Source organism: Mastigoproctus giganteus, chromosome 9, assembly GCF_048544385.1.
Source record: "Mastigoproctus giganteus isolate SK-2022 chromosome 9, ASM4854438v1, whole genome shotgun sequence".
NCBI lineage: Eukaryota > Metazoa > Arthropoda > Arachnida > Uropygi > Thelyphonidae > Mastigoproctus > Mastigoproctus giganteus.
Genome location: NC_143583.1, coordinates 117,649,297 through 117,709,184, shown reverse-complemented (window position 1 = coordinate 117,709,184; position 59,888 = coordinate 117,649,297). Strand labels below are relative to the sequence as shown.

Sequence of the window (59,888 nt, the reverse complement as noted above, 5' to 3'; positions counted from 1 at the left end):
CCATCTCTATAAACCAACACATCAAGGAAAGGAAGGATAGTCTATTTACACCTCCAAGGTAAACATAATAAAAGGGGAGAAGCCATTAAGAAAGCTGAGAACTCTCTTCCCCTCTGTACAAGAGCGAACATATCATCAACATATCGTTTCCATGCATGCATGGGGGGGGAGCCGAAGCAGACCCAGCAAAAATCCTAGACTCCAGCTCCTCCATGGTGAAGTTTGCCACAACAGCACTAATTGGAGAGCCATAGCTGTGCCATAAACCTGCTTATAGTTTTGAAATAACATAGTACTGGAAAGACAGTTCTACACTGCTACAAATATCTTCTATGTTCAAGGAAGTCCTATCCCTTAAGGTGTCATCCCTCTCTGCCATGCATAAGCATTTCACACCATGCTCAATGAGGATGCATGTAAATACACATCAAATGACACCATAGCCTCACCTTCTTCGATTATCTGAGCATGTATAAATTGCACAAAGTCTCTACTGTCTTGATGGTAAAGTCAGAATGTCCTATAATAGGAAATATCTGTTTAGCTAAAAAATCTAGATAGTGCATGTGTAAGGCTGCCTACAAATGATGGCCTAAGTGGAATCCCCGCCTTTGAATTTTTGGTACGCTATAAAACCTAGGCAACAAACATCCCTTGGCATGAAGCATCCAATAGGTGTCCTTGGAGATCTTGGCATTCAACCAACCATGCAGGATTTTGTTAACCTGTCGTTCCAATCCTACCAAGGGATTCCCCCCTATGGGACACCCTATAAGTTGTCCTATCGTTTGACAGTTCCAAGGCTTTGTTATGGTAATCTACTTTAAGGATCACAGCTGACCTCCCTTTGTCTGTGGAAGGACAGCTGTGATCCTTAACACTAACAATAACAGTAAAACAACAATACTGTCATCCTGTCTTAACTCCCTGAGAGCCTTCCCCTGGATAGTGGTGAGATTAGGAGCTGCACAAACATGGCTCAAAATCATCGAAGTTTTAGTGCAAATTTCATTAGCTATAGCAGCCGGTAACTTGCTCACCACTCTTTCAACACCCATAGCTATTTCTGCTATTGGAAGGTTTTGAGCAACCAATGCAAACCTTACACCTAAATTTAATACATCCTCTTGTTCTTTAGTTAACCGTTTATTGCTCAGATGGCATATGAAATTGCAATCAGAATTCTTGTTTCTAATATTATTCTAATCATAAATTCTAATTGAGGAAGAATTCTGATCAACTGCAAGATAGATGCGGAAGTTGCTCTTCGGCCAGAGGGTAGCTGTTTGTTGGAATAAATTTCCATCTGGTATTGTAGAAGTGGGTAATTTGAATAAATTCAAGAACTAGACAAAATATTAGAGGGGATGGACAGTTGATATAGGAAGTGTTTTTTTTTGGTTAATGTAGAAGCTTACTTTCATGCATCTTTCGCCACTACTAATTCTTCAGGCTTTAAGCCATCATGAGAATAAACAAAAATTTAATTTTTTTTATTTGTGTATGTAAAAGCTCTTCTCATTCAGAAATGAAATATTTTTCAAGTTCAGCTGGCACAGAAATCCAGAACCTTTCCACAAAGTGAGATATACTGGTAGTCCAAGGTATTATAGTGATGTTATATATGATTTTAGCCTAAATACATAGAATAATGTTAACCTACATCAAGTACCTTTATAAATAAAGTTTGCATTGCTGACATACCCAACTTTTTTAACAAGAATAAATCAGACATGTTATTTCTTGTACCATATGGTAATAATGTCATTTGCAGCTATCGTGAAAAAAATATCTATAGATCACTAATGTGTAATGATTTTGGAAACAACTGTGTTGCATTTCAAGGGTACAAATTAAGCCACCTGATGTTAAAATTCTCTGAATTATTATTGAAGAAGTGAATCAACCATTTTATTATTAATTTTTCTCCAAAGTCATTTGCAGAAAGCTGAATGTGAAATGAAATGAAACCAGATGCATATGACAAAATAGCATTAACAAACCCATTATGGATTGCTCAAAGGCCCCAAGACAGTTTAAGAAACTATCATCTTTGTAAACTGAGATACTTATTTTGTGCTGCCAATATTATTTCTGACAGTTTTTTCTGAGGAGCAAGACTAGATAACTTACTGCCCCAGCACATTTCAAACTGAGAATTTTCAAGCTGTGTACTGCACTGAATAGGATGGAAAATATGAGCAAGTCCAGGATCAGATGCACGGAAAATAGACAGGCTGCTATGCACTACTTTTGTAAAAAGGTCCACATCTTCTTTACCCCAACCTTGGATGCTTACATCTAATCCACCTACTGCTTCCAGATCAGCACGATACAAGCTTACAATTCCATATCCAAACTGTCGCCAGTAACCCTTTTCTTCATTTATTGTCATATTTGAAGTTAGATCTCTCAAAACAAAAGAAGGGTCATATGTACTAAATACAATGGGAAAATATATCTGACTTCCCTTAACTGTATTCCTCCGTATTCTATCTAATACTGAGTGATCAAATACTATATCCACATCAATAAAAAGTAGCAGAGAATCTAATGAATATAACTTGGATCCAATTTCTAAGGCAAGAGCTCGAGAAAAAGTTCCACTAGCTTCAACCAATTTAAGATCATAGGAGGGATAAATGTTTCTGAGATTTTCAAACATAATTTTTATCTCTGTTGAGCTATAGCCTTCCAAATCACCACTGAAGAGAACTACTGCCAGGCTCACTACTTCTTCATTTTGTAAACATATTTCTTCAAAATTATTTAAAAATCGCTTGAATATTTCAACTCTACCAGACAATGGAAGTATAAAATTTATCCTCTGAGAAGAAATATTATTTGAAATCATATATGATTTATTATAAACTTCTCTAATTTCTGGCTTGGAAAACATCTGCTGGAGATAAGCATGTCGTCTAACTGGGATTGTCATTTTTTTGCCTCTGTATTTTTTGTAGGTAAGCAACATGTCCAAAATATAATCGACACCAAACAACGGATTAACCTGTATATACCCATAGAGAATATCCTTGAAGTCAATAATACGGCCCCTTTGTTTTGAATATTTATTTATCATTTCCATTACTTCCATGACAACATCATTGATGGCAATTTGCTGGAATGATTCAATATGATGCTTTGGATTTAAAGAATTTTTTGAGTACATACTCTTACCAAAGAAGTCCCAAACAAGAACTTCTTCACTATTCTCTGGAAAGTATCGATTCAGTTTGGGCTTTATGCCTAATAAGGATATGTTAAATTCAACATCACTTTTATCAATAACATTCTCTTGCAAAAGAGAAGCCATTTCTGATATATCTCTATACAAAAGAAGGGCAGTGTATCTAAGGTCTTGAAGTTGAAGACTTTGAAAATAATTATGCAAATTATACATATAGGATGAATGTTTAATTGGATGAAGCGTAATAGCACGATGAACTTCTTTTATTTTCAAACGACCAGTAAAAATTCCTTCTCCAGTGAAACTATGATAGAAGATACTCTGCATCTATAAAAAATAAAAGAAATAAATACAAATCTCAATTAACATTACATTTAAACTTAAAACTTTAACTTTAAACAATGTAAATATTATTTGACTAAACATTCAATAATTATGTAAATTAATACTCCTATATACAATATGAGAACTTCAAATTCTGAAATGCATATGAACTGAAGAAATGTAGTACTAGAATAGTGTGTCTATGGACTTTAGACAATACAGTTGTTGTTGTTGTTATTTGGTTTTTAGGAGTATTAGCAACTAAGGCCATATTGCTCCGGGGATATGCGGTGGGCAATCCCTCACCTTTCTGCATCCTCCGTATTTGGTGGTCACGGGCTTGAACCCCGGTCTAATCAAGAAGTGTGTGCTACGCACTGCTGCCCTGCCCACCTGGTTAGACAATACAGTTGAATTTCATTAATACAAAGTTCAAGGGACCTGTTTTTTGCTAGATCTTAGCCACTGTTTTTGTAGATCTTAGCCACTGTTTTCGTAGATCTTTGGCTGCTGTCACCACCACTGCTAGATTAATGGTAAGAATAAACTGTATGAGTGAAGCTGGAGAGCGTAAAATTAGCTATAGTGAAATTTTGGGTTCTTTATCAGAAAAACTTTTGAGCCTAAAGGCAAGTAAGGCTCCTTGAGTTGATGGCATATATCCTGTAATTTTGAGGAAGGTGGCGCAAGAGTTCACTGAACCATTAAGATTAATTATGAGGGTATCTCACCAAACTCAGGGGAGATTCTCTTGGATTGGAAAGTGTTGATGTATTGCCAATACACAAAGGCAGTTCTAAGAGTAAAGTAGGTAACTACTGTCAATTTAACTTCAGCAATAATCAAAATTGTGGGATAATGATCAAGAATGCAATACAGGATCATTTATATAGTAACAGAATTCTGAAAGAAAAGCAGCATAGTTTTGAAAAGGGAAAATCATGTTTAACTAACCTGGTTAGTTACTTTGATAGCGTCACTCATAAGCTGTACTAAATAATTTTGACATGGTTTACTTGGATTTCAGCAAAGCATTGACTCAATTCCACATGAGAGGTTACCATATAAACTGGAACACGTTGGAATCACATGGAAAAATCCTTAGATGGATTGCAGGATAGCCACAGGGCAGGAGGTAGAGGGTTGTGATTAATGATTTTTCTTCAGAATGGGCTAACATAAGAAGTGGAGCCCTCCCCTCCAAGGATTAGTACTGGGACCACAGTTTTTTAGATTTTCTTAAATGACATCAATGAAGGTATTGAGATCATGATGTTAAAATTTGCAGATAATGTCAATATCAGTAGAGTTGTTAATGATCGCTGCCAAGCAGAATTTCTTCAGGATGACTTTAGATTGACTTCAGAAATGGTCAGAAAAGTGATATCTATGCTTTAATGCAGCAAAATGCAAGGTCCTATGTTTGGGGAACGAAGAACCTCAAAATAACTTAAACACTTGGTAACGTTGAGCAAATGAATATAAAACACCATTATGCCTGGCATTTGTGGATTATGAAAAGGCATTTGACTCCATACAGCATAAGGCAATGTTTGGGGCACTGGAAAGACAAGGCATAGATACTCCATATATTATGATTTTGAAGAAAATATATGAGAGTGCTACATCCTTTATTAGACTAGACAAAGACAGTAGGAAATTTAAAATCGAGAAAGGAGTTCGACAAGGAGACACAATATCTCCGAAGCTGTTTACTGCTGCCCTTGAGGAAGCTTTCAGAAGATTAGACTGGTCGCAGAAAGGAGTCAATGTGAACGGAGAGTACCTAAACCATTTACGATTTGCAGATGACATTGTGGTCATAAGCCACGATCCCAAAGAATTAGAGGAAAATCTTAATCAGTTATGCACAGTTAGTAAGGATTTTGGACTAAAGATGAATATGGCTAAAACAAAAGTAATGATGAACAGGTATGCCACGGAAAGGGAAATAATGATTGAAGGAGCAGTAATTGAAAAGGTGGAGTCATATACTTATCTGGGACAAGTTATTAGCTGTAATAATGATAAATGGCTGGAAGTCAAGAGAAGAATAAATTTTGGATGGATAGCATTCAGGAAATATAGTCACATACTGAAGAGCAATATTCCAGTTTGTCTGAAACGTAAAATAATGAATCAATGTATACTCCCCACCATGACTTATGGAAGTGAAACTTGGGCACTCACCAAAAGAATGGAAGAGAAGCTAAGAACTACACAGCGAAGAATGGAACGAATTATATTGGGAATCAGACTGTTAGATAAGAAGAGAAACACATGGATTAGGCAGCAAACTCAAGTAAAGGACATTCTTATCAAAACTAAAGAACTAAAATGGTCTTGGGCAGGACACATAGCTAGAAGACATGATGACAGATGGACTAAGAAAATAACAGAATGGTACCCAAGAGGAGCTAGAAGAAAACCTGGAAGACAAAGACGGAGATGGATAGATGAAATTCATGAGTTTTTGAGTAGTAAATGGATGGCCAGTGCTCAAAACAGAAGGAACTGGAAAGTTGCTGGAGAGGCCTTCATCCTGCAGTGGATTGAAAATGGCTGATGATGATGATGATGATGATGATGAACGTTGAACTAAAGACAACAGATGTAGAAAGGGATTTGGGAGCTACAACTTGGTTGGACATGGAGTTCAGGCAAGGAAGGCCCATAGTGTCCTACAGACTAGAGTATAGGAAGTTTACTTTCAGCTGGCAATTACTGGAACGTTACCTTTGTGGGTGGTTGAGGCTAATAGCTTAGGTCAGCTGGATAGAAATCTACTTGTATGAGGGGAGAGACATGTAGATATGTATAGATATCTTATGTAGGGCATCTTCAGAACACTAGTTCAACTCCACCTTGGTACACTGTGATGTGTGTGTGTGTGTGTACTGTTACGTTTGTGCAGTGTATGTGTGAATGTGTGTTGTTGCATTATTTGGCTGCTTCTGGCTACTTTGCCACCAAGAAGACTATCACCTGGAAAGTCTGCCCAGTGTCCGTCTACACCAAGCAGAGATGGGCCACAACTAAATGCGAATCGTTGTGGATCCCAAATATTCTATACTGAATGCTGAAAGTGACTTTGGGATAATTCAAAAAAATAACAAAATTAATTAATTAATTTAAAATAGTAATAAAACAATTTAAAAAATCAAAAAAATCCTGTGTCCATTGGTGGAGGACAAGACCAGTGAATATCCGCTATCTCGTATTAGGGAATCCAAACCCATGCAGAATTTCAAAAAAATATATAATAATAATAATAAATAAATAAAAAATAAAAAGGCCAGCAAAAAGAAAAAGAAAGTCAAATTGGTAGTGATTTTATTTTATTTTTTTGTTGGCTGTCTCCAGACACTGTAATTTGCAAAACTTAAGCCTTTCTTCATAAGAGCACCCCTTTGTTCCATTCACTAATCCTGTTGCCTTTCTCTGTTCCAGCAGCTCTACATCCTTCTTGAAATTAGGCCTCCAGACCTGTATACAGTACTCTAGGTGTGGCCTGACAATTGCCTTATACAAGGGAATAATCACCTCCTTATCCCTGCTAGAAAAATTCCTATATATCATTGACAATACACCATGAGCTACTCTTGCAGCCCGTCTGCACTGCTCAGAGAACTTCATATCTGCCTGCACAACCACCCCCAGGTCCCTTTCATTCTCTACCACTGTCAGTGTAGTATCACAGAGTTGATACGTTGCTCTGGAGTTGCTGTTTCCCATATGTAGTACTTTACATTTGTCAATATTAAACTTCAATTGCCACCTCTCAGCTCATCTGCTCAACCTTTCCAGATCCTGTTGCAGCAGCAGAGTGTCAGTAGTGTCCTTGACAACCCTGCCAACCTTTGTATTGTCTGCAAACTTGGACATTAAGCTTGATATACCATCATCAATATCATTTATAAATACAGAAAACAATAATGGACCCAACACTGAACCCTGAGGGACTCCACTGATAACATTAGTCCACGATGAGCAGTGTCCATTGATTACCACTCTCTGTCTTCTCCCCCTCAACCACCCCTTTATCCATAGCAGAAATTTGCCTCCAATGCCACACTGCTCCAATTTGTGCAGCAGTCTTCCATGTGCAACAGTATCAAAAGCCTTTCTAAGATCCAAGTATATAATATCAAAGTTATTCCCTGCATCCAGTTCTTTTGTGACTGCATCATAGTATCCAATCAAATTGGACCATGCTGTGTTCGAGCTATAACTGAAGTCTTATCTAGATGATCCTGCAGTGCTTCTTTAACCAGTGCCTCCATTAATTTTTCTGGAACAGAAGTTAAACTCACAGGTCTATAATTACTTGTGCCGGCCTTTTATCCTGCTTTGTGAATTGGGATCATATTTGCACATCTCCAGTCTATGGGTACCTCCCCTGAGTCCAAGGAAGCTCTCATAATTATGGCTAAGGGTTTGCCTACTTCCTTTGCTGCCTCCTTTAATATAACTGGATAGATCCTATCCACCCCAGGTGCCTTTCTTGTGTTTATCTTCAACAATTTCTCCTCCACTTTACTCTCAGTTATTACAAGATTCTCTAGCTTACTGCCAGAGTTGAATACACCTCTGGCATTCCCCTCGCTGAATAACTCCTCATGTGTGAATGTCGATGCAAAATATTCATTTAGTTTGTTAGCTACCTGAGCAGGATCATCAACAGTTGACCCATCGACATCAAGTGGACCAATCTGATTCATCCCCTTCCTTCTAGAGTTTACATAAGTAAAGAACTCTTTGCTGTTTTTCTTTGCATCCCTTGCCAAAGATTTCTCTTAATCTGCCTTCGCCTGCCTAACCTCCTTTGTAACTTGGTTACAGATCAACTTGTATCTATCATAGGCTTCTGTGTCACGTGTTAATTTGTATGTATCTCATGCATTTTTCTTCTCTGCCATATGTCTCATTAGTTCATCTGACATCCATTTAGACCTGAACCTTGAACAACATTTCTTAGTTGTCATGTAAAGCCTAGTAGCTTCCAAGATAAGTTCTTTGAATGCTTCCCATTTTGAATTTGCTGTTGGTAACATCATCAGTTGGTCCCACTGTATAGAATTTAAATACTGTCTCAGTCCATCGTAGTCGCCTTTACGAAAGCAATAAATTATAAACAATTATTATCATAAATTTGTTTATTATCATAAACAAATATGTGAATAAATCATAAACAATTATTTTTTATATTAGTATCGAAAAACCAGTATTTTTGTATCATACTGGGATTTGAATACCAGAAAAAAAAATGACCAAGATCCTGGAATCTCGGTATTGTAAGCCCTGGTGTCTTGTAATCAGTTGACAGTGAGTAGATTTCTTTCCAAACTCAAGAATACTGCTTCTGCTGATAGGAAAAAAAGGAATAGGACGCAAAAAAGTCTCTACGCCAAAACAGGACCATGTTTTGAAGCACTTATGCCTTAAAAACCATAAAGCTACTTCGTTATCCTAGGTGATGACTGCTCTCTGGTGGCTGGGTGTCCTGTATATAACATAAACTCACACTTACACATACCTAACACTTTTTTTTTTCTTCGTTTCCAGGATTGTTTAAGTATAATAAAGTCAGAGATATTAAGTGGATTTGGACAAATGTCTAGGAGCCACCAAAGACTATAATAATAAAATAATAAATTGTAATCAGTCAACAATGAGTAGATTTCTTTCCATACTCCACAATACTGGTTCTGCTGATGTGAAAAAAGGAACCGGATGCAAACGAGTCTCTACACTAAAACAGGACCGTGTTTTGAAGCACTTATGCCTTAAAAACCATAAAGCTTCTTTGTCTGGTAGCAGTTATCCTAGGTGATGACTGCTCTCTGGTGGCTGGGTGTTCTGTATATAACATAAACTCACATTTACACATTACACAAACCTAACACTTTTTTTTGTCTTCTTTTCCAGGATTGTTTAAGTATAATAAAGTCAGAGATATTAAGTGGATTTGGACAAATGTCTAGGGGCCACCAAAGACTAAAATAATAAATTGTAATCAGTCGACAATGAATAGAATTCTTTCCATACTCCACAATACTGCTCTGCTGATAAGAAAAAAAGGAACTGGATGCAAACGAGTCTCTACGCCAAAACAGGACCGCACTTTGAAGCACTTATGCCTTAAAAACCGTAAAGCTTCTTCTTCTGAGCTGAACACAGAATGGGAAGAACACACAGGAGTGGTAGCAAGTGCAGTAACAGTCAGAAGATGCCTCTTCAAAAATGGACTTGTAGCCCATCGTCCTAAGAAGAAGCCCCTCCTCACACAAAAAATGAAAAAGGCCCAATTAATTTGGTGTAAGGAGCATGTCAAATGGACCCCCGAGCAGTGGAAGTCAGTTATTTTCTCGGAATTCAACCTGCATGGCTCTGATGGGAGACAAACGATTCGCTGTAGACTTGGTGAAGAATACCATCCAGACTGTATGGTGTCTACAGTGAAATTGCCTACCAGCCAAATGATATCGGGGTGCATTTCTTATTGCGGAGTAGGTCACCTGCAGTTTATAAAAGGTTCCATAAATGCTAATGGATACCTGGCTATATTGGAAGGCAAATTGCTACCAACCATTAGGGACCATTTCAATCTGCCAAGTAACTGGATCTTTCAGGACGACTCTGCTCCTTGTCATCGGGCGAAAAGTGTAAGTAGGCACTTCTGTAGTTACTTTAGCTTCATTTCTGCATTAGAGGTTTGACAGTAATGTGTTTACATTTGTTACAAGTGAAAAAATGGTTGGAAGAACCAGTCCACTACAACTGTTAGCTGGCCAGGAAACAGCCCAGTTGGACCTGAATCCTATAGAGAACTTTTGGCATCGTGTGGAATCTACAGTTGCCAGAAAGAAACCAAAGGACCCAGATTGATCTTGTTAATGCCTCGACTGTGTGCTGCTGTCATCAGGGCCAGAGGCGGGTCAACTAAATATTATTTGCACCTGGTGAACTTTTCATTTTGTTTTCCATTTAAAATGATAAAGTGAAGCAAATTGAGGGCTTATGATAACATTTCAGCCATAATTGTCGTGTTTACCAAAACTGTTGTATAAAGGTTGCAAATGCTCATTTTGGATTATTTTGTGAGCACCTGTCAAATAGTACTTAGCTTTGCCTTAACTATTTAATAAACATCTTTTGTTTATATTTCTATTTGTGATGCTAGTCATTAATGAAACATTCCATCACAAAAAAGGGTTAGAAATGTGAAATTCTTAGGTGATGCACTTTCTTTGAACACCAGCGTATGTGTATCATATGTCAATCAATCACTCAACACTATGATGTCATCGTCAGTTGTGTTCACGCACCAATCAGTACATTTTCTGTCATGCCTACGTGTCAATCAATATATCATTCTTAACTTCTACTGCCACTACCAATAACACATACAGTCTATTTACAATGAGTGCAGGGAGAAACTGCGGTAGTGGCAAACCAGTTTGTCTGGTAAGTTTCTTGTAGTTTGCTGTGGTTCTCGTACTGGCTTTTTTTTACCTTTGCTGAAAAGGCTTTCAAGAATTTCTAAAGCCTCTGGCAGAATCTGAATCCCAACTTCTTCAAATGAGCAATAAATACTAAATCTATTGTACCTGAATCAGTAACATATAGTGCATGTGCTGCAGGGTGAAGAAGGTGTATGCGGAAAGTGAATTTGTATATTTTTCACTGAATGAAGAACAAGCAAAATACATAAATCATTTAAAGCAATTTACTTTTCTTCAGCTTTTCTATAAAAAAACATTTTTTAACTGGCATGTTTAAAATTGATGATGCAATTGAATTTCACTAGGAAAGTGCTGAAATGATTAAATGTGATTTTTAAAATAACTTAATATTACTGAAGTCATAATAAACCATATAAAAAACTGTCTGAAGCAATTGTTAAGTGGCATATGAAGGGTCCCAAAACACTTGTAAAAACTGGCACAAGAGAGGAAAAACATTGATTCCTGCATTATATTTAGAAACCATTTAAATAGTCTCATTTTACATTTAAATAGTCTCAGAGCCTTGGGTAGGGCACAATTTTGTGGCCCTATCTGGAATTATTTTAATTTTAGGATTTATCCTATAGTAGGTGAACATGACACACTAACCCTTGATTTTGCGCGATACTCGGAATTGCACAATTTCGGTTTTGCACAGTCGAAAAAATGCTACAAATTTGCATTTTACATGGTATGATTTCAGTTTAACACTGTTTAAGAATAACAAAAAAAAATGTGTGTTGTATTAAAAAGCTATGCAGGTGCCCTATACCTATTGATAGCACACAGCTATTGAGTATGTCACGCCAGTTGTTATTTGACTTACGGTACACTGAGGTATCAGTCTGCTAGACTGCGTGCAATATTTAGATGTAATAATTAAGCTGTAAATTAATATTGTATTCTATACAATGTGGATTTAAATGATCTATTATTATAAGCATATAACTGGTCCATTATCCACTGGCTAATGTAAGTACTACTGTATTAATTAACGTAATTGTTTAAAGAAGAAATTGTTTGAAAATAATATAGGCAGACAATTGTTCAAACATTGCTATATATATTTTACTGTATCTTTAATTATAAATTGTTTAAATAATAGTATTTGTTTTGTTTTATAGCACATTTTGTATGTTACCCCTTCTTGTTAATAATACTGTAATGATATTTTTGACTTAAATAAGTACAATGTCATACAATATACAGTACGTACATTACAAACGTTTAAAGCAAGTTTGGCAGCATGGCACAGAACATGTTTCTTGTTTTGTCTCCAGGCTTAACTCATTGTTGATCACTTGGCTTTTTGACTCATAACTAAGCAGTTGTATTAATAAAGTGTTGTGTAAAATTAATGTTATACAAATTAATACACATAGGTATGTACATTAGGTATGTCTAGAAATTAGAGTTTTGTGATTACGCTGCCATGTATTACAACACACACATTGTCTGGTTGGTGAATAAAATCTTGAAGATATCCTCTATCACTTGGAAGTAGTTTCCGGTTGGTATCATTTGCCCTATTAACACAAACATTTTAGTTTTGTAAAGGAAGTTTGTGGACACCCTGCATAATAAACATATGTTAAGTATTTTTTTATTACACATTTCTGCAAAATTTGTTTTTTTTTCTAATCTTAACAAATACATTTTAATAATCAAGACACTTAAAATTCAGTTAGAAAAATAAGGAGGAACATGTGCATTGTATTTCAATATAACTAAATAATAAGATAAAGAGAGGTTGGAATAGTTTATAAATCACATGTTAGCATATTTTAACATTCTTAACCAACACATGTTGGAGGACAGCATTTTCTAATGTGATGCACATATATCGGATTAGTGTTGATCCTGTTATTTGTCATGACCCCACCGCCCACCAGAAACACATTCAAAACAAAAGTATAATGTTGAATTACTGTATAATTCACATAACAATGAAGCTGTAAGCAAAGTTCATTTTTTAATATATGTTATGCTTCTTACCTCATAAGACCAAGTACAAGGAATGCCAACAAATCTACGAACACATCGTCCAACTTCAACATCTTCATGAGTTGAATAAAGATTCTTAAGACAGTATCGTATGTGTGGAACAAGCAAACGCAGAGTATCTCTACTCATAATCATTCCTGGTCCACCCATACAAAAATTTTCATTTGGTTCTAAACTCAACTGTCCAAATTCTTCTTTATTTCCCATTCCTGCTTGGCCAATAAACTGTGGTTTACTGCTATTTACAGATCGAAGAAAGCGCTCCAGTTTATCCGTGCGTACATATACATCGTCATCTGCACGCATGAACCATTCATACTTATCCAAAAAATTATCGTGAATATATTTTAACATAAGAAACGATTTCTTTTGTGGAGGGTAAGTATCAACAACTCCTGGGAGGGGAATTAATGGAATATTTGCATCTGTTCTAGAAGAAGAACTTGAAAAAAACATTATATTTCCAGGGACAGTCTGACCCCAAGTGTTGTGAATAGCTATGGCTCTAGAGTTCAGATATTTTTGTGCTGTCATGACACCAATAAATATCAATGCCTGTTTTCCATCTTGTAACAATCTAGCACCAAAGGAACTTGATGTCTCAGTTTTGTTGTCTCTTTCGAAAGGTAGCTCATTACTGATCTGTTTATCTTCAGCATGGAAAGGACATCTTTGATAATGATGTATTGTAAATGAACGCAACTGAGAGGCAAATAAAAATCCAAAAATCAGTCCAAGAACTAAACTTAAATGGGTATGTTTCTTACGAGTTCGTGAATTACACCACACCAATTCTGCCATCTTTGAATCATCTGTCAATACGAATATTTCTCATAATTTACTTTTCCACTTGGGGCAGAAAAAGTCAACAGTCAGCAAATAGTTTCCCTGGAGGGAGGGAGAGAGAGAAAAAAATTAAATATATATATAAAGAAAATATAAAATGCAGTAAGAAAACTAATAATGTATAAAAAGTTGTTAAATTAGCTAATATGAAAGTTAATACTCCATTTTCTGTACTATAAGAGATGCACATAGGTTTAAAAAAGGCAAATTTTGGAAAAAATACATTTTATTCTATAACAAGTAAATTTGTTCTGCACTGACCGTTTTTTTAATAAGAATTATATATTATAATTCTTATTTAAAAAAATGTCAGTGCAGAGCAAATTTACTTGTAAAATACTAAAAACTTGCTACTGTCATCCTCATCATTACTGATCTGAAACTCATTTTATTCAAACAATGTGCCATCTTCAATGCCATCAAGGGCATTGAAGATGGCACATTTTTTCAATCATTGTTTCACACAATGATTGGCACACAAAAACTTTCAGTTTCTAAAAGTAGATGTTTCTATTGTTCACTTTGCTTTGGAATAAATGACAAGATCTAGTGATACATCCATAAGACCTCACTTGGACATTCTACACAACAGCAGTATAGTCTGGGCTATAAAAAAAAAAAAAAAAAAAAAAAAAAAAATCACTGTATGAAACCTGGTATACCTTCAGACACAAGATGCACAGAAATTTTTTAGGCAATAATTTCAAAGAAGAAAAGGTGCATCTTATAGTTTATTAAATACAGTACATTACTAATAAAAGCTCTAATTCAGCAAGTGCTGTCTGTATTCTACAAAACTCATCTCTTAACCATTTTGTTCAATGTGAAAACATACCAATTAGGCAACGTACACAGTGTTACATTTCACATGCATTTGATTTATTTAACTAATTAATGGTCCTTGAGTTTTGTCAAAGACAGTCACTCAGGTATAACAAATTAGAGTTTGCTTCCAGGAATCTAAAATGCTGATGGAACTGATATTCAGGTGAAACTTGTAAGTCAAGTTGACCAAATTTTGGTGAAGTCCAGTCATTCTGCAACAATCAAATCCTCTGCTTACACCTTCAAGGTAGCGAGCAGGACAGTGACCCTTCAGTTCGGAAAACTGCAGCATCAGGAGACTAGGCACCTGCAAAGTGATCTGATTGAGGTGTTTAAGGCTCTGAAAAGATTGAGTAAGCTCAATGCTGATGCATTCTTCCTCTTGCTCAGACTACACACGAGGAGGAATAAATACAAATCGAGGAAGGATGGTTGCAAAATAGATGTGCAGAGGTTTGCCTTCACCCAGCGGGTGGTTGACTGTTGGAACAAACTTCCCTCTGTTGTTGTGAATGTAGGCAGTTTGAATAAATTCAAGAACTAGACAATTAATTGGAGGGAATGAAGAGGTGATGTGGGAGGGCTTTTATTTTTATTTGTTTTGGCTGATGCTATATAAGCTTGCTTTCTTGCATAATTTGCCACTAGAACTAATAATAACACCAATAAAACCACTCTGCATGGTTTTTGATGTTTGTAAACTAATACTGTAGATGTTTCGAAATCAGCTTTTTAAGCTGATTTCAGAAATGTTATTCATTTTTTTTTCTTTCGTGTACCTTTTTTCACAAATCACTTAAGTTTTGATATCATGAGTTGTATTATTGAATGTATTAAGTTAGGAGTAAATGCAGGGAATTTGTAAACTAAATCTTCACATGTTGGCAACACTGCCTTCAGTCATTTGTTTCTTTATCTTGAGAGCTCCATGCAGCAGTGTTTATCAGTGTGAGCTCAGTTTATTTATGAAGTTATCATGTCAAATCTGTGCTGAAAAGTGAGTAAAAGGTCTTAATGCAAATGTTTGAACAATGTGAATTTATTTTGAACTGAAACTCTGTGACCAAGATAAACAATGAGCTCCACAAAGTTTGGCAAAACTTAGTTGAAGAATTGAGATTGAGGAAAAATGATAAAAAAGGTTATGCTATTTGCAATTCCTGTGTTTTGGCAGGAGCCTACAAACCATTGTGATGACCGTTACTTTTGCTTAGTTAATGTAGAGGAATACAATGCAGACAGTAAGAGGCTCAAAGTGAAGCTTCTGAAGGTGAAACTGAGGTCTGCATGCCTGGTGACATTAGTCCAGCCCTCAACTGTTTATACAGCATGAACTCAATGATCTAGTAAGAGATTTAAATTTACTCAAGGAATCTGCAGAACTCATTGGTTCCAAATTTAAGTTAAAAAAAAAACTTCTAGCACATGGGACATTTTTCTAATGGTACACACATGGAGAAGAGAACTAGTCCCCTACTTTTCTGAAGACAATTCTACGATTTTTTGCAGTAATATAAATTACTTAATGAACTATTTTGAAATTAGTTACAATCCTGCACAGTGAAGACTTTTTAATGACTCATCAAAGAATACCCTTTTGACTCCTCTTTGATGTTCAAGGTTTAGGCCTCAACGGATGTCAGATGAACTAACAAGACTCTTGGCAGAGAAGAAAAATGCATGGGATGCATATAAATTATCAGGCGACGCAGAAGCATAGGGTAGACATAAGCTAGTACATAATCAAGTCACAGAGGAGGTTAGGCAAGCGAAGCCAGCTTATAAGAAATCTTTGGCAAAGGATGCAAAGAAAAACAGTAAAGACTTTTTACTTATGTAAATTCTAAAAGGAAGTGGATGAATCAGATTGGTCCATTCGATATTGATGGTTCAACATGAACTGAATGAGTATTTTGCATCTACATTCACACATGAGAAATTCTTTACGAAAGGGGATGCCAGAAGTTTATCAAACTCTAACAGGGAGCTAAATGATTTTGCAATAACTGAGAGCAAAGTGGAAGAGAAATTGAAGTTAAACATAAGGCACCTGGGGTGGATGAGATCTATCCAGTTATATTAAGGGAGGCAGCAAAGGAAGTAAGCAAACCCTTAGCCATAATTATGAGAGCATCCTTGGATTTGGGGGAGGTGTGCAATTGTATCCCCAATTCACAAAAGGGGATCAAAGGTTGGTCACAAGCAGTAGCGGATCCAAGAAAAAATGACAGGAGGGGCATCATTTTGTGCCTTGTTTGTGCACAAAATTGTGCCTTGTAGCTAAAGAATTTTTTTTTTTTGTAGCTAAAGGGAATTTAAATGATTGGTGTATATTCTCCAAAAAAAGATGGGGGGGGGGCAGGAGACCCTACCCTGGATCTTCCTATGGTCATGAGTAATTATAGAACTGTTAGTTTAACTTCTGCTCCAGGGAAAATAATGAAATCACTAGTTAAAGAAGCAATGCAGGATCATCTAAACAAGACTGCATTTTATTGTTCAGGCACAGTATGGGCTTGTTAACTGGAAGTCTTGTCTGACCAATTTGATTGGTTACTATAATATGATCACAATGGAACTGGATGCAAAATATAATTCTGATATATACTCAGTGCCGTATCTAGGTACAGACAGACTGGGCAGGTGCCCGGAGCTAGAATTCTAATGATATTTTGATTTTTTTAAATATAAAAAATGGTTGTTTCTTAATATAATACTTTAATTATAGAAAAAAAAATCAATATTGGCTTATTTATATTACATTAAATTTATTTATTTATTTTATAATCGGATATTAAAAGAAATTAATTTTTGCCTATTTTTATTATTTAAACCTAGTTTTAATGCAACAAAAACCCACAACAATGCAGATTCACATTTAAAATTGTTCGCTTTGCTCTGAATGTGATATCATATCGCCTTGAATGAGAAGGAAGATACATGTGCAATAATGCAGTATGTTACAAGTTGCAACTTGTACTAGAGCACAGTACTGTGCTCTGGTACAAGATCCCCAGTTTCCAATAAGAATATGGAATCATCATGATGTCGATCTTGAATGGTTGCGTAAAACTACAATTGCTGTGAGAGATTTCACAATGCACTAATTCCCTATTCCACTGCAGTCATCCCAGCGTGTGGATTTTGTTTGATGGACTGAACAGGGACCTGGCTTGCCACAGATTGACGCTGGCTAATGCACAGGCAGGTTGTCTAGAGATAAAAAAGAGAAGATATGATGCACTGCATAACTTGGTTGCCACTTTTGTGCAGAAATATGAGCAGGTAGAAGACAAACTGAAATACTTGCAGAGATTGGCTAACTTACAGTAATGAAAATTCTATTCAAATCCTTGACAAATAAATAAATCACTGAAATATGTCTGAATTAGTTGTTTGTTGATAAAAAACCAAAAACTGTTGACTGTTCACTTTGTAAGACAGAGAAAAAATAATTTACTTTTTATAAGTAAAATAAAAGGCTTTAGTTGCAATAAAACCAGAGCATTTTATTTCCTGTAATTTCCCTTACAAACATTTACATCCAAATATTCTACTTTATATTAATATCAAAAGTTATATTAAAATACATTGTATAGAAGTAGAAATAAAATATATAAATTCAATCTTTCGTTGCATTTTGAAATATGAAATAATTTGCTTTTTGTAAACTAAAAATAATGTGAGCATTTTTCTATGTGAGAAATTTTCCGTGTGAGCATTTATGATGGTGGGGTTTTTTCTGTGCGGAATTTTTGTGTGGGCTTTTTTGTCAGAGAACCATGTAAATCAATATTGAGATTAGGATTAGTACACTTTATAACATTTTATGGTTTGTGTGCTTTCTCTCACACATTTACGCACTCAGTCATTCACCTGGCTTTCATTTCATTTATTCAACTTTCTTTCTGTACTGCACCCTCTGGGCACCACAACTTACTATTATTCTCCAGTTGAGGTGCAGGCTCAGCTAGAACTTTTTGCAGAGTGGGGGAGAATGCAGTGGGTATGTTTGTGTTGTTAGTATTAATTTTATGTTAATATTAATTTTTTGTTCATATATATAAATTTATATATAAACTAATGCAAGTTATTAAGTTTGTATTCATTTGGCCAATTACATTTACCATAGCACTCAATTATAGCCAATTATATTCACTCCTTCACTCATTCCCAATTTACTTGGGGCCGATTTATTTAGGTCCTCCGGGAACCTAAATAACTGCATCAGTAGCTATCTTTCAGATAGGAACGTGGTCAAGACCCCCCCCCCTCTACAGTCATGTTTCAAGATATATATATATATATATATATATATATATATATATATACACAGAGGCTGCCCGCGGGGTTCCGTTCAAGTCCCTGCTCTGGAACCATGTCCTGGATGATTTCTTGAACATCGACCTTGTTGAAGTCCAATCACAAGCATATGCAGATGACCAAATCTTGATGTTGGGGGCAGACTCCAGGGCTCTCTTAGAGCAGAGCCGTGCCGAGGGTGAGGCAAACGAGGCTCTTGCCTCAGATTAAAAGCTGAAAGGGGCGCCAAAAGAAAGATTAAATAATTGCCAACATTGCCATGATTAATAGTAGGGCACAATTTTTCATTCTTGCCTTAGGTACTAAAATGACTTGGCATGGCCTTGTCTTTGAGACCTATGCAAACTGCACTGACAGTGCTACAAGAATGGAGTATATCTTGCAATAGTCATCAACAAAAGTCTACCTTTCCTTCTGCATCTTGTCAACCTACGTAAGAAGGTCACAAACTACACTGCTGTAATGGCCAGGGTAACCCGACAGGACTGGGGCCACAAAAAAGGGCACCCTGGAACTCTTCTATAAGGAAGTTTTCATCCCTGGAATCACTTACACCTCCGGGGTATGGTTCGCAAAGACACAGCCCATTGTCAATCGCTGAAAGCTATAAACTGTAAAAATGGCTGAATTTTCACTTATCTGCCTTAGACGACTCTTGCTTTGCTGATGTCGCCCCATACTTTTTCCCACTACTGTACTATAGGTAGTATGAAACTCAACAGTGTTTATCGCCGTTACTCTTCTTCTTTCCCCCACTCAAGCGCACATCTCTCTGGCACCACACCAAGTAAAGACAGTAATTGTAATCCTATCTCACCTTTATTAGTTGGGTCACTGCACAACAAGATATCCTTACTTGATCAGATGTTGACCGACTTGGAGAGATGGATTATGCGAAAAACAAAGAGGAATTAGATAATCTTCATTGTAGGAGTAATAACAATTAAAAATAGATTTTAAGGTGTAATCTGAAGCTTATAACTGTGGAGTCTATTGTTGTCAGAAAGTTTCTTATGCAGAGAATCGGATTTCCGAGCCCAGAAGTCAGGAACTTTCACCCCGTGCGAAAGTAGGATTCATTTTCCCATCAATGAAGCTCTTTCCTTGCTGTACTTTCATCCCCAAATACCTAAATTTCGAGGGACTAAATTTCCAGTCCCTGGAAATTTAGTCCCCCACTAAAACAAGCTCCTGGCCAATGGGATTGTGGTAAATGTGTAAAGAGGGGGACCTATACAGGGTGTCTCAAAAATATTGGTACAAAAGATATTAAGAGTAGGTGACCGGCGGAATTACTTAGCAAGTACAGGTCACTGCTGAAAAAAAGCCGTGAATTAGGGTTGAACTTGAAAGTGTCTGCAATTCTGCCCAGACACGATAGGAGGGTGTTAACAGGAGAGATTGCTTCTACAGGGATGGGATACACTTAAATAGAAAGGGTGCAAGAATTTTTGCTGATGCTGTCGAGGCAGTGTTAGGTGGGTCGGAAAACTGCTAGTTGGGGGGGATACAAGGACTAATAGATTAACAGTAGCCACTGGCAGAGGTGGAAGTGATTCTTGCACTGCTTCTATTGATATGAGCAGAAGTCTGAAAAACAAGATGCAGGATATTTCAGAGACTGCTGGTAGTCATTGCGGTACAAGTAAACACATGGGTTGCGTTAGGGTAGCAAAGAATAGAAACAGGTGCATGTATACCTGCGTGTACACAAATGCTAGGAGTTTGGTAAATAAATTTGATGAATTTGAGGTATTGCTCAAAACATCAAAGGCAGATATTGTTGGGATATCAGAGACGTGGTGTCACACAGATATAAGTAATGCGGAACTGGAATTTGGGGAATACAATGTGTATAGAAAGGATAGACAGGACAGGAGGGGAGGAGGGGTTATGCTATTAATTAAGAAACACATAAAGTCCAAGGAAGTGAAGCCAGTTGACATCGATGGACAGGGCAGTGCCGAATCAGTTTGGTGTGACATAAGCATAGGGAAATCAAAATTGAGAGTAGGAGTGTGCTATAGGCCTAATGACTCTGATGAGTATAATAAGATATTGTACAGGGAAATAGAGTGGGCCAGTAAATCAGAGAGTCTTATAATGGGGGATTTTAATTTCCCAGATATTGACTGGAATTTGTGGGTTGGTCACTCGCACACTAGCAAGGCTTTTGTGGATTTATTGGATGATTGTTTTCTACATCAGCATGTTCGTGAGGCAACAAGAGGGAGCAATACTCTTGATCTGATTATCAGTAGTGACTCTTCGTGCATTAAGAACCTGCAGATAAATGAACCACTAGGTGGCAGTGATCACAGTGTGTTGAAGTGGGATTTACTCAAGGAGGTAACTACCATCAGAGGTAAAGGGAAGGGTTTTTGTTTTCGTAAAGGCGACTATGATGGTCTGAGACAGTATTTAAATTCTGTACAGTGGGACCAACTGATGATGTTACCAACAGCAAACTCTAAATGGGAAGCATTCAAGGAACTAATCTTGGAGGCTACCAGGCTTTACATACCAACTAAGAAATATTGTTCAAGGTTTAGGCCTAAATGGTTGTCAGATGAACTAATGAGACATGTGGCAGAGAAGAAAAATGCATGGGATACATATAAATTAATGGGTGACATGGAAGCCTATGATAGATATAAGTTGGTCTGTAACCAAGTCACAAAGGAGATTAGGCAGGCAAAGGCAGACTACGAAAAATCCTTGGCAAAGGATGCAAAGAAAAACAGAAAAGAGTTCTTTACATACTTGAACTCGAGAAGGAAAGGGATGAATCAGATTGGTCCACTGGATATTGATGGTTCAACAGTTGAGGATCCTGCTCAGGTGGCTAACAATCTAAACGAGTATTTTGCATCTACATTCACGCATGAGGAGTTATTCAGGAAGGAGAATGATGTAGGTAAAGTAAACATTGGCAGTGAGCTGGATGATTTTGTAATAACTGAGAGGAAAGTGGAGGAGAGATTGTTGAGGATAAACATAAAAAAGGCACCTGGGGTGGATGGGATCTATCCAGTTATATTAAAGGAGGCAGCAAAGGAAGTATGCAAACCCCTAGCCATAATTATGAGAGCTTCTTTGGACTCAGGGGAGGTACCCATAGACTGGAGATGTGCAAATGTAACCCCAATTCACAAAGGAGGATCAAAGGCTGACACAAGTAATTATAGACCTGTTAGTTTAACTTCTGTTCCAGGTAAATTAATGGAGGCACTGGTTAAAGAAGCACTGCAGGATCATCTAGACAAGAATTCAGTTATAGCTCAGACGCAGCATGGTTTTGTTAAGGGCAGGTCTTGCCTGACCAATTTGATTGGATACTATGATGTAGTCACAAAAGAACTGGATGCAGGGAATAACTTTGATATTATATATTTGGATCTTAGAAAGGCTTTTGATACTGTTGCACATGGAAGACTGCTGCACAAATTGGAGCAGTGTGGCATTGGAGGCAAATTGCTACTATGGATAAGGGGATGGTTGAGTGGCAGAAGACAGAGAGTGGTAATCAATGGACACTGCTCAACGTGGACTAATGTTATTAGTGGAGTTCCTCAAGGTTCAGTGTTGGGTCCGTTGTTGTTTTCGGTGTTTATGAATGATATTGATGATGGGATATCAAGTTTAATGTCCAAGTTTGCAGATGATACAAAGGTTGGCAGGGTCGTTAAGGACACTACTGACGCTATGCTGCTGCAACAGGATCTGGAAAGGTTGAACAGATGGGCTGAGAGGTGGCAAATGAAGTTTAACATTGACAAATGTAAAGTACTACATATGGGAAACAGTAACCCCAGAGCAACGTATCAACTCTGCGGTACTGCACTGACAGTGGTGGAGAATGAAAAGGACCTGGGGGTAATTGTGCAGGGAGATATGAAGTTCTCTGAGCAGTGCAGACGAGCTGCAAGAGTAGCTCATGGTGTCTTGTCAATGATATACAGGAATTTTTCTAGCAGGGATAAGGAGGTGATTATTCCCTTGTATAAGGCAATGGTTAGGCCACATCTTGAGTACTGTATACAGGTCTGGAGGCCTCATTTCAAGAAGGATGTAGAGCTGCTGGAACGGGTACAGAGAAGGGCAACAAGATTAGTAAATGGAACAAAGGGTTGCTCTTACGAAGAAAGGCTTAAGTTTTGCAAATTACAGAGTCTGGAGACTAGGCACCGGCGAGGTGATCTGATAGAGGTGTATAAGGCCTTGAATGGTTTGAGCATGCTCAATGCCAATGGGATTCTTCATCTTTCTCAGAATAATCACCTCAGAGGGCATAAATTCAAATTGAGGAAGGACGGATGTCGGATAGATGTGCGGAAATTTGCCTTTGGCCAGCGGGTGGTTGGTTGGTGGAACCGACTTCCATCACTTGTTGTTGAAGTTGATAGCCTAAACAAATTTAAAGCTCAACTGGACAGGTATTTCGAACGAACGGAGGGGTGAAATGGGAGTGGGTTTTTTTTTTTTTTTTTTTTTGGCTGATGCTGAATAAGCTTGCTTTCTTGCATCGTATGCCTCTACTAATGCTAATGCTAAAATGCTAAAAGTTTAGGGGAGGTAGGTAACATCTAAAGGAATGTGAATCACATAGGAACCCATAACCGGAAACATCACTGTAAGTCGGTAGACGACACGGTAGTCGCCGCATGAAGAACATGCATCGATACAAACCATGAGCTGGCAGACATGCACCTAGTGTATGGATTAGCAGAGGGCAATGGACGAGCCGCTCAACGAATTTATGGAGAATGCTTCCCAGACAGACATGTACCGGACCACCGTTTGTTTGCGCATGTGCATCGAAATTTGTGCGATTATGAGTCATTTAGAGGTAACAGGAGTAGTGCGGGCAGACCACGTTCGACGCAAACTCCCACCATGGAAGAAAGTGTGTCGAATGCCGTCCAGAATAATCCTACTACCAGCACACGTGCCGTTGCCTCTGCCTTAGGAGTGCCTCATTGCAATGTACAGCGTGTCTGACACGATGATTCCTTACACCCCTTTCATCTCCAAAGGGTTCAGTTACAGCTCCCCCAAGATCATCCTGCACGTGCGGCTTTTGCGCAGTGGTTTCTCCAAGAAAGTGTTCAAGACTTGAATTTTCCAGCCTATGTTTTGTTCATGGATGAGGCTTATTTCACTCAGGAAGGCTTATTCAATCAGCACAATGCTCATGTGTGGGCTCACGACAACCCACATGGTGTGCGCCCCCATGCGGCACAACATCGCTTCGCAATAAATGTGGGCTGGTATGGTCGGTGACTGCTTAGTCAGCCCATACCTGTTACCATCCCGCATGAACTCCACTAAATATCGGGATCTTTCTTGAACAAGTTCTACCAGGTTTACTTGACGATGTTCCAGCAAATGTGAGATGCAACGATGGTGGAAGGTGTGTTCGTGACCATTTGAATAGGTGTTTTGGGAGTCGATGGATTGGCCATGGTGGACCCGTTGCCTGGCCCCCACACTCACCTGATTTATCGAGCCTTGAGTTCTTTCTGTGGGGGGCCCTCAGATCTATCGTGTATGAATCGCCTATGGAGAGGGAAATGGATCTCGTCTGCGCTGCTGCTGCTACTGTCAAACAAACTCCAGGTGTGTTCGACAGTGTCCGCCAATCCATGCTGCGTAGGTGTCACGCATGCATCACATCTCGTGGTGGAACCTTCGAGCATCTGTTGTAACATCATGAAATGCATCCATCTCGTACTCCATTGTTAATATTATGTCAAATAAATGTTTGCCACTAATTACTGTCTTGTGTCATTTCTGCTTCTTGTGCCTCTGCTACTACTTTCCCGTTACATTTCCGGTTATGGGTTCCTATGCGATTCACATTCCTTTAATGTTACCTAACTCCCCTAAACGTTTGTACCAATATTTTTGAGACAGCCTGTATATTCAGAGGAGAGGCAGAGGTTCTTTTTTTTTTTTTTATTTTCCTGACCGATCGCCGGCCCCAAAGCCTTCCTGGCAAAAAAACTATTGGAAGAAGTGATAGAAAAGAGAGGTACAAGTGCTGGAGCAGGAATTTTACTGTTAAGTCTCATATATTCTCACCCTAACTTTATAACATAGTAACTGAAATATGAATGAAAGTGTCAGACATCCATAATTCCTCCCAATTTGATGTAGTCCAACAAGAAGCATGCCTCCTCATTAGGAACACTTACTGATGTGGTATCACTCTTACATCACCTTATTAATTAGAATGCAAGTCACGTGTGAATCCGCTAGCAATAATGTAATCTCTCTAGCTTAGACTGTTACATATTGAGTCTGTACACTACATTTACATGTATGCACCTACACACCTGAACTGAAAGATGAGCGTTGTTCCCAGTAGCAACAACTGAAGGCTACATGAAGAATGCTAACATATTGGTACACATGTACCATTAGCTTTAGATGTATAATATATCATTTTCTCTGTTTGTTTTGTAGGAGAGAGAGAGAGAGAGAGAGAAAGAGAGCTTAGTGTGTAATTTGTATTCAACCTGCCTTTAATTTTAGGCTGGTTGGTAGTAAATAAATTGTGTTTTGTTTAAGTATCTTTGCCTTAGACCAATTCTCTTGCTACATGTTAACCTTAGTAAAAGATCTATAGTGGAGAGCATAATAAGTCTATTATGCTCTCCATTCTTTTTTTGCACCAGCAAAAAAAAAAAAAAAAAGAATAAAATAATAAGAAGAAAATTTTAAAAAAATATATAATTAATAAAAGGAAAGGAAATAGACAACCTATGCGTTTCCCTCCAATTGTAGATAACTATCCAGCTGACCTTTGAATTTCCTTAAACTGTCAGCTTCTACCACCCATGTAGGTAACTTATTCCAGTAATTTATAACTCGTTGGCTAAAATAAAACTTCCTGCAATCCAGTCTAAACATCTCCCCACGTAATTTGAATTAATGACCCCTAGTTCTAGAATCATTTATAACCATGAAAATTTCATCTTCATTCATTTTACTTATGCCTCTCAGAGCCTTAAACACCTCAATCCAGTCTCCTCTAAGGTGACTAGTTTCCAAGCTCTGTAACCCACACATTCAAAGTCTTTTCTCATATGGACACCCTTTTGCCGATTCCATCCAGCGAGTTACGTCTTTGAACCCTTTCAAAAAGCTCAATGTCTTTCTTTAGGTGCGGTCTCCATAGTTGAATGCAGTATTCCAAATGTGGTCTAACAATAGCCTTATATAATGGGATTATAACATCCTTATCTCTACTAATATAAATCACTGTTATTCGATAAATCAATGATATGACACCATGGGCCTTACTTGCAACCTGCCTACAATGCCCGGAGAACTTCATGTCTGACTGTATCATAACACTCAAGTCCCTTTCCTCCACTACTGGCTTTAGTTCAACTCCACCAAGCACATAAGCTATTTTGGGGTTACTGTTCCCTAAGTGTAATACCTTACACTTTGCTGGATTAAAGCATAGCTGTAATTTTTCTGACCATCCCTGAAATCTATCTAGGTCACTCTGAAGAAGCTCTGCTTGGTGGTGAAATAAGTTCAGTCCAGTGGACTATCTAGTGGCCATCCTGTAAACACCATTTTTGAGATGTACTACCCTCAATGTAAGGAAGATTAGATCTTGCCATGATGCACATCATAATATCAAAAGACATCAATCATATTACTTGATGGAAGAGATGTGGGGGGGATGGAGATTTGCTCTGGAGACTAAACATGGGTTTCACCGTGTCAAGCCTCCAAAAAGCAATGTGGTGGTATTGCACTAGTTGATGAAAGTCATCTACTACCTTGTATTGCCTGGTAACACAGAGGGGCAGCATTCCTCTGTGTAATGTGGACACCATATCTCAACTCCTGCTTATGTTGGTTCACACTTGAGTGGTCACCTCCGGTTTACTAGGTGCCATATTTCAGGTACTGAAATATGCAGATATTTCAGGACCATTGTGAAGGTGCAAGCAGACGATTTTGTTGTCGCAGAACAATCAGACTTCACTGAAATTTGCTCAACTTGACATAAGTGTCACCTGAATATCAGTTCCATCATCATTTTGACTCTTAGGCAGCAAGCCCAGCTTGTCATACCTAAGAGAGAGAGAATTCCTGTGACAACCTCAAAGATACATTACTAATTACTAATTTATTAACAATAATACAGTAGACTAATACAGTTCCCTCAAAAATCCAGCAGACTAGCTGAACTTTAAAAAAAAAAAAAAAAAAAAAGCAGTGCAGTTGCCAGATTTATGCATTATGTTTCATTAATAACTCAAAGCAAGTTTCTGTTTCACATATTTCATAGATACATCATTGTTACTATATATTTGTGACATAAAATTATTCGTTTTGCAAGGCACTGAGTACTAATTCATAGTAGAGTAGTATGTATGAAGCGTTTAAGGTGATTTGATTTCCAAAACCATACTGCACATTTATACCTTATATTAAAAAATACTGACAATCATACTGGTGGTAGTAATCATACCCACAACCTTTATGCCTTAGGCGAGTGCATTACCCACTTGACCAGTTGTCTGTCAGTACAAATTAGCATTTGACTTTAATGCTAGAGACTACAATTCTGAGGAGATTATGGGGATCAGAGTTACTGTACTATCTAGTAAAAATAACAAATTATTTTTGAATACATAGGCTATGTACATAATTCAAAAAATTTGAATTTTCTAAAATCCAGCATGCTGGGTCCCAGGGACGTCAGATTTATGACGTTGTATTGTATATAAAAATAGCTGTTTTCTTTCACTTCACTGTACCATAATATTCATTCAATATTTTGTAATACTTTATAATTACAACACATGAAATAAAGCACTTATTTGAAGCTCTGTGATATACTCTGTCTCTAAAAGACTCCGTTGGATGGCTGAAAAAGTATCCTTAGCTAGACGTTGTCGTTGTGGAAAAGTTTCCCCATAGGTACACTGAGCTTCACTGCTGTTCTTCTTTGATCATCCATATAAGAAATGCCATTTCAGCATTAGAGTACCAATTATTCATGGTCAAGGTAAAAAAAATAGCATCTGAACTTCAAATAACAACAAAAGTACTGATTCATATACAGAAAACTTCAGAATAACTAATAAACAGAACCACCAATGATTCACTTTAAGAAATGTTGCTCAGTAGTGGATGGATTTGTTCCGAAATTTGCAAGCATATACAGTTATGTCAGATATGCAACAGATTAAAATTTACCTATCATATTACTTATTGACTAGTATACTTACCATCACTCTATAAAAACAGAAAACAGGTTATAATTCAAAAGGGAAGTATTTCTGCACTATGGCCATATGAACTTTTTTGTTCCTATGCTCAGAAGAACACACTCATTAAGTTTGATGAGATCTTTCAAAAATACCTTGTATACAAAGTTTAACATACTGTGAAAAGAACATTGTGTAGCGTTTCTTAAAGAAACAGTGTGAAAAAGAAGCACTAGTAAACCACATTAATTACTTTAAAGTAGAATTTATTATATTAAAAAATTTGTTTCCAGAAATCCGCTGGTGTGTATTCACTTATACCTCTACTCCAGGGGTGTAGCAACCTTTTTTTGAGTGAAGAGCCATTTTTGATCTAATTAAAAAAAAAGAGAGAGAATCCGAAGAGCTGCACCTCAGCTCAAGCTGGGAGGAGGGGGAGGGGTGGGGAAGTTTTTATAGAAATGGAATAGAGTGGGAAGGTGTTTTATTAAAAAAATATATATTTTGAAATATTATTTAATACTGAAAAAATGTAACAAACATCAAATTAGGTACGAATTAATGTCACTTTTGCTGCTGAACTTCTTGAGCAAGTCTCTCAACATCAGGCGAGCATGCCATAATTTTCATCTTTAAACATGCTGAGAGACTCGCGTTGTTCAGACTGTTTCTTGATTTATTTTTAATGTAGTTCATGTTTGAAAATATTTGCGCACAGAAATTCGTCGAACCAAAAACTGAGAGAAGTCCAAACACAAATATTTTCAAATTTATATATGTGTCCAGTAAGCTACTCCATGCATCGACACAATTTGGTCTTGCTTTTTTTCAACTCATCTATCACCATCCAATTGTGTAGAATTGCAAGGGCAGCCTTTTGCCTCTCCAAATCCCCAATTTCAATTTTAAGGCATTTTAGTCTTGCTACTCCATATGTTCTTGATTTTTAAGTCCTCTAATTCCATTTCAAATTGTGTTTCATGTGGGCTAAAAGTTAGAGCTGCAGGTTGTTGACCCCTGCTCTACTCCAACTTATAAACCCTAAACTATTTTTAAATAGTTTAGAGTTTATAAGTATTTAAAGAGAGGAAGGACATGAATTCCTTTCTTTGCATCCTTCTGGTTGTAGTCATAGAGTAGTGCCTTTTCTTTGTTCAGGCCTGATGACAAGATTACAGTAGGAATCTAGAAAAACCAACAAACTGTCAAGTAGGTTATTAGCTTTGGAGTAAAAGTATACATGAATACACACTAATAGAATTTCTATAACCTAATTCTTTAGCACAATAAATTCTACTGACAAGTAATTCACATAGTTTATTAGTTTCTTCTTATTAACAATTCTAGTTGCAGTTCTTTTTAAAAAGAAATAAGGAATATACAATGAAATGTATATGTGCCATTACCAAAGATGACATTTAGCCATTTATAAATATTCCTTGTGTTGACTATAGACAGTTATAGTTCTGAAGAGCAATCAAAAGCAGTGGCATAGATAACATATGGTAAATGCCACTGTCACCATAAGGGTCACATTTGCCTTGACCCTGCACTATAACTCATTATAGTCTTCCAAAGGAATAAAAGAAATGACACTGAATAATGGAATTTATAATTCATTTTAAAAATATGGCTATAACTGTTGTTATCTAAACCAATTATTATAAATGCCTGAAAAAAAAATGCTATATGCACTTAACCTGATTATTATTTTATAATTTAATTAATATTACACTAATTGAAAAATTAACTAATATTATAAGATATTATAAATACTAATTTATTAATTTAATTTAATACTTAAAAAATTTAATTTTAATTAATAAATAATTTAGTAAACCACTAAATAAAAAGCAAAATGGCCATTGCCAGTGGCCATTTTGCTTTGCTCTTGTTAACACTAGAGGGTGAGGGATCAACCACATTAGTCCATTAGATATGAAGTGCATAACTATTAATGATGATTTTCAATTTTCTGAAAAACTGCACACCTATATTCACCTGTGAATAAGTTTTTATGGATGGGAATTACGAGTCATAACTGGGAGATAAATGATTTTATAATAACTGAGAAAGGAATGAAAGAGAAACTGTTGAAGTTTAAAGTAAATATGGCACCTATGGATTCAGAGGTCATTATGTATTGGATATTGCATATGTCTCTTCAATTCAAAGAGGGGAGAATCAAAGGGTGAAATGAGAAATTAAAGACTTGTAACCTTGACTTCTGTTCCACAGAAAACAATGGAATTACTAGTTAAAGAATTAACGCTGCACCACCTAAGCAAAAATGCAATACACGGCAATTACAGCATACATTTATTAAGGGCCATTTTGTTTGACCAGCATGATTAGATGCTATGGCATATTAACTGGATGCAAAAAATAATTTTCACATAATGTTTACACCCAAAAAATAATTTTTACATCATATATTTAGATTTCAAAAAAGCTTTTGATACTGCTCCACATGAAAGACTGCTGTACAAATAGGAGCAATGTGGCATTAGGAGGCAAGTTACTATTAAGTATAAAGGGATGTTGAGTGGAAAAAAGCAGAGTAGTTATCAATGGGCACCGCTCTTCTTGGACTAATGTTATTAATGGGGTGCTCAGGGTTCAGTGTTGGACCAATTGATACTGATGAAGCCATATAGGATTTAATGTCTAAGTTTGCAGATGATAAAAAGGTTGGCAGTGTGGTTAATAAGAGTATGGCAGGGTATGCTACTGTAACAAGTGGGTAGCAGTACCAACCGTGTGGTACTACACTCAAGATGGCACAGAACAAATACCCGAGGATAATTGTGCAGTCGGGCACTGCTCAGTAATTCAGCTGTGCAGCTAGGACAGCTATATAAATGTCAGTACAAATGAATCGTCATGGACAGTCGCTATGTCGCGCTGGCTGAAAATCGCGGAATAATTCATCCAAAATAAAAAATAAACTACTCTCAGCGCCTTCGGTTAACTACAACCATAACTGAAAAATCCCTCCACTTACAGCGTGGATGCCTCACGTCTCCAAATAATTGAGAATTGGCGAAACCACAATACGATCAGAGATGATTACGGCGAGAGGGTGCGTAAATTTAATTCACCTGCAGAATTATTTACGATTATTAAAACTGGCAGCTTGAGGTTATAAATTCATAACACACACCAAAAAAAAAATAATAATAAATAAATAAATAAAAATGCTACCGACTCACACCACACATACCTTTGGGTTGTGGACATAGTTTAACACTAGTTAATTTATCTTGTTTTTTTTTTTCTCATCTGCAGTTAAATCAACCAAAATTATGGGAATTTCATAAACTATTTGATTGAACAAAAAAAACAAGTCCCTTTACGGTACAAACAGCCCCACAACTAACTTCCTGCCTGATGTTGATACATTTCAAACAATCTGATGCGCCTCTTGTTGAAATGTCAAACATGTGGGTGGAGTCACTTCAGATATTTTACGGTGGATTCATCCTAATTGCTTCACATTAATTATTGCAAATTGCAAACACGTAAATAAATTAGCATGATAGTATTCGAATCTACCTACAATTGATTTAGCAATTTAAATCGATCTTGGTATCAGAGGGTAACAAAATTGAATTTTTGGCAAAGCTGATAATACCGTCCATAGTATCATATGTTAGGTACACAGAGTAGTAACATTATGTGTAATAACCCCGGGGGGGGGGGGGGGTTCACATCTGGTGAGTATGGGTTTGGCACACCCAGGGTCCTGAGCTGGTTAGCATCATTCTTCTCTTTCTTGGCGATTTCTCTCTCTTTCTCTCTCTCTTGCGGTAGTTCAGATTTTTTTTTTTTTTGTTTGTTTTTTGGCTGGTACAGCATAAGCCTCAGGCTTCCTTGCACCATACAGCTAATAATAATAATAATAATAATAATACAGTGGTGCGTTATACCTTCATGGGGCCCAAGGCAAAATGGAATTTGGGGCCCCATCTAAAATTGGGCCTAGGGCAAATTTGAATTTGGGTCCCATATTTTTAGATTGGGGCCCCAAATTGCATTCCAAGGCAGTCTTTATTTTTTAAAATAACTCAACTATTTAAGGAAGAACTAAATACAAAACCTACAAAATCGATAAAACAATTTTTGAAAAGAAACGTAATTTTGAAATTAAGCTTCAAGTAAAGTTCATTGTCCTTGGCAGGTAGAATATTCAATTTCCGATAAAAATCACTTAAAAGTATTAATAAAAAACAGCAATGAGTTTTGAGTTTTTGAGACAGTGATTTTGAGGCTCCCTCCTCTGATCGCGACCCCAGGCAGATGTCTTTTTTGCCTATAGAATAACGTGCCACTGTAATAATGTACTGTATGTGGTTAGGTAGTTCCCGTGGTCAGAGCCGTGCCAAGGATGAGGCGAACGAGGCCCTTGCCTCAGATTAAAAGCTGAAGGATTGAATAATTGCGAACGTTGCCATGATTAACAGTAGGGGGCATTTTCCATTTTTTGACTCAGTACTAAAATGGCTTGGCATGGCCCTGCCCATGGTTCCAATAAATCCGCGTTAAGTATTCTGTGACGTTGTACAACTTTCCAAAATCAGTCCGTGTGTATTAGTGCAGTGCTTCTCAAACTATCTGTGGTGAAGGACCGTGACGCGAGGAACTTTAATGGGCTTTTTTACACTGTGTGGTGGAGTTAGTCCGTCTCATGTGTAAATAGCAAGATTTTCCCCCCCAGAACTGAGTTTTTTCCGTCAGGCAAATCGACCAGAGAACACGAGCAATTTAGAGACACGGTGCACATTGGACCAATTAACATAGATAGGTTGACTACTGAGGATCATGCTCAGGTGGCTGATAAACTGAATGAGTATTTTTCATCTATATTCACACATGAGGAGTTATTCAATGACGGGAGTGCCAGAATTTTATCAAACTCTAACAGTGAGCTGAGTGATTTTGTAATAACTGAGAGCAAAGGGACAAGAAATTGTTGAAGTTAAACATAAAAAAGGCACCTGGGGTGAATGAGATCTATCCAGTTATATTAAAGGAGGTAAGTAAGGCAAAGGAAGTAAGAAAACCCTAAGCCATAATTAGGAGAGCATCCTTGGGAGGTCCCCCTTGGACTGGAGGTGTGCAAATATATCATCAATTCACAAAGGGGATTCACAAGGTGACACAAGTAACTACAGATCTGTTAGTTTAACTTGTGTTCTGGGGAAAATAATGTAATCAGGGGTTAAAGAAGCATTGCAGGATCATCTAGACAAGACCGCAGTAATAGTTAAGACACAGCATGGGTTTGTTAAAGGGAGGTCTTGTCTGACCAATTTGATTGGATACTATAATGTGGTCACAAAGGACGAAATGCCAAAAATAATTTTGATATCATATACTTGGATTTCAGGAAAGCTTTTGATATTGTGGCACATGGAAGACTGTTGTACATATTGGAGAGGTATAGCATTAAGGGTAAGTTGCTACAATGGATAAAGGGATGGTTGAGTGGGAGACGACAGAGAGTGGTAACCAATGGACGCTGCTCTTCGTGGACAAATGCTATTAGTGGAGTTCCCCAGGGTTCGGTTTTGGGCCCGTTGTTGTTGTTGTTTTGTATATTTCTCAATGATATTCATGAAGGTACATTAGGTTTAATGTCCAAGTTTGCAGATGATACAAAGGTTGGCAGGGTTGTTAACGACAGTAATGATAGTATGCTACCCCAACTAGATCTAGATAAGTTGGACAAATGCGCTGAGAAGTGACAACTGAAGTTTAACATTGACAGTAAAATGCAAAGTACTGCATATGGGTAGCAATAACTGAAGAGAAACATACCAACTGTGTGGTGCTACACTCAGGGAAGTGGAAAGTGAAAAAGACTTGGGGGTAATTGTGCAGTCGAATATGAAGTTCGCTGAGCAGTGCAGAAGGGCTGCCAGGGCAGGTCATGTAGTCTTGTCAATGATATATAGGAATTTTGCTAGCAGGGACAAGGAGGTGATTATTCCGTTATACAAGGCAATGGTCAGGCCACACCTAAAGTACCGTGTACAGGTCTGGAGGCTTCATTTTAGGAAGGATGTGTTCCGCAGGTGTTTCTGTTGTAGGTGTGCTTGCCTAACAATGTTCTCTGTGAATCACTCGGCTTCCGGAAAATCTTGACGCTAATATGTGTATCCAGAAGACCTGGGTTTCATATGACAGTCCAGTAGTTTGGATTAGGACAAAAATCTTTCGCCTTCAAGTCTCACTCAAATTTATTTAAGAGTAAGCTCGCAGCATCAAAGATTGCGTTGTGATTAAACTCAAAAGTTCTTCTGGATTCGACCTTTGAGCCCCGCTTAACTATAGTTCATAATCTACTGAGTGAATTATGTGCAACAGAGAATTGTCACGAGGCAAAATGATCAACAAAACAAGGTTTATTAAACATATAAGTCATACAAATGAGTACAATAGAAGTGGTCAAAACTTTAGATTATTTGGTATATGGTTGCTTGGTAAACTAACTGAACAGCAGGCATAATCTTGCTGCTAATAGTATTACAATTTTAGAGTGTTTTTCATGTGGCTCTTCCACTATTCCTCTCGTGAGTATTCACAATCACTGGTGGCAGTCAAGCCATACAATTGTTCTACTATTAGAATAAGGATATATGTCAATTTACAATTACAATAAATATTATAACAACTAACTTGACAGGTCGCGTTAACTGTTAAATTCTAATTATGACAGGTAGGTACACAATTGTCAGAATGATTTTATGAGAAGAGAGGTCAGTGGGTGTAGATCAATTAAAGCAAAGTGGAAAGTATGATTAACTTCGAATAGTTGGGTTTGAGTTGTTTTAGAAAAGGCTAGTCAACTTACCGACAAAAGGTCTTTCGTCCTCGGGCACTTCTTGATCCTACTCTTTGATCCATAAGTACAACTTTGGGCTAACTTCCTCGATTTTCTTTATCTACTGATCTTCACCTCTCTCTTCACTACTTTCGGCTCTAGAAAAACTCTACAAATACTGCAAAACCTCTTGGGTATCTTCAACTGCTCTCTAAGTCTCTCGGATCCGCTCTCTGACTCTTCCAACTTCGAATCCCCCGAAATCTACATTAAGATTGCCAAAAGCCTTTGTTTTATATCCCCTTTTCATATATATACTTCTGCATCCCCCTATCTGAGTTTCCAATGACCTGTTCTGATCTCACGGGTCAATAATGTGGGGCAAAGAATTACACTTGGGGACTGTCAACTTTTGGGATTTGACACTACTAAAAATGATATGTTATATGGAGAAAGGAAATCTCATATTTGTGTAGGGCAGTATCTTTTCTTTTGCAATCGCGGTCATCGAACATAAATCGATACACTTTTACGAACAGAATTTTGAAATGACAGTGAGTGTATTTGTCGGATTCGATTGCGTAAGAAATCATGTCTCTTGTTCTGATTTCTCACCTTTCTCTGTCAAAAGTCGCATTCTCCTGCTGTCATTGCTAGGGCAATTAAGAGTTGGCTGCCTGTCCGTTGCCGTCGGGAGAGGGGGCTGACGCCATTAATTGACTAGGCACTTAACGGCGGTATATTGTTTCACCGGCCGCATCCCCTGGGGTGCTGACTGATTGCACGTGCCAGCAAAAAAAAAAAAAAAAAAAAAAAAAAATGAACATTAGATTTTTTAAGTAGGTACTGTATAAATAAATTATCTGTTTATACTCCGGTACGACCAAACGGTCAGAGGTGTTCACAAAATAGACAGAACACAAGAAACAGCACCGTACGGGCTCTAACCCCGGTCACTCAATACACGTGTACTTATGCACCCGCGCGCCTGACCACTAGGCTACGGCGGCCTATATGAAACTTCGCGCGTAAATTGATTAAAATGGCCGGTTGCACCAATGTAATTTAAATTTTAAGTGTTCCTAAAATTGACAATATCGTATCGGAACGGTAAATGAGTTATTGAGTGTTGAGTCAAAATTTTGATGTGCAGTTTTTTGTTTAAGTCTAGCTTAAAATTTAAGTCTCATTGATGCAACTGGGCATAAAAATAATAACTTACCCTGTTAAGCGTGAGGTTTTTCGAAAACAGCTTCAAAAGGTTGAATAATAATAATTGAAATCATATAAGGTAAGATTCAATAGCGTCACTAAAGCCTATTTGGTTTAAAGTGCAGCGTAGCTTTGTAAAGGGTGCAAATTTGACGCAGGTGCAGACAGTCCTATGTTTATATTTATGTTAACCATCGTTGACACTGATCAATCCGACTTACATCCTTCACTTACTGCACACGATTTATGGTGATGACATATTGGTCTTCTTTCCTGAATACGGGAATCGGTTTACGTCCGCCCCCTAAGCTGTAATTTTTAACCCTACCTTGCAAGTTGTCTCCCCCCCTGAAAAAAACTAATAATTTTTACTCAATTTACAAAATTGAAACTTTCAAGAAGTATATTCATTATATAAATAGAAGTATATTCTTTGATTTCCTATCTTCAAATTGCAGCAAAAACTATTAATTCACTCGAGCTTACGTCATTAGCGTTACCAAGGTGATTATAGACAAGTAATTATAGACCTGTGAGTTTAACTTCTGTTCCCGGAAAATTAATGGAGGCACTGGTGAAAGAAGCACTGCAGGATCATCTAGACAAGACTTCAGTTATAGCTAGGACACAGCATGGTTTTGTTAAGGGGAAGTCTTGCCTGACCAATTTGATTGGATACTATGATGCAGTCACAAAAGAACTGGATGCAGGGAATAACTTTGATATTATATACTTGGATCTTAGAAAGGCTTTTGATACTGTTGCACATGGAAGACTGCTGCACAAATTGGAGCAGTGTGGCATTGGAGGCAAGTTGCTGCTATGGATAAAGGGGTGGTTGAGGGGGAGAAGACAGAGAGTGGTAATCAATGGACACTGCTCATCGTGGACTAATGTTATTAGTGGAGTCCCTCAGGGTTCAGTATTGGGGCCTTTATTGTTTTCTGTATTTATAAATGATATTGATGATGGTATATCAGGCTTAATGTCCAAGTTTGCAGACGATACGAAGGTTGGCAGGGTTGTCAAGGACACTACTGACACTATGCTGCTGCAACAGGATTTGGAAAGGTTGAGCAGATGGGCTTCGAGGTGGCAAATGAAGTTTAACATTGACAAATGTAAAGTACTACATATGGGAAACAGCAACCCCAGAGCAACGTATCAACTCTGTGGTACTACACTGACAGTGGTAGAGAATGAGAGGGACCTGGGGGTGGTGGTGCAGGCAGATATGAAGTTCTCTGAGCAGTGCAGACGAGCTGCAAGAGTAGCTCATGGTGTATTGTCAATGATATATAGGAATTTTTCTAGCAGGGATAAGGAGGTGATTATTCCCTTGTATAAGGCAATGGTCAGGCCACACCTAGAGTACTGTATACAGGCCTGGAGGCCTCATTTCAGGAAGGATGTAGAGCTGCTGGAACGAGTACAGAGAAGGGCAACAAGAGTACTAAATGGAACAAAGGGGTTCTCTTACGAAGAAAGGCTTAAGTTTTGCAAATTACAGTGTCTGGAAACTAGGCACCAGCGGGGTGATCTGATAGAGGTGTACAAAGCCTTGAATGGTTTGAGCATGCTCAATGCTGATGGGATTCTTCCTCTAGCTCAGAAAAATCACCTGAGAGGGCATAAATTCAAATTGAGGAAAGACAGATGTAGGATAGATGTGCGGAAATTTGCCTTTAGCCAGCGGGTGGTTGGTGGGTGGAACAGACTTCCATCCCTTGTCGTGGAAGTTGATAGCCTAAATAAGTTTAAGGCTCAGCTGGACAGGTATTTCGAACGAACAGAGGGGTGAAGTGGAAGTGGTTATTTTTATTTATTTATGTTACTTTTTTTTTTTTTTTTTTTTTTTTTTGGCTGATGCTGCATAAGCTTGCTTTCTTGCATCAAATGCCTCTACTAATGCTAATGCTAATGCTAATGATCCAAGGAGAAAATAAAAATGTAAGCAACTGTCTTGGAAAACTTTCTTCTGAAAGTTTGGAGTATACATTTCCCAAAGTAAAGAAAAGTAAATGTACAGATAAATAAACCAAGTAAATGTACAGATAAAATAAACTAATAATAATAATAATAATAATGACGTTAAAGAAAATAAAAATGTAAGCAACTGTCTTGGAAAACTTTCTTCTGAAAGTTGAGCATCATTATTTGCGAACAATAATTTGCATTGTCTATCTGTTACAACATTTTGCTTTTACTGCTTTTTGTAATTGTTGTACGAAAGAATTGCAACGAATTGTTTTTGAAAAACAAAAATATCGCATTTCCGTTCTTCAGTATGTATTGTGTCTATTAACAAAAAATTAAGGAAATTCATCTATTGGAAAAAACATTGGAAACGAAAAAAAAAAAAAAAAACTGATCACTACAATGCGCATTTCATAAAAAAAAAAAAGTTCGCTTCATTGTAATTGCTTTTAGAGGACTAAATCGGAACAGCAGTTTCACGGATCTATGTTTGATCTTCTTTCGAAATTTCTAGAAAATATTTCTATTCATAGCTGTGTTATAAACTTCGAAAACTGATGGCGAAGGAACTTCGCATGCATCTCACCTGGTGTGCAAACGAAAAAAAAAATATGTGGATTGTGGAAAATTGTAATTGTTACTGAATACTTCGATATTTCCTTGATATGCATTTGATACAATCAAAAAATTTCAAGAGAAAAATTGAATTTTCATTATCACACACAAGCGGGAAAAATTCACCATAAAGTGTCAAATGTTTGGATGCCTGGATTTCATTCTGAGCTGCAAATGTAATTTCACTTCGATTGTGCTGACAGAGTAGCTGTTTGCCGAATGAAGGAAAACAGGGTTCATTTTCCTAAAATTTCCATTTCTTTTCTTTCACTTGGGGAAAAAAGACTCTTTAGGGGAGGGAGTTCGCCCTTTCTAGTCCGACCTTAGGGGAGAGAGAGAGAAAAATAAAAATACCCTTTTGGTGGAGAGACGGTCAGGAGGTTATCAAAGCTCCAGAGCTCTAACTTTCATCAGAGATGTTGAAGTTCTAATAAGTCAGTTTCATCGCGGATGCGGAAGTTCTAATGTCTTTCTTTATTGCATTCAGTTTGACAGTTTGATGCTAAAAGTTCTAATGTCAACTTCATCCTAGCATTAGGCGGTGGCTCCCCAGACCAGGCCAGCTCCTCTCTCACCCTATATGTTTTATTTATTTTTTTTTTTTTCATTTATTTTATTTATTATTATTTTTATTTATTTTATTTTATTTATTTATTATTATTATTTTTTTTTTTTTTGCTTGTGTTGTTGTTCTAGCAATCCATCCTGGATTGGGGCTTCTCTGGGACAGGATAATCCTTCTTCTCTTTTCTCCTTCCCTCTCTTCATCTTATACAAGTTTTTCTTTCCTCCAAGGAGGAGGGCACTGATCACTGCTTCCAGGTAGCCAAAAGGCCAAAACACAACATCACACTATAGAACACACACACAAGCTCACAAACACAGTTTTTCGTTCCTGTCACTTTCTCCCGTGCGGTATGAATTTTTTTTTTCTCTCGCTCTCTCTCTCTCGCCTTCCTTTTCGTCTGTCTTCATCCAGCATGGGATATTCCTATGTGCTTTGTGGAATGAATTTTTTTTTTTTTTTTTTTTTGTTTTACACGACACACACTGCCCTTACCTTGACAGAGTCTGTAAAAACAGAACAGAGCAATGAAGCGGAGATGAACTTTTGTTCGAGGAGCCGCCCATACAAAAACACAAAAATAAAACTAATAAAAAAAATTAGCATTATAGCTCTAAGTCAGCTTCATCCTAGGATGCCGAAATTCTAATAAGGCCGATTTTGGTCCGGTGTGAATTTGAGAAAAAAATCCACTTTGCTTTACTGTAATTGTTTCAGGGAACAATATTTAGCATTTTTACTTTCTAACAATATTTTACATTATTGCTCTGTTACAGTGTTTTGCTTTGTTGCTTTACGTAATTGCTGTAGCCAACAATGTCGGTGTGCAGGATGTTTCATCACAGATGCTGAAGTTCATCTATATTAACTGGGTGCACTTCCTTTGATTTTAATTAGTCAGTTCATCCTAGAATGCGAAAGTACTAATAAGTCCAATTTTGGTGTGCGAATTTGAATGCAAATGACTATGGTTACTTTCTTTCCAGTGACCACATGTTTTCGTCTTGCACAGATGTTTTATTGTGGATACTTCCTTCCAGTAAAATCATTAGTAGTAATGCTTTATTGTACTAAAGTAATTCGTTGTGTAGGAGGAAACGGTTCTTGCTCCTAATTGATGTAGCACTTTTGAATTCTCGTAAAGTGGATCATCTGAACACAATGTAAATTAAAAGGACAGTAAAAGAGTTGATAATTGGTGCCATTGGTGGGGAGCATTCCGATAAACAAATTTTCTGTTTATACTATGGGACCTCTGTCAGAGGAGATCCCAAAATAGAGAGAGAGAATACAAGAAACCACACCGTGTGTTTAGCAGTCACAGATTGATTGCGTGAAATTTCACAATCTGCCAAAAACCACAGTAAAACAGGAGAAGTGATGGGGAGAAAATCTATTTTTCAGCGGGGTTTATCTTTTTATTGCAGCTCAGAACAGCATATGACAGTGGATGGTGAATTTATTCGGCTTCTGAACTAAAACAGAATTTCTCCCTTTGTGATGACATCAAAGCGTAACAAGCAAATATTTTCTAACAATACTTTTTTTGAGCAGCCGTTAGTCGCAATCTGTTAGCTTTATATTGTTAGAAATCTTGCAGTATTGTGAAGAAGACACATTTCAAGAAACATTTGTTATTCATAGCAGATGATTTTTTTTTTCTTATTTTGCACACCAGTTTTCGAAGTTTATAACTCAGATATAAATAGAAATATTAAATATTTTCTTGAAATGTCGTTAGAAGATCAAATATACATCCAAGGAAACTGCTGTTCCGATATTGTTCCCTAAAAACAATTACAATAAAGCAAACTTTTTTTTTTTTTTGATCAAATGCGAATTGCAGTGTTATCAGTTTTACACCAGATTTTCTCGTTTCCAGTGTGGCTTCCAGTAGAAGAATTTACTTGATTTTTTGTTAAATACCATTCCTATTTGTTTTACACACACAAACACATAACTAAGGAGGTCAGGTATTAATATAAAAACAATTAAATAAAATTAGCCAAAGACGCCGGGCCCCTAAACAGCCCGGACCCGGAGGAAATTGCCTTGCGTGCCTACATGGTAGCTACGCCACTGAGTACTACTAGTACTACTATTAATTAATAACACTAGTCTGCTACCACTACTACTACGAAATTATAAGTATATAATATATTTTCTCTTTTTTTTTCCTTTTTTCAGATATAAAAGTATAAATTATAAATCATCTCTCCAAAATGTATTCTCACAAATCAGGAGCCCAGAAAAGAAAATACAAGAAAGAACGAGATTAAAACGAAAAAAAGGGGTCAACAAACGCTCTTTAAATTTGGATTAAGTGCAGCTTCAAAATTTTTTTCATTGAACTCACCTATAGAATTGGAGCAAGAAGAAACTGTTAGAAACCTCATTCCCAAACAAGGAGCAGTTGATTTGGGTAATCATGCACAGAGTTTTGATGAAGGGACAGATGCAGAAAATGAAAATGGAAAATAGAAAGAAACAGACACACAGGAGCATGTGGAAAACAAGAGGAGTAATCATAATTTAGGCCGTGACATTGGATGTATCACAACCGAGTTTCCATCTCAAAAGGAAATAGAAAAGTATGTTACGAATGGTCACATCCTTCTGCCTAAAACATTCCCAAAAGATACCTGCAATCCAGTTTTCCCAGTAAGCATAGTGAAATTTCAAAGCACTAATGGAGAACTACATTTAAGAGACTGGCTTGTCTGGAGTCAACAGAAAAAAGCATTATATTGCTTTCCATGTCGAAAGGTGGTAGATGACTTTCATCAACCGGTGAAATACCACCACTTTGCTTATTGGAGGCTTGAAGTGGTGAAACCCATGTTTAGTCTCTAGAGCAAAATTTCCGGCAACCCCCTCCCCCCATACTTCTCCTTCAACCCACGCACAGTACTAAGTACTATAGGTTTTGATACCTTTCGTGTTTGGGGTGTTTCATAAAAAAAAAAAAATAGTCTCAATACTGGCACTTCTGTGTCTAAATCTGCACTGATTTAGTGCAGATTTAGAATCCCAGCTGAAGGCTGAGATTCTAATGGGAAGTGGCGGAAACTTTAGGATCCCAAAACATGAAAAAGGCAATAGTCACAGAGAATGTTACCTAGCTTGGCGAGAACTAGAAAGGCGCCTGCTGTCTGGGACAATAGTTGACACCATCTTAGAAACATCAATCAAAACTGAAGCTGTGAAATGATACAATCTTTTAAAGCGCATCATCGATGTTGTACTCTTCCTGGGAGAACATGGTCTGGCGCTTACTTGTTCATCCCATCGAATTGGTGATTCAAGCAATGGACACTTTTTAGGACTCACTGAGCTGCTTTCCAGGTGGGACTCATCCTTCAGGAACATGTGCTAAGTGCAGAGGAGTCACAGAAAAGGTGTGAGCGGCTTCAAGTTCATTATCTATCCCCTGACTCACAAAATGGATTTATTGCAGAATGCTCGAATCTTGTGAAACAACACATTTTACTGTAGAGGCAGTCTGCAAAGTACTTTGCAGTAATAGTAGATGCCACAGCAGATTTCTCCCATATTGAACAAACAACATTTCTCTTGAGATATATACTTTTAAAAGAAATACAGTATGAGATTCAAGAAAGATTTCTCAAGTTTGCAGATTGTAGCAACAAAAGAGGGGAAGAAATTGCTCAGTTGATAACTGACACATTGAAAGAACATGCTATTCCTCTCAATGACTGCAGAGCTCAAGCCTACGATAATGGAGAAAATATGGCTGGAAAATACAATGGCGCACAGACAAAAATACAAGAACAATGCTCAACAGCAATTTTTTTACCTTGATATTGTCACACACTCAACTTATGTGTAAATGATGCTGCTGAATGGATACCTTAAGCAATAACCTTTTTCGGAACAGTTCAAACTGTGTACCACCTGTTCAGTTCCAGTCCTAAGCGGTGGGAATCACTACAAAACCGTATTGGTTGTTCCCTTCATGGTATGTCTGAAACAAGATAATCAGATCTTGTTGAATGTGTAAAGCCTTTTTCAGTGCACTTGTCTGGCATTAAATTGGCACTGGAAGACCTCTTAAATCTAAACTTGACGGCCAATACAAGAAATAAAGTCCGTAGAGTGTTATTATATGCGACATCTTTTGCCTGTGTGTTAATGTCAGCTGTGTGGTACAAAATATTAGCTGGCATAGATATATGCAACAAGTTCATCCAAGCTAGAGATGCCACACTGGATGTTGAAGTAACAAACATAGAAACCCTCCTCACAGATGGGATGATGGGATAAAACTTCGAAACAACTGGAAATGTATGCGGAATGAAGCCAAATTGGTTGCGTCAAACCTAAAGATAGAAATAAAACTCTCCCGTAGTGTGGTGGAGTTAGGGGCAAGAGGGCAAGGCCGCATGATGACAGCACACCTGATGCTAAATTGGAGGAAGTGAATGACACAGATGATACGCCAGAAGAGGCTTACTTCAGAAAGTGTGCGTTTTATCTTTTGGTAGACAATGTTATAGCAGGATTAACTGTCCATTTCAATTCTGTTAAGCAGTTGGCAGAAAAATTTGATTTCTTCTTGTGAAAATATCTCACCATGTCTGAAATTGATGTGGAGAGAAAAGCTTTATCTTTATAAGAACAATATCCTGCTGACCTTAACAGTAATGATTTGGAAAAGAAATGCAATATTTACTCTCAGTACATAAAGCAAATTTTGTAAATGCACAGTTAAAGCCATTAGATCTATTGAACTTGTTAACAGAGTACAGACTTGGTGATCTGTTTCCAAATGTTTATGTTAGCTTAAGAATACGATTAACAATTCCAGCAACAGTAGCTTCTGCAGAGAGGTCATTTAGCAAACTACAGCTGATTAAGAATTATTTAAGGTCTACAATGTCTCAATAACGTCTTGTGGATTTGGCCAGGTTAAGTATTGAATCAGACTTTGCCAGAACAATTAATTTTCATGCTGTGATTTGAAATTTTTCACAAAAAAGGCCAGGAAAGCTTTTTTTAAAATTAAAGTAAATACTAAGCCTATCTACCTTTTTATTTTACTTTTTTACTAATAATTATGTCTTCTGATGATCTGATCTGCATTGCTATATAAAATGATGTTTCAATGTGAATTCTTTCTCCTTATCTTTATTGTACCATAAACAAAGATTTTCAAATCAAATGTGCTTTCTTCTCTCTGATCCTCTTATTTTATTTTATTTAATTAAAATAGGATGGCCGAGGAACAGTACGGCTTTAGGGCTGGCAGATCGACGGTGGATCTAATTTTCTGCATCAGGCAACTGATGGAAAAATGTTATGAACACAATAAAGAATTATGGATGGCATTTTTGGACATAAAGAAAGTGTTTGATGCCATAAAGAGAGAGAAAGTGTGGGTGGGTTTTGAGAAACTTGGGGATGGAGGAACATCTTGTAGAGAGAATTGAGAATATGTGCACAAATACAGTGAGCAAAGTAGGAACAGTGGTGGGATTGAAGGAGAGCTTAGAAATAACATCAGGTTTGAGACAAGGAGGCGTCCTGTCACCAGTACCGTTCATAGCTGTCATGAATGATGTGCAATGTAGAGTGGTGGAACAACTTGGACAGGACCAGATGAAAGCCATGCTCTTCGCAGATGACCTCTGCATACGGGGAGAGAGCAGGGAACAAGTGCAACAGCAAGCTAATATATGGGCTAGTATGGCCAATGAATTTCGAATGGTTTTCAGTCAGGAGAAGAGTGAAGTAAAGAGGAGGGGTGAGCTTGATGGATACATTAAAATCGAAGGAAACAGCTAAAAATGTTTAACACTTCAAGTATCTAGGAAGCACCATTACAAAGACTGGAGTATTAGACAAAGAAATAAGTAGAAGGATACAAGCGGATGGGAATTTCTATAGACAGACAAGAGATCTGATCGGCAAACCACTGAAGTGTAAGAAGGCTATACACTGTATATCAGGTCTATTACGTACCAATTCTGACATATGCATCTGAAACTTGGACTATGAGGAAAAAGGATGAAAGCAGAATTCAGGGGGCAGAAATGAGATTTGTGAGGAGCATAGCTGGAAAGAAAAGACGCGACAAAATCAGGAATGATGTGATTAGGGAGGGAATTCAGTTTGAAAAACTCCAGAATAGGATTGAAAAGTCCCGTTTGAAATGGTTTGGATATGTCAAGAGGATGAACGAGAGGCGTTTACCAAGAGGAATATTTGATTTACAATCAAGGGCAAAAGACCAAGAGGGAGACCAAGAATGAGACGGCAGGAGATGATAAAGACCGATGTCATTAAGAGAGGAGGAAGGAGTGAAATCAACGACGGAGAGGAGTACATGAACAGGACATGGTGGCGAGGCTTCATACGTGGACCCGTGGAATAGCGAAATGATGATGATCAGGATGAGTCGTTCGCTGAGCGGCTCGAGTTAAAAATCGACAAATACTGAGTCAACAAATAAAGACAACATTTACAGAACAACTATTAAGAACAATAGCGCTTTGATAATTGTCTTTGGCTGGCTGTTATTTTTATGTTAGTTTATTATGACAAGAATTTCTTTATTTGTATATTCTTTATTCAAATTATGCTTAGATTCTACGTCATTTCGGCCGCCCTTGGATTTGGCCGCCCGTGTTCGTCGCACACTCGAACACAGGGTTCGCATGGCCCTGGGCATATGCAACAAATTACAACCATCCCAATCATTGTATCAACCACAGGTATGGTGCCAATATACCCTACATAACAGCCTACCTGCAATAGGTCTCCAGGCGAATTCCTACAAAGAAGTCCAGAAACTCGCAATCCTGAACACCTGTAGGACAGTCAGAGAGCTTTCGACCAACAGTAACACCATTCATAACAACAACCACCCTGTGTACTTCGTAGCAATACCCGTCACGAGGTGGAACCCCCCAGTCAGGGAGAAATAATAATAATAATAAAAGGGACATGAATGCCCAGTGGTTAAGACACTGGACTACCAGGCTGATGGACCCGGTTTCGAATCCCGCCTTGGTGGAAGCGACGGAGGCTCTATTACGCAGGGAGACCGATATAATAATAATAAAAAAAATACATCGTGAAAATTTCTCCATTGGCCTTACCTTCCCCAAGGTCAGAGTGATGGCTGAGTAATCTGGTGTCACTCGCTAGAACAAAAAAAAAAAAAAAAAACCACTGGACATAAGCCGAAGCTACACAAGTCCACCTCCATAGAGGGATAATGTCGCAGGATAAAGTTTAGAGCAGGATAAAGTCACTCGCGTTCAGACCTTATGCAGAGGGGTCAGTTCGAAAAGGTGGAGACATTCTCCCGAGCAAGACAGTGGAGAAAGTGACGCTGTCCCCCATATAGCTCCCACAAGAGAAGGGCAAGACCATCCAGCCACAGAAACTGGAAGTGTTTCCTGCGCAACTGCGCTAGTGACCACCCAGGAAGAAAGGAAGAAGATGCCAACGCATGAAGTGGAGCTTCGAAATGAATACGTAAATCATGCAAGCATGCAAGGAAATAACCAGGCTAGAGACAGTTAACACAATGTACAGGTCCCGACTACATACCAAGTGGTCGGAACGATTTCCGGATATAGTGACATAGTGACATAGTGTTTTTTGACAAGCGGCACCGGTGCTTTCGCACAACTCCGCATTTGAATCTCTTGTGAAGTAAGACAGTACAGTACTGTCAAGGCCAGATATCATATGTTAGTGTATGTTCATGTTTGCTTAGTGCGGGTTATGTTGTTCATCTGGCCGCTTAGCCTAGGGTCTGTGGAACACCACAGACTGCTAGTTACCGTCACTGGCACTGGGAGCCGGACCAGGTATGTGGAAAGAGAACTCTGGCTGGCCGACCCTGGGGTTAGCCTGAGCTTCCCAGGGAGGGCCGAGAAAAAAAAAAATAATAATAAAATAAAATAAAAAAGAATAATAATAAAATAAAATAAAAATAAAAATAATAAATAATATAAAAAAAATAAAAATAATAATAATAAAAAAAAAAAAAAATTAATAAAAAAAAAAATAAATAAATAAAAAAAAATAAAATAAATAAATAAAATAAAATAAATAAAAATAAAAAAATAAATAAAAAAAAAAAATTTTTTTTTTTTTTTTTTTTTTTTTTGAAATAGGAGAAGGGGTGAGAGATTGAGGAGAAGAAAGAAGGTAAGCAGAAGAGAGAGGGTGAGGTAGGGTGGGCTCCCCCCTGGGGGGAGCCCACCCTACCTCAGGAAGAAGAGAAAAGGTTGTGAGGTCAAGTGACCCACAAAGTCAGATTGCCTAATAGCATGATCCTGCATTTGAAAGTCAAATGCCAGCCCCACTCCCAGAGGAGTATTTATATGAGTTCCTGCACAAGTAGGAAAATCAGATATTGTCATACACCTTGAAGAGAAGAGGTGCCAGCAAGTGAGTGGGTCCCACAATGGGCAAGGGGCCCAGGGTCAACAATTTAATCTTCTTCATCCAAGGGTGACTTGTAGGCAATGGGCAGTGTCCCACACTGGGACTTGGATAATCTTCTCTTAGGGGATGAGAGGAGGCACATGGATTCATGAAACTCAAGGATTGCTTGGAGTTCTTGTGGCTATTGTAGAAAAGTCCTTTTTGGGTTCGTGGGTTTGTCAGATAGCTTCCTTTGTGAACGTCGAGAGATTCCTGTTAGGTCATGACAAAGATCAATATTCTGTTTGTGTTTTCTTTGATTCCATTCAGGATATGTTCTGTGAATTGAGTTTTGGGTTCATTATAAGATGGGGGTGCGTTGAACAGTTTGCTGTAGGTGAATTTGACGCATTTCAAATACAGTCTGGGCAAAAGTAGTGAAGGCTTTGTAGTTGGTTTCGTCAATTATGTAGAGGTGTTCCTGCCCACTGGGTATATTTCCAGTTTTGGTAATTAGGAGACTTCTGGGTAAATCATAAAGAGGGCAATTATACATGAGGTGAATCCAGTCTTCATTGTCACCGCATGTGCAGAGAGGAGAATCGGTGAGACCCAGGGCATGCAGCTTGGCCCGAAACGATCCATGACCAGTGAGGAAGAACGAGACGTGAAGGCCTGGTGAGTACCACGGAGGAGGTTTTGGTGCAGTTATCATAACTTGTGGAAGAAATCTTTTAGTTGTTTCACCTTTGGTTGTTTGCTCCCAAGATCTTTGCCAATGCTGGAAGAGCTTAGTGTATATCTGTTTCATTTCGTTTTTTGGATATTCAGATCTCGGAGCAGCTATTAGCGGACCGAAGGACCACCATCACGAAGAACCTAATAGATCCTACTATCTTGGAAAAAATCAAGCAGGATGTAGCGATCAACTACAAAAAACAAAGAATATGGTCAATATGGAACCAGAGGACGAACAGCATAATGCAGAACCAGAGAAGGAAGAGCAAGAAGAAATACAACCCAAATTGGCTGAAGTGGAAACACACGAAGTCATGATATCCAGAAGAGAAGAAGAGGCGAAGGCCCTAACAGAATTCTAAAGAATGGACCCCGCAAAAACCCACGTGATACCTAAGCAGAGGCCAAATAAAATCATGTGGAGAGTAATGGACAATCTCAATCAGCAAATAATACCACATTACCTTGAAAGCAGTGGTGCAACGCTGGAGGCTATCCAAACAGCTGTATACTGTGCTGCCATAGCAGCCACTAGGATTAATGGAAAAGAAAAGAGAGATCAGCAGCAGAAGAACCGAAAACAGAAGGAACCACAAGTTTGGGAAAGAAGATTTCATCAGAAGATAAAAGAATTAAGAGTCAAAATAGGCAGAAAAGTACACAGCTATCCACACAGCCGTATACTGTGCTGCCGTAGCAGCCACTAGGATTAATGGAAAAGAAACGAGAGAGACCAGCAGCAGAAGAAACAAAAACAGAAGGAACCGCCAGCTTGGGAAAGAAGACTTCAGCAGACGATAAGAAGAATTAAGAGTCAAGATAGGTCAGTTGGCCTAGTACCAAAAGGGTAATAAATCAGAAGTAAAATTATATAAAATAAAATACGATAAATAAATAAATAAAAAAACCAGTTGCCCAGACTTTCTTCTATTTTCTCTAGTCAGTACGACTAAAGAAAATAGAAGAAAAGAAAAAAATACACAAAAGTAAAAATAAAATATATTAAAAAAAAAATAAATAAAATTAAAAAAAGAAGAGAAAAAAAAGAAAAAGAAAAAAATATATATATAAATAAATTTAAAAGAAAAAATAAAAAATAGATAAAAAAGTAAAAGTGAATTGTCTGAGATTGGACAAATCCCACACCCACTGGAGACAGTGCAATACCAGTGGGTGCCAGCAATCCTCAAGTTGCCCAGGTCTTAGGGGATAAAAGTAAAAAAAATAAAAATAAAAATAATAATAATTAAAAAAAACTGGATCTATGTGATCTTCTCAGAGCTATTCAAGGTGACAATATTTTATCTTTGCAAGACACCGCTCATGTTTAAGCTGACATTATTGAAGGTCCTGGAGGCATCATAGGAGGTGAAGCTGAAGCAGGATTAGCCAACAGAAGTTTTCTTCTAGCAAATAAATCAGAAGCAAATTGTTGTAGGATTCTAAGGTGTAGGGCAGATTCTACTAGATGTTTTTCATTGCCAGGTGAGAAGGTGTTTATGCAGGATAGGCAATTAGGGAGTTTTGAGTGGAGTTCGACTAGATGAGTTAAGGGTGGAGTTCGACTAGATGAGTTAAGGATATGCGACAAGGTATGAAAAACAGACGGTCCGCCAACACGATGCCGATCTGATAGTCCAAGGGGAAGAGGAAACATAAGAAAGGAATCCTTCGGAATTCAAAACCCGAAATGGAAAATCTTCCTAAGATTACGGAAATGGCCCAACCGAGAAGGGGAAAACTAATTGTAACTACTCTTTATTCATGTTATATCTAGATCAAGGATATTAACCTTAATTTGGAACTAAGAAAAAGGCACCCTGTGTTCCTGTTATCTAATGACTCTATTGAAATGTAAAGGAAAAGGAAATTTCTATCTAAAATCTAGATTAACACTGAGTTCAGGTAATAATCCGTGCTGTTAACTGCAATTTGCATAAACTTTGTGGTAATTGTGCATCCACAGGGATATACTGGCCATAGACATTTTTGTTTGTGTAATTTAACTTTATTATCTATAGAAATAATGTATAATCGCATGCCTGAAACGTTTATATTAAATAGGTCGAATTTACATCGGTGTATGCTTCAGTTTGTCTCACTCTACTCGATTTAATCCAAGACGCCTAGATACTAGGCACCTGCGAAGTGATCTGATTGAGGTGTATAAAGGCTTGAATGGTTTGAGCATGCTCAATGCTGATGGAATTCTTCCTTTTGCTCAGAATAATCATTTGAGAGGGCATAAATTCAAATTGAGGAGAAACAGATGTAGGATAGATGTGCGGAAGTTTGCCTTTAGCCAGCGGGTGGAACAGACTTCCATCCTTTGTTGTGGAAGTTGATAGCCTAAATCAGTGCTTCTCAAACTTTTTTGGATCACCGCCCCCCCTAAAAAAAATCCCTCGCCAGGGCCTTTTTTTTAGCCCACCAATATAAAGTGAAGCTAAATAACTGAAATGAATATTTGTCTGTTTTCCTCCAAAAACGTAAATGCAGCCCTGCATGTATGTGTGTGAATTATAAAGAAAACTATTTACAGCACTTTATTCCTTCTTCGTAAAAAATTACAACTACATAAATAAAGTCAGTTATAGTCACTTAAATTAAGTCATAAAAATTAAAGTTAATTACATAAATAAGTCATGATATTAATGGAAATAGTTAATTATATTTTAATATTTAATGCGATGGATGAGCTTGGTGGAGATTTATTAGCTTATCAATATTAGGTTTAATATCTGTAAGTAGAAGTCGTAAATCGCCACGTTTAACAACATCCAGACAATTTTTTTGTTTTGTCAGCAAATTGAGATACAGCACTGAAACCACTTTCGTCTAGATATGATGTTGGAAAGAAATAAGTAATTTTTTTACAATTACCCACAATGCAGGTCAGGGATTTTCTTTTGTAACCAAAATTCCTGATATGAATTTTGAAATTTTGGCTTCAGTTAAACTTCATTTTGTAACTCAATCAATTCTTCTTCTACAGAACGTTCATCATCGTCATTATTTAAAAAAGGATTTATAACCCAATCTGGAATTTTCAATTAAGGAGATCTTCGAACCTTTCCTGCATATCTGCGTGCAACGTTTCTAGATGATTACGAAAAGTTAGTAGAGTTTCATCAGCTATTTTTTCTTTTTTCTCTATTCCCAACAGATTTGGAAATTGACACAATTCACGTCGTCCTACGTTGCGCATAAAAAGCTTTAATTTTGAAATAAATGCTGAAATTTGAGGTTTCGCCTTAATAAGAGTGACATCTTGTCCTTGTAAATGTAAGTTCATTAAATTGAATCTAGTAAATAAATCTGCAAGATCGTATATTTAATAAAAATATACGATCAAGAAAATGTAAACTGATAAGCAATATCAGTTTTCATTTACTTGAGGTCATTACTAAGGTCGTTGTTCCTATCTTCAAAAAACTCGATAACAGTAGCATTAGCATTAGCATTAGTAGAGGCATATGATGCAAGAAAGCAAGCTTATTCAGCATCAGCCAAAAAAAAAAAAAACACCACTACTTCCATTTCACCCCTCCGTTTTCGAAATACCTGTCCAGCTGAGCCTTAAACAGTATCAAAGAGTTCATACAATCTGTTGAGACAGTTGCCTTTTGACAGCCAGCGAACCTCGGAGTGAAGTAGCAATTGCTCAAATTCTTCACTGTTTTGATTACAAAGCTTTCGAAATATACGATCATTCAAAGAATGTTCTTTAATTTTGTTTATAGCAGTAATAACAGTTTGCAGATAATTGTGCAGTTGATCACCAAGTTTTTTCGAAACTAAATGCTGACGGTGAATAACACAATGACCAGTATTAATATTTGGCACAGCATTTTTTAAATAAGCTATAAAATCCTTGTAATTGGCAATCATTGATGGTGCTCCATCCGTCCCCTGTCGCTCCCTTTCATGCCTAACGCCGCCATGGAGAATTCAAACGCACCCCAGGGGGCGATATCGTCCACTTTGAGAAGCAATGGCCTAAATAAATTTAAGGCTGAGCTGGACAGGTACTTGGAACGAACGGAGGGGTGAAATGGAAGCGTGTTTTTTTTTTTTTTTTTTTTTTTGGCTGATGCTGCATAAGCTTGCTTTCTTGCATCATATGTCTCCACTAATGCTAATACTAATTAATATCGGCACGCAGTCAGTGGTCCAAAATGCAACTTTACGTTATCTAAATGAATAATAGTAGGTGAACAGATATATATATATATATATATATATATATATATATATATTTGTCCAGATATCATTATCATAATCTTCAGTAGGAACACAATATATACAAGGTGATTCACTACCAGTGCGACAAACTTGCAGGAAGTGTAGGGGGCACAAAGTTGAATCGGAATCACATAGCATTGCAGGGTCGAAATGCCTTCGTCATGCGATAGAGGACTTTGAACGGGAGGTCGCGTGCACAGCGATCTCACTGGAAGTCAGCATTTGCGAACCATTTCTGTTGAAGAAACCAAGTAGCAAAAGTCCTCCGCAGTGGATAATCCGCAGGCTCCAATGATTGGACGCGTTGCAGATGGTATGTACTCATTTGGTTTGTTGACAGTATCCTCCATATAGTGGATTGGGAAATACCCAATCGTTGGCCTACCGCTCGAGCACTCGTACTCGGATTGCCTTCTGCAAGACGTAAGACATTCTCCTCATTGTCTGGGGTCCTCGTCGTTCGCTCTCGATTCATGGTACCTCTCGTGAAACAACCAGTCTCACGGAACCTTCTGTGCATACGTGCGAAAATCGTATGATGATAATGAGCACGCCTGTGCGGGAAACGTTCCTGGTACAAGCGCAGAGCGGCGCGCCTGTTACAGTCAGCAGCTCCATACGCGAGGTGCATGTCGGCTAGTTCAACGTTTGAATACTCGTCCATCCTACTGCCTAGGGAACCGGTTCGCAAATGCTGCTTCCAGTGGGATCGCTGTTCACGCGATTTCCCGTTCAACGTCCTCTACCGCATGACGAAGGCATTTCGTACCCTGCAATGCTATGTGATGCCGATTCGTCTTTGTGCCCCCTACACCTCCTGCAAGTTTGTCGCACTGGTAGTGAATCACCCTGTATAAATTAGCTATATATACGCTGAGTGATCACTGAATTATGACCACTCCTATGAAAACTGAATGCGACCCGTGGACCACGTGTGGTACGACAGTGCCAGTTAGTCGGCCTACGTAGCATAGTTAAGGTGTCAGTGGTTTTGTTGGTAGTAAAATTCCGAGCTTGATGGGTAAAAGGAAGGATTTATCGGACCTTGATAAAGGACAGATTGTAGGAGCTCGACGAGCTGGTGCCTCGATTTCCCAAACGGCTGAACTGGTGGAATGTTCGAGAGCAGCCGTAGTTAAAGTGTACCAGGACTGGCGTCAAAATGGTCAAACAACGACTCGACAGCAAAACTGCAAACGTCAGCGAAAGGGTGAAGTTAGAGGTGAGCGCCGGGTCCGACGACTCGTACAGGCGAAGAGGCGCAGCACTATTCAAGAGTTGACTACCCAATCCAACATTGGCCAACCTCGAACAATATCGGGCATGACCATGCGTCGCATGTTAGCACGTATGGGCTATACCAGCAGACGACCCCTATGGCATCCTCTCCTAACCAAGGTTTATCGGCGTAAAAGACTCGACAAGTTGGACGTTAGAAGACTGGAAGAAGATGTGCTGGTCGGATAAGTCACATTATTTACTCCACACTGTGGATGGTCGTGTACGGATATGGCGTCAACAACATGAGGCTCTTGATCCATCATGCATGGTATCAAAAGTGCAGGCCGGTGGAGCCGGTTGTATGGTGTCGGGCATGTTTCACTGCAGGAACTTGGACCCCTGGTGCATGTGGAAAAATTTATCAGTGGTCTCCGCTATCGTCAACTGCTTGCTGACTGTGTACACCCTGATATGTTGCACTTTTTCTCGAATGGAGATGGTGTCTTGCAAGATGATAATCCGCTGAGCTATCGGGCACTTGTTGTGCAGGAATGGTTTGAGGAACATAGTTCTGACTTCCAGCATATCGATTGGACTCTGAACTCCACCGATATCAACCCCATAGAGCATTTGTGGGACACTTTGGAAAGGCATATCAGGCGTCTGGGTACACCAGTCACCTTCATAGCTAACTGCATTACACACAGCTTGGTTGGCCATACCTCCCAAATTCTTCCAACATCTTGTTAAATCAATGCCACGTCGGATAGCTGCTGTACTGGGGGCAAAAGGAGGACCTATGAAGTAATAGGTAGGTGGTTGGTCATAATTCTGTGATCACTCAGTGTGGATATATATATAGAAAAGGGAACGCCTACAAACGATCATCCCTATCATCTTGTCCACCACCGATATTGTGCCAAAGACCCTACTTAAGCCTATGAGCAATAGGTCTCCCAGCGATCACCTACAAGGAACTCAGAGAAAGTCTCAATCCTGAACACCTGTAAGATAGTCAGAGAGTTCATCGACAACAGTAACACGAGACACAACAACCACTCTGTGTTCTTGGTAGCAATATCCATCACGAGATGGAACCCCCAATCTGGGAGAAATAATATAAAGAGGAATAATGATAATATATTTCCCTTTTCCTTAACAACAGCATTACTGACAATAGCTACATTCTGCATACCTTTGTGGCCAGTAGCGTAGCTACCCTTTTTCGGGCCCGGAGGCAAAAAATATGTTCGGTCCCCTACTTAATTAATGAAAATTGCAAAAAGAGGAGACAGCCAAAGACGCCGGTCCCCTAAAAGGCCCGGAGGCAATTGCCTTGCCTGCCTACATGGTAGCTACGCCACTGTTTGTGGCTATTGTATCTGTCGAAATTCAGGGACGTTATGCTCTATAATAAGATAAAAGGCGGTTGCTGTTTATTCATTAATATACGACGTTTAGTAAGGTAAAAAGCGTTTGCCGTTTATTCATCACTTTACTCAATGGTAAGGTGTCGTCACACGTACACGCCATTCAGTAAATAAAAAACACGTCCGTTTTGGGGGAGAAAATAAACCAATGATGCTCGTTCGGACTGTAACCTTAACCTTAAAAATTTTTAAATGTTTGACCAATATTTTTATTGGTCAAATTAAATTATTGGCCTTTTATATGTACAATTTTTATTTGTCTTTTATGTATATATAATTTTATGGTATTTTTCGCACTGTGGCTGAGTTAGTCGCTTCCAGCATACATTTGCACGGCATATTCTACCGGAAATTCCGGTTTTTTCTCCACCAGACAGGCAAATCGACCACAAAACACATACAATTTATTATTATTATTATTATTATTATTATTATTATTATTATTATTACAGTATTAGCCATATGGTGCAGGGAAGCCTGATGCTTATGCTGCACCAGCCAAAGAAAATTCCCCGAGTAACCCCAAGAGAGAGAGAGAGAGAGTCAGAAGTAGAAAGGAATCACCGAGAAAGAGAAAAATGATGATATCCAGCTCAGTACCCTAGGTGTGCCAAGCCCATATAGACATAATACATACAGCAAAATATGGACCAAGCTGCTAAGGAGCCTAAAATTTTATAACAACACCCTTTAATCCGTCTGGTATGAAATTTGATATACGTACTGTATTTAATGGACAGCAATTTTTTTCATAATACCAAATAAATACAGTAACCAAATAAATTTGTCTTTATTCCATTCAATATGTTGAATAGAGGAAGAATTATTATAGATGTCTCTCTATGTCAAAAATGGCATCGATTGCTAGTCAAATATGTATAAATTTTCTCTATCGTACAAAATTACATCCTTTACAGGTAAGTATTGTTGTAATTATGGAATGAATTATGAAGCTACAGGAGTTATGTGGCTATATAGACAATGAAATAATGAATAATTTTAGTAATTTTGTTGTTTCGTCATAATTTATATTATGTCGAGGTATTGCGTCAAGTTGGTTACGCCGCGATTTAAAACAATATACAGGCAGTTCGCGCTTTACGAGTTTTCGCCCTATTATTAGTATTTTTTTTTTTTTTTTTTTCAAAGTATCAACAAAATCTAAAATGTGAACATTAATTGTAATAAACAAATGCTACAAATTTATAAATACGGCATTTCAAACCAAGCACGTAGCTATACAATACAGTACTACTGTGCATGCGTTTGTAGAGGCATGCACAGTAGTAGAGATCAGGAGCGAGGTCCAACTACCTTTTGGAAGCAATCAAAATGACAGAATTACAGAGAAGAACATGAAGTGTGTTTGGAATAAACTGTGATCAGTTTATTGATAACGTTGAAGGATTTCAAGAACCAGTAGAGATCGTACAAAATGAAACAGATGTAGAAACTTCAAGCCGCAAAAAATTGCGGCTTGAAGTTTCTACAACTCGCGTCAGTGATTTTCTTCAAGTACACAATGGAAAGCTCACAAATGAAGATCTCATCGAAATGGCAAAATGTGAAGAAGCTGAGAAAGAAGATATAACAGCTGAAACTCCTGTTCGTTCCTTCACTCCCAAGGGGCTTGATGAAGCTTTTTGACACAGAAAAAGAAATTGAGATTTTCGAGTCAAAAGATTCAAATTTCGGGCTAATTAGAAAAGTTTCTGTAGATTTAAAAAAATGCTTATGCATGCTATCATTAAATTTATAAAGAAAAGAGGACTGTTTTGGAAACAAACGACTCAAAGCATTTCTGAAGAAGACTCCTTGTGTTTCCCCAACGAGTGCCGAGCCAACAACGAGTAATGAACCATCAGTGAGTGTGCATTTAGTTGATGATGATGAAGAATAAACATTCTTTAACATTTTTAACATATTTTAAAGGCAATGTTTTCATTTTTTCTATACAGTAAACCCTTGATTTAACGGACTAATAGGGGAGACTAATAGGGATTTCCATTAATGCCGAAAATCCGGCATTAGTGGCGAAAATTGAATGTAACCTGGTGAGGGGGGGGGGCATATTTTATTGTTCTTAATGTGAAAAAAAAATAGCTTTAATACAATATAACATTATTAAATTATAATAAAGAATATGTAATATTCTATTGTAAATATAAAATGTTGCAATTTGGCCTTTGATTTAGGGATATCAAAAACAGTTTGTTTTTTTATGCCGTAAATTTCACAAACATGTGCTACTGAGATGCCTTGTTCTAATTTCTCAATTAGCTTTAATTTCTGTGCCACATTTAAGTTCACATGCTTTTAACGTCTCTATCACTTGATGCCATTTTAAATTGTAAGGATTGCAAAATTATTTAATAAATAAAGTCACAATTCAGAACTCACAGAAACACTGTATACAACCTGACCGCACGATAGCTTGAGGCAGACTGAGATCAAAACAAAGTGAGTCGATAGACCTGCAGTTACATTCAGCTCGCAAGTAACCGCCTGCTCTTATCTATTATTTGGGAAAACAGCTATTTGAATATGTTTTCACAAAGAATAAAAAACAATTTCCTGAATTCGAAGGTAATTATTATTCATTTTAATTAATAATAACACTGAAGTTTTGTATAACCAAAAAAAATAATATGGTCGAGAATAATATGTATATTACTGTATTATTATTTGTCCAGTCCATTAAATCTGAAATCCATTATATCGGGGACCATCGAAGGTTTACTGTAAATAAATCATTGTTTAAGCTTAAACTATTGTTTTGTTGACTTTTATTTAACATTTCTATGGTCAAATTTCATTGTTGAGAGCGTAACCCCTGTTTTTAATGTTGCATCTATGGGAAATAAATTCCTGCTTTACGAGTTTTCACTTTACGAGCACACCCTATGAATGAATTAACTTGTAAAGTTGGGAAATACTTGTACATTATGCACACAGGTAGTTCCCAACTAATCTTATTTTTGCTGTATTGAGGATTTCAAACAGCAATTGGTGATGGAATGGGAGTTTAGAAATTTGGAATATGGTTAAAGTACTTAAGATAAAAAGTCACGTTGATGTAACTTTTTAAAACAGGTTATTTGCAGTTGTACAACATACGTAATAAATGTACAGTCTGGCCTTCAGCAGATGAAGAGTTTATAATGGTCTTTATGATGAGATTGAATATTCCTTGCATTTTGAGTGTAAAGTTCTAATTTTGCAGCCTGGCTGCTATATAGTCTATTAGTAGCTGTGTATGAGGTATCTAGATCTGCTAGTATATAATGTCGTTGCGTTTACTCTGTTAGCTTGAAACTGAAAGCTGACTGAGTAGTGTGTAAAGAAGGGGGGATGCCGCTGCCGAAGCCATGTTATGTGAAGGAGCAGAGTATGTTGCCCTATCCAAAAATTTTATTATTTTATGTGACTTGCCTCCCCTCCAACTTTTATATTACCCACACCAGTGCACCATGATTAGTCAAACTAGTAGAACAAACCTATATGCAAAAAGAGCTAAATCTCCAGAAATATGTAATTCACTTGCCTCAATCATGATGCATCTCAATTGCCATAATTATTCATTCTGTGAATCCTCAAATTTCAAAAGTAGTACTTGTTCATATGTCTGCTTTGATATTTCTTTTCAGAGACATCTTAATCTGGAATCTCCTCCAGTATAAAATCTCTTTAACCCATTATGTCAAATACAGCTGTTGCATATACTCTTCTCCCAACTGTACAAGGCACTCAAAATATTTTGGCATCTTTTTTTTAGACTTCTTTCTCCAATCTAATTAATTGGAGTAATTTTTGTTGGCAATTTTAATGTTCACAACTCCAGTTGACTTCAGTTTTCTTTCTTAGTTGTACTGTGTTTTACCCAGCTGACAGAGATGTTAGGCTTTTGCAGTTACTAATGACCTTACATAACCTGTTCATTTGCATACTAGAATATTACAGTTATAACCAAGCAACCAAACTTGATGTTTTTCTCACCAACAACTCTTTGAAATATGTGGGCTAGTTGCTGTATAGTTACTTCAGATTATAACTTCGTGATGGTTACTTTTTAAATAGTCAATTTCTATTCCTCTTTCCCTTTGTTGGGTTACTGTTTTAAATCTCCTGATCCTAATGTTCACTCAGATTGTATCAGTGAAATTATTCTTGTAGGAATGAAATCCTTTTATTCTATGTTTCACTATAAAATCTTATCCTTTATCTACACCTTTTTTTTTCTCAAGATAAGAATATGGTACAATCCAATTGTCTTGTATTTAAATTTCCAGCTTCATTTTCTGCCTACATAATATTACGCAACAGTTGTAAAATATATATATATATATATACAGTAAAAGTCCAAAAATCCAGTTGCTAGAAATCCTGACCACCTG

At 37.6% G+C, this 59,888-nt stretch overlaps 2 protein-coding genes across 6 annotated transcripts in view; one reads left to right on the top strand and one right to left on the bottom strand.

Moving 5' to 3' along the window:
* Positions 1-1,981: 1,981 nt before the first annotated feature.
* Chsy (Chondroitin sulfate synthase) lies at positions 1,982-31,596 on the bottom strand. Of its 2 annotated transcripts, none has more exons than XM_090382121.1 (3): positions 31,486-31,596; positions 13,018-13,914; positions 1,982-3,517 (listed from the first exon to the last, which is right to left on the bottom strand). In XM_090382121.1, the coding sequence occupies exons 2-3, from the start codon at positions 13,825-13,827 to the stop codon at positions 2,048-2,050; spliced, it is 2,280 nt and encodes a 759-aa protein (XP_090238247.1). In that variant the 5' UTR covers positions 13,828-13,914; positions 31,486-31,596; the 3' UTR covers positions 1,982-2,047. The 2 variants fall into 2 exon arrangements, with proteins under 2 accessions (XP_090238247.1, XP_090238248.1); XM_090382122.1 differs by lacking the exon at positions 31,486-31,596 and adding an exon at positions 31,267-31,338.
* A 24,742-nt stretch (positions 31,597-56,338) lies between these two features.
* The window catches only part of LOC150080669 (mitochondrial import inner membrane translocase subunit TIM44), a 198,339-nt gene continuing 194,789 nt past the window's right edge, over positions 56,339-59,888 (top strand). For 3 of the 4 annotated variants that reach the window (XR_016547431.1, XM_090381988.1, XM_090381990.1), the window contains exon 1: positions 56,339-56,411. Coding sequence is in view for 3 of the 4 variants with exons in the window: in XM_090381988.1 (XP_090238114.1) it covers positions 56,346-56,411 (66 nt within the window). In the remaining variant the exon portion in view is untranslated. Of the gene's footprint in view, positions 56,412-58,023; positions 58,081-59,888 lie in introns of those variants that run through there. The other variant, XM_090381989.1, reaches the window with a different exon arrangement.

Excerpts from the sequence above, each read along its gene's own strand:
- Chsy (XM_090382121.1), bottom strand. The coding sequence starts at position 13,827 with ATGGCAGAATTGGTGTGGTGTAATTCACGAACTCGTAAGAAACATACC. Across the intron at positions 3,518-13,017 it reads CTTGTACTTGGTCTTATGAG|ATGCAGAGTATCTTCTATCA; the intron begins GTAAGAAGCATA and ends TATTTTTTATAG.